This window comes from Phyllobates terribilis, unplaced genomic scaffold, assembly GCF_046119375.1.
Source record: "Phyllobates terribilis strain yellow unplaced genomic scaffold, ASM4611937v1 Scaffold_62__1_contigs__length_8034531, whole genome shotgun sequence".
Taxonomy (NCBI): domain Eukaryota; kingdom Metazoa; phylum Chordata; class Amphibia; order Anura; family Dendrobatidae; genus Phyllobates; species Phyllobates terribilis.
The window spans coordinates 1,526,073-1,598,161 of NW_027362822.1; the positions used below are offsets into that span (position 1 = coordinate 1,526,073).

Sequence of the window (72,089 nt, forward strand, 5' to 3'; positions counted from 1 at the left end):
GAGATACATCCTGTATTATACTCCAGAGCAGCACTCACTATTCTGCTGGTGCAGTCACTGTGTACATACATTACATTACTGATCCCGAGTTGCATCCTGTATTATACTCCAGAGCAGCAATCACTATTCTGCTGCTGCAGTCACTGTGTACATACATTACACTACTGATCCTGAGTTACATCCTTTATTAAACTCCAGAGCTGCACTCACTATTATGCACTTATAGTCACTGTGTACATACATTACGTTACCTGATCCTGAGTTACATCCTGTATTATACTCCAGAGCTGCACTCACTATTCTGCTGGTGCAGTCACTGTGTACATACATTACATTACTGATCCTCAGTTATCTTCTGTATTATACTCCAGAGCTGCACTCACTATTCTGCTGGTGCAGTCACTGTGTACATACATAACATTACTGATCCTGAGTTACATCCTGTATTATACTCCAGAGCTGCGCTCACTATTCTGCAGGTGCAGTCACTGTGTACATACATTACATTACTGATCCTGAGTTACCTCCTGTATTATACTCCAGAGTTGCACTCCCTATTCTGCTGGTGGTGTCACTGTGTACATACATTACATTACTGATTCTGAGTTACATCCTGTATTATACTCCAGAGTTGCACTCACTATTCTGCTGGTGCAGTCACCGTGTACATACATTACATTACTGATCCTGAGTTACATCCTGTATTATACTCTAGAGCTGCACTCACTATTCTGCTGGTGCAGTCACTGTGTACATACATTACATTACTGATCCTGAGTTACATCCTATATTATCCTCCAGAGCTGCACTCACTATTCTGCTGGTGCAGTCACCGTGTACATACATTACATTACTGATCCTGAGTTACCTCCTGTATTATACTCCAGAGCTGTGCTCACTATTCTGCTGGTGCAGTCACTGTGTACATACATTACTGATCCTGAGTTACTTCCTGTAGTATTCTCCAGAGCTCCACTCACTATTCTGCTGATGGAGTCACTGTGTACATACATTACATTACTGATCCTGTACTAATCCTGAGTTACATCCTGTCTTATACTTCAGAGCTGCACTCTCTATTCTGCAGGTGCAGTCACTGTGTACATACATTACATTACTGATCCTGAGCTACATCCTGTATTATACTCCAGAGCTGCACTCACTATTCTGCTGGTATAGTCACTGTGTACACACATTACCTTACTGATCCTGAGTTACATCCTGTTTTATACTCCAGAGCTGCACTCACTATTCTGCTTGTGCAGTCACTGTGTACATACATTACATCACTGATCCTGAGTTACCTCCTGTATTATACTCCAGAGCTGCGCTAACTATTCTGCTGGTGCAGTCACTGTGTACATACATTACATTCCTGATGCTGAGTTACATCCTGTATTATACTCCAGAGCTGCACTCACTATTCTGCTGGTGCAGTCACTGTGTACATACATTACATTACTGATCCTGAGTTACATCCTGTATTATACTCCAGAGCTGCACTCACTATTCTCCTGGTGCAGTCACTGGGAACATACTGTACATTACTGATCCTGTACTGATACTGAGTTACATTTTGTATTATACTCCAGAGCTGCACTCACTATTCTGCTGGTGCAGTCACTGTGTACATACATTACATTACTGATTCTGAGATACATCCTGTATTATACTCCAGAGCAGCACTCACTATTCTGCTGGTGCAGTCACTGTGTACATACATTACATTACTGATCCCGAGTTGCATCCTGTATTATACTCCAGAGCTGCACTCACTATTCTGCTGGTGCAGTCACTGTGTACATACATTACACTACTGATCCTGAGTTACATCCTTTATTAAACTCCAGAGCTGCACTCACTATTATGCACTTATAGTCACTGTGTACATACATTACGTTACCTGATCCTGAGTTACATCCTGTATTATACTCCAGAGCTGCACTCAGTATTCTGCTGGTGCAGTCACTGTGTACATACATTACATTACTGATCCTCAGTTATCTTCTGTATTATACTCCAGAGCTGCACTCACTATTCTGCTGGTGCAGTCACTGTGCACATACATAACATTACTGATCCTGAGTTACCTCCTGTATTATACTCCAGAGCTGCACTCACTATTCTGCTGGTGCAGTCACTGTGTACATACATTACATTACTGATCCTGAGTTACATCCTGTATTATACTCCAGAGCTGCACTCACTATTCTGCTTGTGCAGTCACTGTGTACATACATTACATTACTGATCCTCAGTTACCTTCTGTATTATACTCCAGAGCTGCACTCACTATTCTGCTGGTGCAGTCACTGTGCACATACATTACATTACTGATCCTGAGTTACATCCTGTATTATACTCCAGAGTTGCACTCACTATTCTGCTGGTGCAGTCACTGTGTACATACATTACATTACTGATCCTCAGTTATCTTCTGTATTATACTCCAGAGCTGCACTCACTATTCTGCTGGTGCAGTCACTGTGCACATACATAACATTACTGATCCTGAGTTACCTCCTGTATTATACTCCAGAGCTGCACTCACTATTCTGCTGGTGCAGTCACTGTGTACATACATTACATTACTGATCCTGAGTTACATCCTGTATTATACTCCAGAGCTGCACTCACTATTCTGCTGGTGCAGTCACTGTGTACATACATTACATTACTGATCCTCAGTTACCTTCTGTATTATACTCCAGAGCTCCACTCACTATTCTGTTGGTGCAGTCACTGTGCACATACATTACATTACTGATCCTGAGTTACATCCTGTATTATACTCCAGAGTTGCACTCACTATTCTGCTGGTGCAGTCACTGTGTACATACATTACATTACTGATCCTCAGTTATCTTCTGTATTATACTCCAGAGCTGCACTCACTATTCTGCTGGTGCAGTCACTGTGCACATACATAACATTACTGATCCTGAGTTACCTCCTGTATTATACTCCAGAGCTGCACTCACTATTCTGCTGGTGGAGTCACTGTGTACATACATTACATTACTGATCCTGATTTACATCCTGCATTATACTCCAGAGCTGTGCTCACTATTCTGCTGGTGCAGTCACTGTGTACATACACTATTGATCCTGAGTTACTTCCTGTAGTATTCTCCAGAGCTGCACTCACTATTCTGCTGATGGAATCACTGTGTACATACATTACATTGCTGATCCTGTACTAATCCTGAGTTACATCCTGTCTTATACTTCAGAGCTGCACTCTCTATTCTGCTGGTGCAATCACTGTGTACATACATTACATTACTGATCATGAGCTTCATCCTGTATTATACTCCAGAGCTGTACTCACTATTCTACTGGTGGTGTCACTGTGTACATACCTTACATTACTGATCCAGAGTTACATCCTGTATTATACTCCAGAGCTGCACTCACTATTCTGCTGGTGCAGTCACTTTGTACATTACATTACATTACTGATCCTGAGTTACATCCTGCATTATACTCCAGAGCAGCACTCAATATTCTGCTGGTGCAGTCACTGTGTACATTACATTACATTACTGATCCTGAGTTACATCCTGCATTATACTCCAGAGCTGTGCTCATTATTCTGTTGGTGCAGTCACTGTGTACATACACTATTGATCCTGAGTTACCTCCTGTAGTATTCTCCAGAGCTGCACTCACTATTCTGCTGATGGAATCACTGTGTACATACATTACATTACTGATCCTGTACTAATCCTGAGTTACATCCTGTCTTATACTTCAGAGCTGCACTCTCTATTCTGCTGGTGCAATCACTGTGTACATACATTACATTACTGATCATAAGCTTCATCCTGTATTATACTCCAGAGCTGCACTCACTATTCTGCTGGTGTAGTCACTGTGTACATACATTATATTACTGATCCTGAGTTACATCCTGTATTATACTCCAGAGCAGCAATCACTATTCTGCTTGTGCAGTCACTGTGTCATTCATTACTGATCCTGAGTTACATCCTGTATTATACTCCAGAGCTGCACTCACTATTCGGCTGGTGCAGTCACTGTGTACATACATTACATTACTGATCCGGAGTTACATCCTGTATTATACTCCAGAGCTGCATTCACTATTCTGCTGGTGCAGTCACTGTGTACATACATTACATTACTGATCCTGAGTTACATCCAGTATTATACTCCAGAGCTGCACTCACTATTCTGCTGGTGCAGTCACTGTGTACATACATTACACATCCTGTACTGATACTGAGTTACATTTTGTATTATACTCCAGAGCAGCACTCACTATTCTGCTGGTGCAGTCACTGTATACATACATTACAGATCCTGTACTGATTCTGAGTTACATCCTGTATTATACTCCAGAGCTGCACTCACTATTCTGCTGGTGCAGTCACTGTGTACATACATTACATTACTGATCCTGAGTTACATCTTGTATTATACTCAAGAGCTGCACTCACTATTCTGCTGGTGCAGTCACTGTGTACATACATTACATTACTGATCCTGAGTTACATCCTGTATTATACTCCAGAGCTGCACTCACTATTCTGCTGGTGCAGTCACTGTGTACATACATTACATTACTGATCCTGAGTTACCTCCTGCATTATACTCCAGAGCTGCACTCACTATTCTGCTGGTGCAGTCACTGTGTACATACATTACATTACTGATCCTGAGTTACATCTTGTATTATACTCAAGAGCTGCACTCACTATTCTGCTGGTGCAGTCACGGTGTACATACATTACATTACTGATCCTGAGTTACATCTTGTATTATACTCAAGAGCTGCACTCACTATTCTGCTGGTGCAGTCACTGTGTACATACATTACATTACTGATCCTGAGTTACCTTCTGTATTATACTCCAGAGCTGCACTCAGTATGCTGCTGGTGCAGTCACTGCGTACATACATTAGTGATCCTGAGTTACATCCTGTATTATACCCTAGAGCTGCACTCGCTATTCTGCTGGTGGCGTCAGTGTGTACATAAATTACATTACTGATCCTGTACTGATCCTGACTTACATCCTGTATTATACTCCAGAGCTGCACTCACTATTCTGCTGCTGCAGTCACTGTGTACATACATTACATTACTGATACTGAGTTACATCCTATATTATCCTCCAGAGCTGCACTCACTATTCTGCTTGTGCAGTCACTGTGTACATGTAGCATCCTGAGGACTCGGCTGCTACAGGGGTATTACACCTCAAGCCAGAGGTGTGGTATTCCACTCCCGGGTAAGGATGGAGTGTGGAACTGAGCTAGTAGGCTGCATGCACTACATACATCCCATTTCCGGGGGACAGAACTACGGTACTCCCACCAGTTTATGTGCAGGTACGACAGCGTCTGTCCCTGGCTGGAGTGGGAGGGGGGTGGAACATCCCAGTAGTGTAGGGGCAGATAGGGGGAGTAGTCTGAGTAAAGATAGGAGCTCATTGGGTGCTGGTCACCTGAGCTCACACATAGAGGGAGTATATAAGGTGGGCACCATTTTAGAACAGGGTGAGTTCAGTCAGGCAAGAGGAGCAGAGCAGGGGAGCTCAGCCAGAAGGGCTGACAGGGAGCTGTGGCTCCGGCTGGGCCCAGCTCCAGAGCAGAGCCTGCAGAGAGAGAGAGAGAGGAGTCGGAAGGACCCAGAGAGGAAACAAGAAGGAACCCCAAGATCCCAGAATAAGGACAGAAGGGTGAAGGGTTGGCGGACACGGGTACCGGATCCCAAGCTGGCGGAGGCCCAAAACGAACCTTAGCCAGGAACCGGAGGTCGTGGTCAGGATCTGCCACGACCCTCACCAAATCCACTAGAAAGGCACACCGAGTATAGGGTCAGGGAGCCCAGTGGAGGCTTGACCACCAAGAGACCCGAGGGAGCCGGCCAAAAGTGGATCCCTGGTGGGAACGGCCAGAGGAAGGGAGAGTCAGAAAGGAGCTCAGGACCACGCTTCAGAACTGCCTGGGGGTTAGCCGAGTCCAGGACCTGGTGGAAGCAGCACGGCTCGGGTGGTCACTCAAGGCCAGAGTGACCAAGAGAACACCAGTAAGTAAAAACCCTGAACTGCATCTCCTGACTCTGAATCTTCTTTCTGCATCAGCACAACCCCCATCATCTACACCTGCTGCCCTGAGGCCATACCCCTCCCATTGGGGGTTATACCACCACGCTGCACATCCTCATACACCTGGCCTCAGTGGACTGTTCTGCAGCGGCGGCTTCAAAGCCGCACTCAACGGGTGGCGTAGTCGACAATCAAGTTAACATCTACTGCCATAGACTGCCACTTAGTTTGACACCCTGGGCACGGACCGGGTCACCGCCACAAGGACTACTACCCCTATCCAGATCCGGCTCCGGGTATCCCTTGCACATGGCCCAGGGGGTGCGTCATACATACATTACATTACTGATCCTGAGTTATATCCTGTATTATACTCCAGAGCTTCACTCACTATTCTGCTGGTGCAGTCACTGTGTACATACATTGCATTATTGATCCTATACTGATCCTGAGTTACATCCTGTATTATACCCCAGAGCTGCACTCACTATTCTGCTGGTGCAGTCACTGTGTACATACATTACATCACTGATCCTGAGTTACCTCCTGTATTATACTCCAGAGCTGTGCTCACTATTCTTCTGGTGCAGTCACTGTGTACATACATTACATTACTGATCCTGAGTTACACCCTGTAATATACTCCTGAGCTGCACTCACTATTCTGCTGGTGCAGTCACTGTGTACATACATTACATTACTGACCCTGAGTTACATCCTGTATTATACTCCTGAGCTGCATTCACTATTCTGCTGGTGCAGTCACTGTGTACATACATTACATTACTGATCCTGAGTTACATCCTGTATTATACTCCAGAGCTGCACTCACTATTCTGCTGGTGCAGTCACTGTGTACATACATTACATTACTGTTCCTGAGTTACATCTTGTATTACACTCCAGAGCTGCACTCACTATTCTGCTGGTGTAGTCACTGTGTACATACATTACATTACTGATCCTGTACTGATCCTGAGTTACATCCTGTATTATACCCTTGAGCTGCACACGCTATTCTGCTGGTAGCGTCAGTGTTTAAATACATTACATTACTGATCCTGAGTTACATCCTATATTATACTCCAGAGCTGCACTCACTATTCTGCTGGTGCAGTCATTGTGTGCATGCATCACATTAATGATCCTGAGTTACATCCTGTATTATACTCCAGAGCTGCACTCACTATTCTGCTGGTGCAGTCACTGTGTACATTCATTACATTACTGATCCTGAGCTACGTCCTGTATTATCCTCCAGAGCTGCACTCACTATTCTGCTGGTGCAGTCACTGCTTACCTACATTACATTACTGATCCTGAGTTACATCCTGTATTATACTCCAGAGCTGCACTCACTATTCGGCTTGTGCATTCACTGTGTACATACATTACATTACAGATTCTGAGTTACATCCTGTATTATCCTCCAGAGCTGCTCTCACTATTCTGCTGTTGCACTCAGTGTGTACATACATTACTGATCCTGAGTTACATCCTATATTATACTCCAGAGCTGCACTCACTATTCTGCAGGTGTAGTCACTGTGAACATACATTACATTACTGAACCTGAGTTACATCCTGTATTATACTCCAGAGCTGCACTCACTATTCTGCTGGTCCAGCCGCTCCCTCTCTCCTCATATTATGCATATACACACAATAATAAGAACTTACACTACAGACTTCTGATCCGGTTACCAAAGAAAATAATAACCACAAACAATAAATAAAATAAACAATAGCTGACAAATATATATAAACTTTTTTTATTTTTATTATTAATATAAAATAAATACTAACTATCCAAATATATGCAATACTAAACAAAACCCCCCACACTCAAGCCCACCAGTCCCTCCCCGGCACTGACCTGAGAGCTGGTCCTGCGTCTCATGCCTCAGTCCATGTCCAACGTCCATAGGCCAGATCAGGCAGTGCCAGTTTTTCACCCAAATAACCAGTGTCCCACAAGATGAACCCACCTCCCCCCTTTTCCCACCACCCAACCTAACACCTCCACCCAAACCCATATATACAATATATACAGAAACAAACAATACAATAACCACAACTGACAAAGCCCAAGTTCGGCGCCTGCAGCCCTACATCACTGTCTACTGATCAAAAACAAAAATCTATGGAGTCAGCAGCAGCCCACCACCAGGAGAGGAGACGACCAGACTAGGGCACACTAAAAGAAAAGCCCCTCCAGAGGAGAGCAGCCCTTTGTGTACCCAGTCTCTCATACTCCAGAGAACGCACCTTCACCAGGTCACCGAGTATGGTCCTAAACACATCGTCCACTGGGAGGATTTTCTGTTGCGTCGATACTAAGCACTAGTGTTGAGCCACCCCCGTAGTGTTCGAGTTCGGTGCGGTTCGTCAAACACCCGTGTGTTCGCCGAACTGTTCGTCGAACTGTTCATCGAACTGTTCGTCGAACACCTTTGAACACCGTTAAAACCAATGGCAGGCAAACAAAAACACATAGAAACACATAGAAAACACCTTCAAAGGTATCCAAAAGCTGACAAACTGCTCAGAAGACACAACTAACACATGGAAAAGTGACAAGTACATATAGTCATGTGAAAAGAAAAGAGGTGGAGGAGTAAAAGGAGGGGGAGACACAGATATAGGCATGTCATGCCCTTCTAAAATCCAAAAAGTGAGAAGCCGACACGGCCCGTCCGTTCCTGCCCGTGCCACCTCCGTGTCGCCGGGTTTGTGCCAGAGCCGCGGTGGACCCTGATGGCCAGCCCCCCTCTCCCAATACTGGTGCCTGTCCGCTGGTGGGTCGAGCCCCCCCCACGGTAGGGGGGAGTAACATCTGCAGAAGAAAGAACATCTTCCAGCCAAACTAAGATGTCGACTTCTTTTCGTGGACAATGTGATAAGATCCCTTTGTTACGGACACGCCCATCGCTACAAATTCCAGATGAGGCACAAAAACAGCAGGTGCTTCAGCGGATATCAAGTGCTCCTTCAAGTGGGCTCTCCTCCACCTCAATTTCAACATCACAAATACTCCAGTCCTCAGAGGTGTCACCCCAATCGCACTTGCTTCCTTACAGCTCCCAAGTCTCCAGCTGCCCGTCTGAGTATGGGGTAACACAGATGGTTGAGTCTGCAGAGCTGTTTACTCATACTATAGCCTGGGAAATGGAGGTCTGCTCCAGAGCTTCTGTTAATCCAGACGAGGAAATGATCTGCACTGATGCCCAGAATCTTTATAAGTCGGATCCAGGACCAGATGAAGAAGGTTCTGAGCATAATGTATACCCTCGTTCCCAAACTGTAACTCCTGTTGGTGGAGACAATGATGAAGACGATGATGAGACTCAAATACCTGATTGGAGCGACAACTTGACTTTTCGGTCAGGGCAGGAAGAGGTTGGCTCTGAGGACGACGGGTGTGATAACACACAGGGTGATGATGACGAGGTTGGAGATCCCACTTACTGTCAACCCACAGTCAGCTAGTCGATGAGGTCAGCGGAGGAGGTGGAGGAGGATGTGACTAGCCCGGGGGATGGGGATGACTCGGTACCCGGGCCTTTGCCTGGCCTTGGGGATGTCGCAGTGGTCGGCTCCCTGGCCGGTACCCTGGGGTCACTCTTTAAAAGGGTGGATAATTGTTAATTTTATAAGAGTTCGTGACGCCACCTGTGGTATCTGGTGAGAAGCACCAGCGCTGCAGCAGTCCACTGAGGCCCGTGATAAGGCAGCTCGATGGTACAGCTCCCCACAGGTGGAGCTAGGTCTCAGGGCAGCGTATGCAGGGGGAATGCAGGACAGGCGAGACCCAGCTGGGTCAGAGCAAGAACGGGAACGGACACGGTAGTCACTTCAGTACCTTTTAGTGGAGGAAATTCAGGCACATCCCAGAGCACTGTAGGGTGAAGGGTGCATATCAGGATCCTCCCAAATGAGCGGGTGTAGGGCCTCCTGTTTCTTGCCTCTGCGTAGTAAGTTTCTGACCTGCCTGGAGCTAGGCCTAACTTTGTCTCTGTCCTGCGCTGGCTTACCTTGTGGTAGGGCCTTCTCTTGGAGTTCACGCTCCCAGTATGTGGGGCCTAAGCGTCTCCAGGCTCTGTTACGTATCAGCACCTTAGCGATCCTGGGACTTGTAGTTCTCTAGGGATTCCGGTTATGCCTTACTGGGTCATAGAGATCCCGGTAAGCTCGGATCCGGTGTCCGGTAAATGCTTCGGGGTGAGCTGGTTAAGCTCCTCTGCCCCTTATGTACTAACTCGCCACTCGCCTTCGGCCTGCTCGGGCCCTCACTAGGCTATACACACTAACGGCAGCTTGCCGCGCTTCACCGATCTTATGGCGCACCTTAAGCTCTATCTGGGCTCCCTGAATCTAGCTAGCAGGAGCCTCGTGCTCCACTGCTGAACTATTAACTGAGTTCTCTAGACTAGACTGAGCTCCACTGCAGACTGACCTCTCTTAGGCTTCTCTACTGCAGGAACTCTTCAGAGGAGCTGAACTGCCTAGCTCCACCTTCCCTATTTATATCCCTAACGGGCTCCCTCTGCTGGTCTGAGGTGGAAGGTGGAGATGTGTGAATGTTTATGGGGGCCTCTTGTGGAGGATTCCATCAATACACTCTTCTAGGATCTGTGATACCAAGCGCAGCGGGGCGTCACAGATGCTATTGACGACGAGGTTAGGTTGCGCCTTCCTGGACAGAGGCAGAGTACTGGAAGCACGTCAACAACTGCATCCTCAACCACAACTCTGCCTCTCACCACAAGTCATAGTGGCTCTTCAGGTCGCATGGGCTCTAAGCCTTGCATAGCCTGGGCATTTATTCAGATCGATAAGGATGACCCAACTCTTGTTATCTGTAATATTTGTCACCAAAAGCTAAGTAGAGGCCAAAAAATCCATAGTTTGAGTACTTCATGCATGTACCGTCACATGGATATGAAGCATAAGTTGCAGTGGGAAGCTCACTGTGCTACAATGCGGCCTAGCAGGCTGGGCCAACCACCGTCTGCCCCATCTTGTGCATTCGCGGCCTCTTCATCCTCTGTGACTGGGGGGACAGCAGTCACACATGTTTTTGGACGCAGACCTGCCACCTCTTTACCTGCAACAGCCAGTGTGATTGGCAGGTCGTCAGTTCATTGGGAAGTGGAAACACCTGCTGGTTTTGAGCGCTCTCCGACATCGAGAGCACCACCTTTGGATCAAGGTAACCTAACATGTCCGCCTGCATCTTCCTCACAGACCGGCAGTTTGCCAGGGACACCCTACTCAACCCCGTCTAAGCACAACAGCCAGCCCTCGGTCCCTCAGATGTGGAAAAGTAAAAGACCATTTCCTCCTAGCCATGAGAAAGCTAAGAGGTTGAATTTCACCATCTGCAAGCTGTTGGCTACAGAAATGCTGCCTTTCCGCCTGGAGGACACAGTGGATTTTCGAGACCTTATTTCCGTCGCAGTGCCCCAGTACCAGATGCCCAGTCGGCACTACTTCTCAAAGAAAGGTGTGCCTGCGCTCCACCAGCATGTCGCACACAACATCACCGCTTCATTGAGAAACTCTGTGTGTGACAGGGTGCACTTCACCACAGACACTTGGACGAGAAGGCATGGACAGAGGCGTTACATGTCGCTGACAGGGTACTGGGTAACTATGGTGACAGCAGGACAAGGGGCTGCTGTCCAAGTCTTACCGTCCCCACGAGTTGTGCGTCAATCCTCTTTATCTCGAAGTTCCTCCACTGCTTCTGCCTCCTCAACCTCCTCTCGGTCCTCCACCTGCACCCAAAGCCTGTCTGGTAATGCCACCTGCTTTCTAACTGCGCAGAAGGAATCCTGCACACCTCCTTACTATGCTGGCAGCAGGGCTCAACGGCATCAGTGTTTACTTTGAAATGTCTGGGAAATGGGAGTAACACAGCTGAGGAGTTGTGGTCAGCTCTGGAGACCCAGTTTCATGAATGGTTGTCTCCACTGGACCTGCAACCAGGGAAGGCCGTGTGCGACAATGCTGCAAACCTGGGTGCGGACCTTCGCCGGGGCAATGTCACACACGTGCCTTGTATGGCTCACGTGTTGAACCTGGTTGCCCATAAATTTTTAGCCCACTATCCCGTACTAGATGGCCTTCTGTAGAGGGCACGGTCACTGTGTGCTCACTTCCGCCGTTCGCATCCCGCAGCTCAACGACTTACATCTCTACAGAAGTCGTTGGGCCTGCCAGTTCACCGGCTGAAATGCGATGTGCCGACACGGTGGAATTCAACTCTGCACATGTTGCAGCGACTGTGGCAGCACCGACAAGCCCTGGTGCAATACGTTCTCACGTATAGCCTGGGCCAACGAGATCCAGAGGTGGGGCAAATCACGCTGCAGGAGTGGTCTCAGATCAGGGACCTATGAAGTTGACGCGCCCCCTGGGCCGTGGGGTACCCTGAGCCGGGCCGGTAGACGCTGGGGGTTGTAGTCACTGTGGCGGTGACCCGGTCCGTGACCCAGGGCGGTCAATCCAAGGGTAATTTGTATATATGGATTTTAGAATGTCCGACTATGCCACCTGTGGAGTGCGGCCAAAGGGGCCGCCGCTGCGGAACAGTCCTCTGAAGCTGGTGGTTTTGCAGCAATGGTATTATTACTCACCACAGGAGGAGTGTAGCTTCAGGGCAGTGTGGGTGGATGATGGTGGTTGTAGTGCAGGGAGTCAGTAATGAACACAGAGTCCGTGTGATGCAGTCCCAAGATCTTTACTCACAGTTGTTGCAGTCCAGATTACAGGTACCAGAGCAATCTCCCCCGTCGTGCTGTGCGTACTCATTGAGGGGCTCAGTCCACCCCCAGATAGCTCTGGAGTACTTAGCAGGACCCCCTTCTGTGTGTCCTTTCTCTGGCCTTCTCCCTGCACCTCACACCCATTGACACTTCTATCGGGTATCCTCGGGCCTTGGCGGGCGACTTGTGTTCCGTCCCCTGGGTCCTATGTGGCTACCTTCTTAGTAAGACTGGTGTGGACTTTGGCCTGTAGTACAGGAAATGCTGCAGCCTCCGGTTTCTAGTTGAGCGTTGCTGTTTCTCCGCTAGTTGAGGGACCGGTTCCCCTTATCTGGCCTGACCCCTCTACCTCCTGGTAGCAGCGGGAGTACGGATGGCCTTCTGCACGGCCCATAGCCCTAGGGTCCCTTCGGTTCCTGGAGCCTTCCTGCTCCCACTCCTCTCTTCTCTCCTTCAGTCCTGGGCCTCCCAGGCTAGGCCCGCCTCCGGAGCAGAGCTCATACCGAGCCTCTGCTCCTGTCACTTTTCCTCCTCTGACTAGCTTGCTCTTTCTAAGATGGCTTCCTATTTATACTCTCCCTGTCATGTGTTCCCCTAAGCTGCTCCCCTAAGCACCCACTACATAGGACCCTCCCACCAGCTAGGGACCTGGGACTGTGCTCTCCCTTAGGAGCAATCTCGCCCTACCCCCACTGCGGGTATGTGTTGGATGCAGGTGTTAGGGTCCCGAGCCATACGCCTTCCTTACCTGAGGGTGAGATACCACACCTCTGGGTGAGATGCAGTAACTCTGTGGCGACTGAACCCTCAGGGGCGCCACACACCCTTCTGCACAGTTTTGAAATGGCGACGAAGATGTTTAGTGCTGATGACGATGCCATTATCAGCATGACTATTTCGGTGATTTACATGCTGGAGCACACATTAAACAGAATTCAGAGTCAGGTGGAGGGACAAGAGGAGGTGGAGGAAGTAGAGGATGAGTCGTATGCGGAAGGGATAACATCTCCAAGGTCCAGACGGTTGGCAGCATCAAGGCGGCAGGCATGGGAGGGTGGGGGAGAGGGATCAACCAGGGCGCGTGGTAGCAGCCAAACTGTTGAGGAAGGTGCAGGAGCCAAGGAAGAAGTGGAGGACGAACTGGCGATGGGCATGTAAGACTCGTCAGATGAGGGAGACCTTGATCACATTTCTGTTGTGCGAGGTTGGGGGGAGAGGGCAGTGGAAGGAAGCATGATTCTTACCTCGCTACCAACACAACAAGGACTTGGTGCTCCTGGATGCGCAACACACATGAGTGCCTTCTTGCTGCACTACCTGCAACATGACCCTCAGATTGTCAGAATTCAAAGTAATCCCGACTACTGGGTTGCCACACTCTTAGATCCCCAGTACAAAAGTAAATTTGCCGAAATAATTCCTGCCATAGAAAGGGATTGACGCATGAAGGAGTATCAGCAGAGACTGTTGCAGAATCTTACATGTGCTTTTCCACAAAACACCAGTGGTGCACGTAGTGAATTTCACAGTTCTAACTTGCCAACCATGGGACTGTCGAGTCTTCATCACTCAAACCGTAACAGTAACACAGTATCTGCTGGTAACAGCAATTTTGTGGAATCATTTCACCACTTTTTTAGACCATCCTTTGCAAGGCCACAGGAGACAAGAAGTCTGATACATAGTCAACGCCTAGAGAGGATGGTACATGAGTATCTCCAAGTGAACATCGAAGACATGACTGTGTCACTGGACCCTTGCTCATTTTGGGATTTCAATCTGGAAAAATGGCCGGAGCTCGCCACTCACGCCTTGGAGATCTTGTCATGCCCTGCAGCCAGCGTTCTCTCTGAACGTATGTTCAGCGCTGCTGGTGGTGTGCTGACAGATAAGCGCACGTGGCAGTCCACTGAGAATGTAGACAGACTCACGTTCATAAAGATGAACAAATCATGGATTCGCAAGGACTTTTCTACCCCTGTGTCATCCTGGGGAGACTAAAAGCTTGAGGATTTGGTAAAATCACCTCACCAACCGTTTTAAGCAACTGTGGGGCAATTGATGCCACTTAACCCTAGAACGCATGACCATAAAAATCTACACTTTCACATACCTGAGGCCTTTTAGGCCCGTGTGCAAATAACATGGAATAACTCAAACTCAAATGACAAACAACTATATACATGAAGAATACCTAGAGTTTCAAAATTCTAGCTAAAGTAATCTTGCAAAAAATAGAAAACAATTAACAGGGCGGGCCTGCGAGGCCCCAGGTACAGTTATATGAAAAAGTTTGGGCACCCCTATTAATCTTAAGCTTAATGTTTTATAAAAATTGGTGTTTTTGCAACAGCTATTTCAGTTTGATATATGTAATAACTGTTGGACACAGTAATGTTTCTGCCTTGAAATGAGGTTTATTGTACTAACAGAAAATGTGCAATCTGCATTCAAACAAAATTTGACAGGTGCATAAGTATGGGCACCCTTATCATTTTCTTGTTTTAAATACTCCTACCTAATTTTTACTGACTTACTAAAGCACCTTTTTTGGTTTTGTAACCTCATTGAGCTTTGAACTTCATAGCCAGGTGTATGCAATCATGAGAAAAGCTACTTAAAGTGGCCACTTGCAAGTTGTTCTCCTCTTTGAATCTCCTCTGAAGAGTGGCATCATGGGCTCCTCAAAACAACTGTCAAATGATCTGAAAACAAAGATTATTCAACATAGTTGTTCAGGTGAAGGATACAAAAAGCTGTCTCAGAGATTTAACCTGTCAGTTTCCACTGTGAGAAACATAGTAAGGAAATGGAACAACATAGGGACAGTTCTTGTTAAGGCCAGAAGTGGCAGGCCAAGAAAAGCATCAGAAAGGCAGAGAAGAAGAATGGTGAGATCAGTCAAGGACAATCCTCAGACCACCTCCAGAAAGCTGCTGCATCAACTTGCTGCAGATGGTGTCACTGTGCATCGGTCAACTATACAACGCACTTTGCACAAGGAGAAGCTGTATGGGAGTGATGCGAAAGAAGCAGTTTCTGCAAGCACGCCACAAACAGAGTCGGCTGAGGTATGCAAAAGCACATTTGGAGAAGCCAATTTCTTTTTGGAAGAAGGTCCTGTGGACTGATGAAACCAAGATTGAGTTGTTTGGTCATACAAAAAGGCGTTATGCATGGCGGCAAAAAAACACAGCATTCCAAGAAAAACACTTGCTACCCACAGTAAAATTTGGTGGAGGTTACATCATGCTTTGGGGCTGTGTGGCCAATGCCGGCACCGGGAATCTTGTTAAAGTTGAGGGACGCATTGATTCCACTCAGCATCAGCAGACTCTTGACAATAATGTTCAAGAATCAGTGATAAAGTTGAAGTTACGCAGGGGATGGATCTTTCAGCAAGACAATGATCCAAAACACCTCTCCAAATCTACTCAGGCATTCATGCAGAGGAACAATTACAATGTTCTGGAATGGCCATCCCAGTCCCCAGACCTGAATATCATTGAACATCTGTGGGATCATTTGAAGAGGGCTGTCCATGCTCGGCGACCATCAAACTTAACTGAACTGGAATTGTTTTGTAAAGAGGAATGGTCAAAAATACCTTCATCCAGGATCCAGGAACTCATTAAAAGCTACAGGAAGCGACTAGAGGCTGTTATTTTTGCAAAAGGAGGATCTACTAAATATTAATGTCACTTTTCTGGTGAGGTGCCCATACTTATGCACCTGTCAAATTTTGTTTGAATGCAGATTGCACATTTTCTGTTAGTACAATAAACCTCATTTCAAGGCAGAAACATTACTGTGTCCAACAGTTATTACATATATCAAACTGAAATAGCTGTTGCAAAAACACCAATTTTTATAAAACAATAAGCTTAAGATTAATAGGGGTGCCCAAACTTTTTCATATAACTGTATGCGTTCTAGGGTTAAGTGTTGTCTGTGCCACAATTTTGGAGACTCTTTTTGGAGTCCCCTTGCTGTGTCTTACGTGACGTTGGCATCGTCAATTCCAGGTGGGTTGGGTCGCTCCCCCCCCCCCTTTTAACTGTAAGAAACTACATACACTATGGCTTGGGGTAACACAGATGGTTGAGTCTGAAGAGCTGATTACTCAGAGGTCTGCTCCAAAGCTTCAGTGTCTGCTAGTCAGCGTAGAATTTTTAACTGCATCTAGCCTAGGCAATACTTTGGGCGTAGTAGCCCAGCTGCGAAGCAAGCTGCACCGCCTGTGTATCTAATAAGAATTTTTAAATGCATCTAGCCTAGGCAGACTGTGGGGACCCCCAACCAAACCCAGATGCTCAGCCCCCCTACCGCCCCCCTTTCCTTGACAATACAATAATGTAACTCTTACAACTGGATGGGTGAGGATCGGTCACAGCTTTATTAACTCTTTATACTCATTCCTGTTAGAACCTTGCTCTTAGGTTTTTTTTCCTTTGCTGGTCACATGACCTTGTTGGCCTATTTAATCCTGCTCCGCCCTTCTGGCTTTGCTGGACTTCATTGTATATCTACTTTCTAGCTAGCCTGTGCTCTGTGTCTTGCTCTGTTAGTTTGCTTGGTCTACTGACCTCTATGTTCTATATATTTTGTTTGTTCGTCTGTCTGCTACTATTTCTGTTAGGAGGTGTCCCATATTCCTCCCAGTCCTTAGTACTTGTAGGGATTCCTTCCCCACATCTATAGGTCTCCGTACAGACTAGCTTAGGACTTTAGCAGGTCTGATCGCAGGATCAGGTTCCCTGTTACATCGTAGGGATTAAGCTGAGTTCTATCGTAGGGACAGATCTCCTCTCTTTCCTTAGCTCTGGTAGCAGAACATAACAGTAAGTCCAGCCAGCAAATTCTCTAAGGAAAGATTTTTCTGTTCCATCATGGTGTCGGTTCAGGATTTGGTTCATCGCCTGCAGGGACTCTCTCTGGAGGTGGCCGAGCTCCGTCAGCACGTGAGTAACTGTCCTGGAGCACATTTCTTGGAGCCTAAGGTATGTTTGCCGGATTTATTTTTTGGTGAACACCGAGAATTTTTTTCATTCAAAAATGCTTGCTTATTGTATTTTCGTTTGAGACCTAAGTCCTCTGGGGATGAATCCCAGCGCGTAGGGTTCATAATGTCACTTTTGCGCAAAGAGCCTCAGGAGTGGGCCTTTTCTTTGCAACCTAGTGATACATGCTTCAGATCAGTGGATAGTTTTTTTTCTGCTTTGGGACTATTATATGATGATCCTGACCGTGTCGCATCAGCTGAGACTGAGTTGAGACGTTTAAAACAAGGATCAGGTAATGTGGAAAAATATTGTACTCATTTCCGTCGTTGGTCTACTCAAACAGGGTGGAACGATTCTGCTCTGAAAAGTCTATTTCTTGCTGGGCTCAGTGAAAGGGTTAAAGACCTGCTAATTGCTTATCCTACACCTGAAGATTTGCAACAGGCTATGCAATTAGCTATACGGGTGGATAGAAGACTGCGTGCAAGGGTTAATGAGAGCAAATCCTCTGCTATGTCAGTTTCTGGTTATGAGAATGTGTGTACTAACAGTGGTGAACCGATGGAGATTGGATCGGTGGCACCTCGCTCTCAAGAAAAAGACCGTCGATTTTTTGAAGGCTTGTGTTTCTATTGCGGAAAATCTGGTCATTTGATTAAAGGCTGTGAGCTTCGTATGAAGAAAGAAAAAAAAATGGTCAGTCATGCCCGTATTGCCTGTTTAAATTCCAAGGGTGTATTTTTAGCTGCTTCCACGATTGCTCAGGAAAAATTAATGGAATTTCGGGTGTTTGTCGATTGTGGGTCTACTCTGAATGTTATTGATGGGGGATTCGTGGAAAGACTCAATTTAAAACCTGAACCTTTATCATCCCCCATTGCTGTGGTTTCTGTGGATGGTTCCCCTTTGAAGAATATTACTCTCAAGGTCTGTGAATTTCCTCTCACTATTAATGGTGTTCACCATGAGAAATTGGATTTGGTAGTGTTGAATAACTTGCCTTCTCCAGTAATATTGGGATTGCCCTGGTTAAAATTTCACAATCCTGTACTGGATTGGTCTACCAGTGAAATTAAATCCTGGAGCCATAAATGTTATGACAAGTGTTGTAATGGGCGTATTGCAGCTTTGGATAGGGGAGAATTGCCTGTTCCTATTCAGGATTTTTGGAGAGTTTTTTCTGAGAAGGAATCGCAGGTTTTGCCTCCCCATAGAGACTATGATTGTTCTATTGAATTTGTCCCTGGAGCGACTCTTCCTAAAAGTCGTTTATTTAACCTTACTATTCCTGAGAGGAAGGCTTTGGAGGAATACATACAGACAAGTTTGGCCGCCGGTCACATTAGGCCCTCTAAGTCTCCTGTGGCGGTTGGATTTTTTTTTGTAAAAAAAAAGGACGGCGGTTTACGTCCTTGTCTGGATTTTCGTGAGATTAACAAAATTACTGTACGCAATCCTTACCCACTGCCATTGATTCCTGATCTGTTTAACCAGTTAATGGGGGCCAAGTGGTTCTCTAAAATTGACCTTAAGGGGGCATACAATCTGTTGCGCATGAAGGAGGGTGACGAATGGAAGACTGCTTTTAACACTCCTGTGGGTCATTTTGAGAATCTGGTTATGCCTTTTGGTCTTACTAATGCTCCTGCATTTTTTCAGAATCTGATTAATGACATCCTTAGACCTTTGATCGGTAAAAATGTGGTTGTGTATTTGGATGACATTTTGATTTATTCGCCGGATCTGGAGTCTCATTGGCGGAGCGTGCGTGAGGTATTACAGTTATTAATGGACAATTCGCTTTTTGCTAAGCTGGAGAAATGTGAGTTCGCTGTACAGAGAATTAGTTTTTTGGGCTACATTATCTCCAGCAAAGGTTTTGAGATGGATCCGGTTAAGGTTCAGGCTGTGCAGGAATGGCCTAGGCCTATTGGTTTGAAATCGATACAGAGGTTTTTGGGTTTCGCCAATTACTATAGAAAATTCATAAAAAAATTTTCTAGTATTGTCAAACCTCTGACTGATCTCACCAGGAAAGGTGCTGATGCGGTTCAGTGGTCTTCTGAGGCCATTGAAGCTTTTGTGTATCTCAAGGAGAGGTTCACCTCTGCTCCCATCCTTATGCAGCCTGATGTTACTAGGCCGTTTTTGGTTGAGGTTGATGCTTCCTCTGTGGGGGTTGGCGCAGTATTGTCTCAGGATAACGGGGATGGATTACATCCCTGTGCCTTTTTTTTCAAAAAAATTTTCGGAGACTGAACTGAATTACGATATTGGTAATCGGGAATTATTGGCTATTAAACTCGCATTTGAACACTGGCGCCACTTCTTGGAAGGTGCGGAATTTCCCGTTCAGGTTCTTACGGATCATAAAAATCTGATATATCTTGATGCTGCCAAGCGCCTGAATGCCCGTCAGGCTAGGTGGGCACTGTTTTTCTCGCGGTTCAATTTCTCCGTTACTTACATCCCTGGTACTAAGAATGTTAAGGCGGATGCCTTGTCTCGCAGTTTTTCTCCCATAGTCGGTGCTGAGAAAGAGGAGAACATTTTACAAGAAGGTGTTGTGATAGCTGCTTTGGACTCCGTTTTGGAAAATGAGATTCTTAAAGCACAGGAGAATGCCCCTTCTAACACTCCTCATGGGAGGTTGTTTGTGCCTGGGACCTTTAGGAGAGATTTGTTTGTTGAGTGTCACGAATCTCGGTTGGCAGGTCATCCCGGAATCTCTGAGACCAAGAGACTGGTGGGTCGCAGTTTTTGGTGGCCTGGATGGCAGAAGGAAGTCATTAAGTGGGTGCGTCAATGTACTATATGTGCTAGATCTAAGTCCTCACATACTCCTGCTGCGGGGTTGCTTTGTCCTTTGGAGGTTCCCAGTGCTCCTTGGACACATTTGGCTATGGACTTTATAACTGACCTTCCCCCCTCTGAGGGTTTTACTGTCATCTGGGTGGTCGTGGACCGTTTTAGCAAGATGTGTCACTTGGTTCCTTTCGTCAAACTGCCCTGCGCTAAAACTCTCGCTAAGGCCTTTGTCAAGGAAATTGTCAGACTTCATGGCGTTCCTACTGACATTGTTTCTGATAGGGGTCCTCAGTTCGTGGCTCGTTTTTGGCGTGCCTTTTGTGATAGGTTGGGAGTTCATTTGTCGTTCTCGTCCGGATATCATCCTGAATCTAATGGCCAGACAGAAAGGAAAAACCAGGATGTTGAGCAGTTCTTGCGTTGTTTTGTGGCAGACAATCAAGAGGGGTGGTCTGAGTTTCTGCCACTTGCTGAATTTGCTCTGAACAATCATACATCTTCTTCTGCTGGTTGTTCGCCTTTTTTTTGTTGCTCTGGGAGACATCCGTCGTTTGGGTCGTTCTCCAAGTTGGGATCTGCCGTGCCTGAGGAGGAGAATTTTTCCGGTGATTTGGAGAGAGTTTGGACGGATGTGCGTGGTAATCTTCAGGAGGCCAACAGAAAATCTAAAGACTACTTTGATAGGAAACGACAGGAGGTTTTGTTCGCTGTTGGTGACATGGTTTGGTTGTCCTCTAGGAATCTGCGGTTGAGGATTCCTTCAAAGAAATTTGGTCCCAAGTTTGTAGGGCCCTTTAAGGTGCTTCAGGTTGTCAACCAATCTGCTGTTAGGTTGGAGGTTCCTACCTCCTGGAGAATTAATCCGGTATTTCATGTCTCTCTGTTGAAAAAAGCTGTTGTATCGGATTGTGACGCCTCTGCCTCTGTTCCTCCGGTGGTGGAGGACAGGGAATATGAAATTTCTCGCATCCTTAACTCTAGACGGTATAGAGGTAGTTTGCAGTATCTTGTGGCCTGGAAAGGTTTCGGTCCCGAGGATAACTCTTGGGGGAGGTCGGATGATGTTTCCGCGTCCAGACTTATCAGAGCGTTTCACAGGAGATTTCCTGATAAGCCTGGTCCTAGGGGATCCGGAGGATCCTCTTAGAAGGGGGGGTACTGTTAGAACCTTGCTCTTAGGTTTTTTTTCCTTTGCTGGTCACATGACCTTGTTGGCCTATTTAATCCTGCTCCGCCCTTCTGGCTTTGCTGGACTTCATTGTATATCTACTTTCTAGCTAGCCTGTGCTCTGTGTCTTGCTCTGTTAGTTTGCTTGGTCTACTGACCTCTATGTTCTATATATTTTGTTTGTTCGTCTGTCTGCTACTATTTCTGTTAGGAGGTGTCCCATATTCCTCCCAGTCCTTAGTACTTGTAGGGATTCCTTCCCCACATCTATAGGTCTCCGTACAGACTAGCTTAGGACTTTAGCAGGTCTGATCGCAGGATCAGGTTCCCTGTTACATCGTAGGGATTAAGCTGAGTTCTATCGTAGGGACAGATCTCCTCTCTTTCCTTAGCTCTGGTAGCAGAACATAACAATTCCATTAGAAAGGCATTTTATTTCTAAAATAATTCAGCTTGTTGCAGCATGCCCTGGGTCTCCACTCCGGCAAGTTGGCCAACAAGTGTAACTCTCCAACATGTCCTTTCTATTTCCAGGCCACGGACGATCCTGCGTACTCGTATGCAGGACTCTGACCCCCACCCATCACTCTTAACGCTTGTTCCACTCCATCCTGGAGTCTTGACAGGAATATGTCCAGTCCAATATCCATTAAGTGAACACCGTCGGGCCGTATGAGGCCTGCTTTATCTCCTTCCAGTTGTCGGTGTCGTATCACTACACCGCCTCTGTCTCTTCTAAATTTTGCCATCCGAATATTTATTACCCGCCTTGTCCGTTCGATGGCTGTGATGTCTCGCGCACCTTGCCATACCGCTATCGGCACAATCTCTGACCATACTATAGCTAGTTTTGTGAAAAATTCTCTGAAGCGCTCAGTGTCTAGTTTCATTATTGCCATTAGTTATGCGCTCTTGTGTTGACCTAGGTTGTTTCCCCTGGCCTGTATAACTAAGATTTCTCCCTACCTTGATTACCTCCATTAGTACCTGTGGCCATAGCAGGCCTCTAATACCTCTCCAGTTGAAATATGTGTTATGAAACTCTAATTTCCTCCCGCCTGGGCGGACTTTCGCCCTTTTTTCTGCCCAATATATATACGAGTGGCCTATCACCCACACTGTTGGCTTAGCGTCACCTGTAAAAGAAACAAACCACGTTAGGATAACAAGTCCGGTCTTATGTATCTCGCCAAACACGTGGATCGCCATCTGCCTATCCTCTGAACTTCCGTTTCTGACAGTCCTGCTCTTGCTGCTTCCGTGGCAGCGCCTATGCGGAATGAGTGTGTCCCGTAATCTTTGGGGTGGTTCCCTGCCGATGTTATGCATTTATTAAATATAGCTTGGAACTGGTATCTTGATAATGGCGTTCCATCAATGTGTGATAGGAAGAAATTACTTTGTGATCTGATGGTTACATATGTTTTTACTATTGTTAGCCGACTCAGTGTACCGTTTGTGGGTTGTAGAAGTACCCAAGTGCCCCTGCCCGCTGGAACCGTTTTCGATTGGCGTATGCGTAGACATATTGCATTATTGGCTATGACTACGTCCTGGTGTAATAAGCCTCCACTGGTGGTAATTTTGGATTGAGGGACTAATTCGCTTATGCATAGCGCCCCGAAGAAGGCGATCACAAATGCAGTAGACAGTAGTGTTGCTTCAAATTGTGAGTGTCATGTTAATGGTGTTAGGGATATGATGTGAGAAATCAGTTTTAGTGACACGGGACGGGACGTCTACACTCTTGACTTGGCTGACCCCTTTTCCACCCTTTTATGGATTGTCTGATGATGAATCTTTGTCACATCTCCCCAATTCAGTAGTTGGAAGTGAAATGCTACTCCGGTCAGACACCGCTGCGCTAACGCCCCTGATATGCCCCTCATCATTAGCTGGTGGAGAAATTCTATGGTGACTTGTGATCTGGCTTGTTCACATTGGTCAACCCGTCTGCCTGCTACTAGTCGTGTCCACTCTTCCCATGCCTTACCGTATGCTTGCCACGTCGACGGGGCAACTGACGCTCTGATTAATGACATCAACTATTCGCCACTAGATCCAATAGGGAGGGTGGGCAACTGTTGCCCGATGGGTGGGCGTTGGGGAAGAGCTCTGTGAAAATCTGCCAATTGAATTGTTATAAAGCGTTAGCAGCAGCTTTAGACCCCTCAGCATAGTGGCTAGCGCGGACCCATACATTGTGTTTTAGGCACAGGAATGCTAGCATGCGTAGTAGGCCTAGCACTGGGAGAGACGATGATGCCATCTTATTAATGCAATGCGCTAGGCTGGTGTTTTTTGTTATGAAGCATATATTTTTGTTAGCCAGGCGCGCGCCCCATATTTCTATTGCTACCACTATTGGGAAGAAAAATTATTTTCAGGGCTAGATGCAGCTAAAAATAATTAATTTCAAAGCTGGTGGAGCTTGGTATAGATGGCCTAATACAATGAGTACCACACACTGCTACAAGCCCAAATATTTTTCAGAGCTAGATGCAGATAAAAATTATTTTTAATTTGCAACCTGGTGGAGGTTAGTATAGATGGACTAATAGACCAAGTCCCACACACTGCTAGAAGCCTAAATATTTTTTCAGAGCTAGATGCAGAAAAAAATTATATTGAATTTGCAACCTGATGGAGGTCAGTATAGATGGACTAATAGAACAAGTCCCACACACTGCTAGAAGCCTAAATATTTTTTCAGAGCTAGATGCAGAAAAAAAATATATTGAATTTGCAACCTGATGGAGGTCAGTATAGATGGACTAATAGAACAAGTCCCACGCACTGATAGAAGCTGAAATATTTTTTCAGAGCTAGATGCAGAAAAAAATTATATTGAATTTGCAACCTGATGGAGGTTAGTACAGATGGACTAATAGAATGATGCTATGCCCAAAAGGTTTTACTTCACTAGGTGCAGTAAAAAAAATTGTATTCTATACACAGGTGGTGTAGCTTGCAACACAGATAGGCTACTCCACTGACTAACACACTCTGCAATAGGCCAAAAAGGATTTGCTTTGCTAGATTTAGCCAAATGCTGTGAAAAAAGCTTGCACAGCACTGGCACAGACCTGCCTGGCAAAAAGTGATAGGAACTGATGTAACTTAGCCCTGAAAAGGACTGCAATTACAATTAGTCTTTACTCCCAACCTATCTATTTAAGAGCACAGACCTGCCTGATAAAAGTTGTATGAAATGATGTAGCCTAGTCCTTAAAAGGACTGCAATCACAACTCTTCCCTACTCCCAAGCTATCTGTAGATTTGTGCGAAAATTGGCTTGAAATTAACAAGGTATAGCGCACACAGCAACAGCGGTGCCGTCTAACACGCAGCTGCAGCAGTGAGAAAATGGTGGCGACGGCGAATATGGCTGGGTCTTATAGGGCAAGGACATATGACATACAATGCCAATGACACATGCCCTTGCTTGTGTGAAAAAAAGCAGTTCGCTCCGTGTGTGCGCTGCTGATAGGCTGACAGATTGCACCTCCCCACAGCAAATGCGGGAAAGAGAAAAAAAAATGGAGATCTTCATTATTCCTGCAGAGATCCATCCCCTGCCCCTCCCCCCACCCCGCTGTACACTCAAACTGCGTTTTAACATTAATTTTCAGAATTACTGAGAAAAAATCCAGTTTTGATTTTGGTGCACGAACAGTTATCGAACTTAACCTCGAACAGCCGAATTTTTCTCAAATTGTTCGTGTTCGCTGAACGGCTCGAACACCGCCCAAAACAGCTCGAATTTGAGATTGGCGAACAGTTTGAGTCGAACAACGCTCATCTCTACTTGCAGACGCGCACTCTCTGCTTGTAGAAGAGCCGTTTTTGATTCTTGATCTACTTGTCTCAACTTTAATTGCATCTCTTGCGCGGCGAAGGATGATCTCGATTTGGCCGCCTCGGCTTCAGTGCGAGCGAATGCAGCAAGCTCTGCTATTGATGACTTGCTGGAGCCTGTTCGTGACCTCGTTTTGAGTGAGCGCTTCGAGACATTGCGCGCTTACCTGTAGACTGCTGAATACTTTGGCGGGAGGCTGAGTCTATATGTGGACGGGCTTCCGCGTGGTGGGAATGGCGTCATGTTTGCTGGGGGGGGGGGGCTGGGCTCTTGTTCTCTGTGGCTGTATGGCGGCTGCTGTAATGCCCGTATGCGGTGCAGCGTGGACGTTAGCGGTCCCGTACAGTCTGTTCAACCACCGCCTGCAGCCAGGTTCTGTTTTTACTGTTCTGCCTTCCTCCACGTATGATGCTGTGGGGGATTTAGCATACAGCTTAACCCTCATTCATACTCAATTAAATAGACTGTAGCATTCTGTAATCTTGATTTAATGGTGATGGAATGAACTTGATAGTGTGGTAAAAACTATAACACAATATAAAATGATGACAGTCAGTACTGGGTACATTAAAGAAACTAGCACTAACATAGTGATAATACAGGTTACAGTAAACAGGAATAAATGAGGTAAAGATCACAGCCACAGGCTCTATTCTATACAGAATGCATCAACCTCGTACCACTTGATTGGCGACAGGCGAATGTAGTGCCAATATTCAAAAAGGGAGCAAAAAGTAACACCGGAAACTATCGGCCGGTGAGTCTGACGTCCGTTGTGGGCAAAATTTTTGAAGGCTTTATTAATGAGGCAATCATGGAGCATCTTGATGCTAATAATCTATTAACCCCGAACCAACATGGATTCATGAGGAATCGCTCCTGCCAAACAAACCTGATTGACTTCTACGAGGAGGTTAGCTCTCGAGTAGATCAGGGGGAACCAGTGGATGTCGTGTATCTCGACTTCTCAAAAGCTTTCGATAGCGTGCCACATAATAGGTTGGTATACAAAATGAGAATGATGGGGCTGGGGGAAAATGTCTGCAAGTGGGTAGCTAACTGGCTAAGGGATAGAAGGCAGAGGGTGGTTATAAATGGAATATACTCAGATTGGGTAAGCGTCACTAGTGGGGTACCACAGGGGTCTGTACTAGGCCCAATGTTATTTAATATCTTTATTAACGACATAGTCAACGGGATAAATAGTAAAATATCAATATTTGCAGATGACACAAAGTTATGTAAAACAATTAATACAAAAGAGGACAGTGCAGACCTACAGAGGGATTTGGATAAGCTGGGTAGGTGGAGCATTAAATGGCAAATGAGGTTTAACGAGGAGAAATGTAAGGTCATACATATGGGAAGGAAAAATGGAAGTCACCAGTACTCACTGAATGGGAAATCATTGGGGAATTCAGAGATGGAGAAGGACTTGGGCATCTTGATTGATGGCAAACTAAATTGGAGTGCCCAAAGTCAGGCCGCTGCTGTAAGGGCAAACAGGGTAATGGGATGTATCAGAAGAGGTATAGCTGCAAAGGAGGAGAACATTGTTCTTCCACTGTACAAAGCACTGGTCAGACCACACTTGGAATACTGTGCTCAGTTATGGGCCCCAATATATAGAAAGGATATAAATGAGCTTGAAAAGGTACAAAGGAGGGCAACAAAATTAATAAAGGGAATGGAGGGACTGCAATACCCAGAGAGGTTGGCAAAACTAGGACTATTCAGCCTGGAAAAGAGAAGGTTGAGGGGGGACATAATAAATGTGTACAAATATGTTAGGGGACAGTATAGAGACCTTGCCCGGGATTTGTTCAAAAGGAGGGATATTACGGTAACAAGAGGGCATTCACTAAGACTGGAAGAGAAAAGGTTTCAGCACCAGCATAGGAAGGGGTTCTTTACGGTAAGAGCAGTGAGAATATGGATTTCACAGAGTGAGGAGACGGTGATGTCAGATTCACTACACCAGTTCAAGCGGGGACTGGATGCATTTCTAGATACCAGGCAGATTTCAGCATATACTTAAAAATAAAATAAAATAGTAAATTGATACAGGGATTTATTCTGACTGCTGGTTTCAGAGTCAGGAGGGAATTTTTCCTCAGGTGAAGATTGGCTAAATCATTTGGGGTTTTTGCCCTCCTCTGGATCAACTTTAGCAATTACAGAACTAACAGGTCGAACTTGATGGACGCAAGTCTTTATTCGGCTTTACTAACTATGTAACTATGTAACTATGTAACCTGAGTACAGTGCAAGAGGCATTAACTAAATGGTGTATCTCAGAGCACAATACACTTCACTTTACAGTATTTCACACAAAACATGTAACTGTATTTGCTCTTACGGGAATCATCTGACAAGGGAAAAGTTGTAGAGAGTGTAGAGCCAGTCACACTCTTATCTGCTTCCCTGAAAGCCCCCGAAAACTGATTACAGGAACTCTTTCTCCCTGAGGAAGGAGGGGGGCGGTCCCTCAGCACACATTATTCTTAAAGGGGACAGACTCTTGTGACTATAAGGCTATGTGCCCACGTTGCATTTATGAAGCAGAAAATTTCTGCTGCATAAATGCAAGTCCTCTCCCGGAAAAACGCATGCGGAATTCCGCACGCGTTTATCGCGCATTTTTCGCGCGTTTATCACGCGTTTTCCACATGCGGAATTGCCTTGCGTTTTTTATGCATTGGACAAAGGCAATTCCGCTTGCGGAAACGCAAAATTAAATGACATGCTGCGGATTTTTGAACGCGGCATAAACGCTGCGGAAAAATCCGCAGCATGTGCATAGAACTTGCGGAATCCCATTGGGGACCATGGGGTGCGGATATACATGCGTCTTTCAAGCGTTTACGCTGCGGAAATTCCGCAGCATATACGCTTGAAAAATGCTACGTGGGCACACAGCCTAAGGCTATGTGCCCACCATGCAGAAATGCTGCATATTTTTTCCGCTTCTCCCTGGCAGGAAAAACGCATGCGTTTTTCCTGCCAGGTTGAAGCGTTTTCTCAAGCGTTTTTGCATGCAGGTTATCAAGTGCTTTTCCAAGCAATTTTAGCATGACTTGGAAAAGTGCTTGACAACTTGTTCACACTATATAAATCAATGCAACCGGCATGGATTTACAGTAGTGTGACCAAGTTAGTTAAAAAAAAAAGAATAAGGCTGTGTGCCCACGTAGCATTTTTCAAGCGTTTTTGATGCGGAATTTCCGCAGCGTAAACGCTTGAAAAACGCTTGGTAACACGCACCCCATGGTCCCCAATGGGATTCCGCAAGTTCTATGCACATGCTGCGGATTTTTCCGCAGCGTTTATGCTGCGTTCAAAAATCCGCAGCATGTCATTTAATTTTGCGTTTCCGCAAGCAGAATTGCCTTTGTTCAATGCATAAAAAACGCAAGGCAATTCCGCATGTGGAAAACGCGTGATAAACGCGCGAAAAACGCGCGATAAACGCGTGCGGAATTCCGCATGCGTTTTTCCGGGAGAGGACTTGCATTTATGCAGCAGAAATTTTCTGCTTCATAAATGCAACGTGGGCACATAGCCTAAGAATGGTAAAAAATAAAGATTATACTTACCTTCAGATATCCTCCCGGTGTTTTCGCTGCTCCGTCCGGTGTCTTGGGCGGCTCGCGGTGTTGCGAAGGACCTGCGGTGACGTCATTGAGTCATGTGACGGGTCACATGACTCAATAACGTCATGGCAGGTCCTTCACAACACCGCAACCCATATAGCAGACCAGACAGAGGGGAGAAAACACCGGGAGGACATCAGAAGGTAAGTATAATATTTATTTTAAATTCTTTTTTTTTACAGGTTCTATGGTACCCAGGTCTGGATGAGAGTCTCCTCTTCTCCAGACCTGGGTACCATCCCCACATTGAACCGTGTGATATCTGCATCTGCAGTGATGCGGATGTCACGCGGTTCAATGCAAGTCAATGGCGGCGATTACGCTGCGGATCCGCAAAATTAATGGACATGCTGCGGATTTTTGAGCGCAGCACAAACGCTGCGGAAAAATCCGCAGCATGGGCATTGACATTGCGGCTTGTCATTGGGGACCATGGGGGGCGAATTACCTATCATTTTTTAAGCGTTTTCGCTGCGGAAATTCAGCGGCAGAAACGCTTGAAAAACGCATAGTGGGCACACAGCCTAAGGCTATGTGCCCACGTTGCATTTATGAAGCAGAAATTTCTGCTGCATAAATGCAAGTCCTCTCCCGGAAAAACGCATGCGGAATTCCGCACGCGTTTATCGCGCATTTTTCGCGCGTTTATCACGCGTTTTCCACATGCGGAATTGCCTTGCGTTTTTTATGCATTGGACAAAGGCAATTCCGCTTGCGGAAACGCAAAATTAAATGACATGCTGCGGATTTTTGAACGCGGCATAAACGCTGCGGAAAAATCCGCAGCATGTGCATAGAACTTGCGGAATCCCATTGGGGACCATGGGGTGCGGATATACATGCGTTTTTCAAGCGTTTACGCTGCGGAAATTCCGCAGCATATACGCTTGAAAAATGCTACGTGGGCACACAGCCTGAGAGTATTACTAGATGATGTGCAGCTTCTAAACAACGTAAACAGACAACTGGTGACCTCTACAGGTCGCAACTAGAATAACTCTATGAACATTCCCTTAGCTGCTCATGAGTAGACAGAACAGATAGGACTTTACGGATCTCCGCTTCAACCTCCAAGGATATCACAGAAACCACAATGCCCTCAGGGAGAATGGAGGTTTTGGGGGAGAAAGAGAACTAAAACTGCTTGGATCCCGGCCTGAAAGTGATAGAGAAATTGAATCTAGAGAAAAATAAGGGCCCTCTGGCCTGTCTAGGAGTTAGCCATTCAGCTGATTCAATATACGCTAAATTCTTCTGGTCAGTGACCACAGTGATTGGATGAACTTCTCCCTCCAGAAAATGTCTTCAAACCTTAAAGGCTGATTTAACAGTGAGTAACTCACAATTCCCAACCACAAAATTTATTTCAGCAGATGAAAATTTCTTGATAAAAAAGCACATGGCCACAAATTGGTCAGAGTCTTGGAACATTGACATAAAACGGCCCCTACCCCGACCTCCAAAACATCCACCTCCACAATGAATGAAACATCCACCTCCACAATGAATGGTTCTTGGAGATCGGGTTGGATTAGAACAGGAGCAGACATAAAACACTCCTTCAATTTTTCAAAAGCCCCAATAGCATCCGGTGACCAAACCTTGAGATCTGCCCCCTTACATGTGAGGTCAGTAATCTGAGAAAAAACCCCTAAAGAATTTCCTATAATAGTTGGCGAATCCTACAAAACGTTGCAACACTTTCAGGTCACTAGGTTGGACCCAATTTATTATGGCTTTCACCTTCCCGGGATCCATCGTAAACCATCAGCCGATAAAATTACCCCGGGAATGAAACTTCCTGAACAGAAAAAAAAACATTTCTCAATTGTAACAAAGAAAGAATTCTCCCTCAACCTTTCTAATACAAGACGGACATGTTCCTGGTGAGAATCCAAATCAGGAGAGAAAATTCTATCATCAAGATAAATCACAAGAAATCTCCCGATGTAATCAGAGAAATATCATTCAGAAAGTCGTGAAATCCTGTTGGTGCATTGGAGAATCCAAATGGCAGAACAAGATTATCGAATAAAACCTCAGCACCGTACACCTCGTAGACGCACGGCTCCGCTCCGTACGCCTCGTACACGCGCGGCTCCGCTCCGTACGCCTCGTACACGCGCGGCTCCGCTCCGTACGCCTCGTACCCACGCGACTCCACTCCGTACGCCTCGTACCCACGCGACTCCACTCCGCACACCTCGTACACACACGGCTCCGCTCCATACACCTCGTACACACGAAGCTCCGCACACCTCGTACACATACGGCTCTGCTCCGTACACCTCGTACATACATGGCTCAGCTCCATACAAATCGTACACACACATGGCTCCGCACACCTCGCACACACGTGGCTCTGCTCCGTACACCTCGTACACACGGCTCCGCTCCCTACGGCTCGTACACGCGCGCTCTGCTCCGTACGCCTCGTGGCTCCGCTCCGTACACCTCGTAAACGCGCGGCTCCGCTCCGTACCCCTCGTACACGCGTGGCTCTGCTCCGTACACCTCATACCCATGCGACTCCGCTCCGCACACCTCGTACACACACGGCTCCGCTCCGTACACCTCGTACACACGAAGCTCCGCACACCTTTACACACGAAGCTAAGCACACCTCGTACACACACGACTCTGCTCCGTACACCTCGTACACACACGGCTCCGCTCCATACAAATCGTACACACACGGCTCCGTACGCCTCGTGCACACACGGCCACGCTCCGTACACCTCGTACACACGAAGCTCCGCACACCTCGTACACACATGGCTCAGCTCCATACAAATCGTACACACAGGGCTCCGCACACCTCGCACACACGCGGCTCTGCTCCGTACACCTCGCACACACGGCTCCGCTCCGTACGCCTCGTACACGCGCGCTCCGCTCCGTACGCCTCGTGGCTCTGCTCCGTACACCTCGTACACGCGCGGCTCTGCTCCGTACACCTCGTACACACAGGGCTCTGCTCCGTACACCTCGTACACGCGCGGCTCCGCTCCGTACACCTCGTACACGCCAGCTCCGCTCCGTACACCTCGTACACACGCGGCTCTGCTCCGTACACCTCGTACACGCGCGGCTCTGCTCCGTACACCTCGTACACGCGCGGCTCTGATCCTTACACCTCGTACACACACGGCTCTGCTCCATACACCTCGTACACACACGGCTCTGCTCCGTACACCTCGTACACGTGCGGCTCTGCTCCGTACACCTCGTACACGTGCGGTTCTGCTCCGTACACCTCGTACACGCGCGGCTCCGCTCCGTACACCTCGTACACACGCGGCTCTGCTACATCCACACTGTAAACCCCTCCTGACCCCACACATAAACTTCAGCTCATCCAGCACCATGACAACCAGCACAGCAGAGTCCTGCATCCACTGAGGCCCCTGATCATGTGACCCCTGACTCCTCCCCTCCTGTGACCTCATCACAGCTCCTGTGCGCACACAGCAGCCATATAAGTGGTGGCGGCTCTGCAGGTGGAGGTATGTGGAGACCCCATTACTGGGCGCAGGGGGCATTAACCCCTTCAGCACGGAGGCTCTTTGGGGGTCTTGTGTTGCCCCTTTATAAGAATCATAAGGTTTCTGTTCTGTTTCCTGTAATAGATATATACGACCCAACTATGGAGACAGGAAGGGAGGAAACGTATTGTTCTCAGAGTACAGGACCCCCACAGTGTAATGCCCCCATAGTACCGCCATCCCCCCACACAGTACAATCAGAGGCATAACTAGTATTTGATAGGACCCGTTGCGAGATTTCGACCACCCCCCATCCTGATATATACAGTGGATACGGAAAGTATTCAGACCCCTGTAAATGTTTCACTCTTTGTTTCATTGCAGCCATTTGGTAAATCCTAAAAAGTTCATTTTTTTCTCATTAATGTACACTCTGCACCCCATCTTCACTGAAAAAAACAGAAATGTAGAAATTTTTGCAAATTTATTAAAGAAAAACTGAAATATCCCATGGTCATAAGTATTCAGACCCTTTGCTCAGACACTCATATTTAAGTCACATGCTGTCCATTTCCTTGTGATCCTCCTTGAGATGGTTCTACTCCTTCACTGGAGTCCAGCTGTGTTTAATTAAACTGATAGGACTTGATTTAGAAAGGCGCACACCTGTCTATATAAGACCTCACAGCTCACAGTGCATGTGAGACCAAATGAGAATCCTGAGCTCAAAGGAACTGCCCAATGAGCTCAGAGACAGAATTGTGGCAAGGCACAGATCTGGCCAAGGTTACAAAAGAATTTCTGCATTACTCAAGATTCCTAAGAGCACAGTGGCCTCCATAATCATTAAATGGAAGAAGTTTGAGACCACCAGAAGTCTTCCTAGACCTGGCCGTCCAGCCAAACTGAACAATCGTGGGAGAAGAGCCTTGGCGAGCGAGGTTAAGAAGAACCCCAAGATCACTGTGGCTGAGCTCCAGAGATGCAGTAGGCAGATGGGAGAAAGTTCCACAAAGTCAACTATCACTGCAGTCCTCCACCAGTCGGGTCTTTATGGTAGAGTGGCCCGATGGGAGCCTCTCCTCGGTACAAGACATATGAAAGCCTGCATAGAGTTTGCTCAAAAACACATGAAGGACTCCCAGACTATGAGAAATAAGATTCTCTGGTCTGATGAAGATAGAACTTTTTGGTGATAATTCCAAGCGGTATGTGTGGAGAAAACCAGGCACTGCTCATCACCTGCCCAATACAATCCCAACAGTGAAAAGTGGTGGCAGCATCATGCTATGGGGGTGTTTTTAAGCTGCAGGGACAGGACGACTGGTTACAATTGAAGGAAACATGAATGCAGCCAAGTACAGAGATATTCTGGATGTAAACCTCTTCTAGAGTGCTCTGGACCTCAGACTTTGCCGAAGGTTCACCTTCCAACAAGACAATGACCCTAAGCACACAACTAAAATAACAAAGGAGTGGCTTCAGAACAACTCTGTGACCATTCTTGACTGGCCCAGCCAGAGCCCTGACCTAAACCCAATTGAGCATCTCTGGAGAGACCTGAAAATGGCTATCCGCCAACGTTCACCATCCAACCTGACGGAACTGGAGAGGATCTGCAAGGAAGAATGGCCGAGGACCCCATATCCAGGTGTGAAAAACTTGTTGCATCATTCCCAAGAAGACTCATGGCTGTACTAGCTCAAAAGGGGGCTTCTACTCAATACTGAGCAAAGGGTCTGAATACTTATGACCATGTTATATTTCAGGTTTTCTTTTTTAATAAATTAGCAAAAATTTCTACATTTCTGTTTTTTTCAGTCAAGATGGGGTGCAGAGTGTACTTTAATGAGAAAAAAAATGAACTTTTTAGAATTTACCAAATGGCTGCAATGAAACAAAGAGTGAAAAATGTACTGTTATACCAATTAAATATGTGAATAGAGTTGTTATAGACCCAGTCTGCGTACGGGCACTCTGACCTCTCTATGTACCAGATTAGATGTATGTTATGTTTTTATGTTTTGAAAAATCAAATAAAAATGATGTTGAAAAAAAAAAAGAGTCAAAAATTTAACCCCCGAGGGTGGTTTGCACGTTAATGACCAGGCCAATTTTTACAATTCTGACTTTCACTTTATGAGGTAATTACTCTGGAACGCTTCAACGGATCCCCCTGATTCTGAGATTGTTTTTTCGTGTCATATTGTACTTCATGATTTTGGTAAAATTTCTTCGATATCACTTGCGTTTATTTGTGAAAAACGGAAATTTGGCGAAAATTTTGAAAATTTTGCAATTTTCAAAATTTGAATTTTTATGCCCTTAAATCCGAGAGATATGTCACACAAAATACTTAATAAATAACATTTCCCACATGTCTACATCAGCACAATTTTGGAACCCAATTTTTTTTTTTGTTATGGAGCTATAAGGGTTAAAATTTGACCAGCGATTTCTCATTTTTCCAACAAAATTTACAAAACCATTTTTTTAGGGACCACATCACATTTGAAGTCACTTTGAGAGGTCTTTATGACAGAAAATACCCAAAAGTGACACCATTCTAAAAACTGCACCCCTCAAGGAGCTCAAAACCACATTCATGAACTTTATTAACCCTTCAGGTGTTTCACAGGAATTTTTGGAATGTGGAAGAAAAAAATGAACATTTAACTTTTTTCACAAAAATGTTACTTTAGACCCAATTTTTTTATTTTCACGGGGGTAACAAGAAAAAATGGACCCCAAAATTTGTTGTGCAATTTACCCTGGGCACGCAGATACCCCATATGTGGGGAAAAAACACTGTTTGGGCGCACGGCATAGCTCGGAACGTAAGGAGCGCCATTTGACTTTTTGATTGTAAAATTTGCTTGAATAATTAGCAGACGCCATGTTGCGCTTGGAGAGCCCCTGATGTGCCTAAACATTGGAGCTCCCCCACAAGTGACCCCATTTTGGAAACTAGACCCCCCAAGGCACCTATCTAGATGCATAGAGAGCACTTGGAACCCCCAGGTGCTTCACAAATTGATTCATAAAAATGAAAAAGTGAAAAAAAAAACACTTTCATTTTTACGAATCAATTTGTGAAGCACCTGGGGGTTCCAAGTGCTCACTATGCATCTAGATAGGTGCCTTGGGGGGTCTAGTTTCCAAAATGGGGTCACTTGTGGGGGAGCTCCAATGTTTGGGCACACAGGGACTCTCCAAATGCAACATGGTGTCCGCTAACAAATTGAATGGAAAATTGGCTCAAATTGTTAGCGGACACCATGTTGTATTTGGAGAGTCCCTGTGTGCCCAAACATTGGAGCTCCCCCACAAGTGACCCCATTTTGGAAACTAGACCCCCCAAGGCACCTATCTAGATGCATATTGAGCACTTGGAACCCCCAGGTGCTTCACAAATTGATTCGTAAAAATGAAAAAGTGTTTTTTTTTCACTTTTTCGAATCAATTTGTGAAGCACCTGGGGGTTCCAAGTGCTCATTATGCTTCTAGATAGGTGCCTTGGGTGGTCTAGTTTCCAAAATGGGGTCACTTGTGGGTGAGCTCCAAAGTTTAGGCACGCAGGGGCTCTCCAAACGCAACATGGCGTCTAACAATTTGAGCCGATTTTCCATTCAATTTGTTAGCGGACACCATGTCGCGTTTGGAGAGCCCCTGATGTGCCTAAACAGTGAAGCTCCCCCACAAGTGACCCCATTTTGGAAACTATACCCCTCAAGGATTTTATTAAGGTGTATAGTGAACATTTTGAACCCAGAGGTACGACACAGAATTTGATAACATTAGGTCATCATATTGAATAAGTTGTCATTAGTCTTGAGCGCAAGTGCTCGCTACTTGAGTTTGCATCGGGTACTCAGGTATGCACCATGTACTGCGTGTGCTCGAGTGACATGCTCGAGTCCCCGCCCGGATGTTTCACGGTTATTAGACACCCAAAAAAAACATGCGGGGATCGCTCGTGCATGGCAGGCAATCCCAACAAAGTTTTTTGGGCCGTGAAGCATATGGGGCGGAGACTCGAGCATGTCACTCAAATACCCACGATACTCAATGCATACCAGAACACCCGATGCAAACTCAAGTAGCGAGCACTTGCGCTCAACACTAGTCGCCATATCGTCATCTTTTTTTCTTACTTTTGAAAAAAATCACAACCCTAACCCCAACCGTAACCCCAACCCCAGCCCTAACCGTAGCACAACCCTAACCCTAGCACAACCCTAACCCTAGCACAACCCTAACCTGAGAGTTTATTTTTTACGCCGTTCCTCATGCAGTATAAGTGATTAGACGACATTATTCTTCGGGTCGGTGAGACTACAGCGATACCAGAATCATATGGCGTTTTTATGACTGACAGCTGTCACACACTAAAAGTTTTTGCATCGCCATATTTTGAGAGCTATAATTTTTCCAGATTTTGGCAGACAGTCATTTGATGGCTTGTTTTTTGCGGGATGAGTTGACGTTGTTATTGGTGCCATTTTCAGGCACGTGACATTTTTTGATCGCTTTCTATTCCGATTTTTGGGAGGCAGAATAAACAAAAACCAACAATTCAGGATTTTTTTTTTTTTTTTTATTATTCTTTTCCGCGTGTGGTAAAATTGATAAGGCAGCTTTATTCTTCGGGTCAGTACGTTTACAGCGGTACCACATTTATATCGTATTTCTATGTTTTGCACTTTTACATAATAAAAGCAATTTTATAGAAAAAATTATTTTTTAGCATAGCTTTATTCTGAGAGCTATAACTTTTTTATTTTTGGGCTGATGGAGCTGTATGGTGGCTTGTTTTTTGCGGGACGAGATGACGTTTTCAGCAGTACCATTTTTATTTATATTTGTCTTTTTGATCACGTGTTATTCCATTTTTTTTGGGGCGGTATGGTGATGAAGCATTGTTTTTTGCTTCTTTTTTTTTTTTTTTACCCTGTTCACTGAAGGGGTTAACTAGTGGGACAGTTTTATAGGTCCGGTTGTTCCGGACGTGGCGATACCAAATATGTGTACTTTTATTGTTTTTTTTTATAATAATATTTATTGATGGGTACATTATATTTTTATTTTTGGTGGATTATATATATATATATATATATATATATATATATATATATATATATTTTTATATTTTTACAATTTTTTTTTTTTTTTTTCACTTTCTGATAGTTTTTATACTTTATTACTTTGTCCCACTATGGGACTTTCACTTTTTTTTTTCTGATCGCCTGCATGGCACAGGAATGCAGCACCATCCCTGTGCCATGCAGGCTGTCAGCGCTGGACAGGGAGAAGATTGTTTGGAGATGCACTGCGCATGTCCAAAAAATCTTCCTGATGTCTGGTGACCTGGATGTTGTCATGACGACATCGGGTCGTCATGGCAACATCCTGGAAGCCACGGCAGACAGCGCTGGAAGCCAGAAGAGGAGGTGAGTATCTGCGATCACCTCCCCTTGCCACCGCAATGCTGCGATCGACTTGGATCGCAGCATCGCGGGGGTTAATGTGCTGGGAGCGGTGCGTGACCGCTCCCTGCACATAGTACCGGGTGTCAGCTGTGACAATCAGCTGACACCTGGCGGCAATCGCGCCCGCACAGCCTGTGTGCGCGCAAGATCGCCATGACGTACTAATACGGGTCTGGCTCTTAAGTCCCAGGGCACAGACGCGTATTAGTACGTCTAATGTTGTTAAGGGGTTAAAGGGGTCTGAATACTTTCCGTACCCACTGTATATGTATGTCCCTTATCCTGGGCCTCAACCTAGTATATGTCCCCTGTTCTGCCTCTGTTCTTTAGTGTATAGAAAAAAATAAACCATTACACTAACCAGGGGCGAACATAGAAGTGATGGGGCCCCAAAACAGAAGTATAATGCACAGCCCATAGTCATCCATGTAGTATAATGCACAGCCCATAGTCATCCATGTAGTATAATGCACAGCCCATAGTCCATACATGTAATATAATGCACAGCCCATAGTCATCCATGTAGTATAATGCACAGCCCATAGTCCATACATGCAGTATAATGCACAGCCCATAGTCCATACATGTAATATAATGCACAGCCCATAGTCTGTACATGTAGTATAATGCACAGCCCATAGTCATCCACGTAGTATAATGCACAGCCCATAGTCCATACATGTAGTATAATGCACAGCCCACAGTCATCCATGTAGTATAATACACAGCCCACACTCTTACATGTAGTATAATGCACAGCCCATAGTCCGTACATGTAGTATAATGCACAGCACATAGTCCATCCATGTAGTATAATGCACAGCCCACACTCTTACATGTAGTATAATGCACAGCCCATAGTCCGTACATGTAGTATAATGCATCGCCCATAGTCCGTACATGTAGTATAATGCACAGCCCATAGTCCATCCATGTAGTATAATGCACAGCCCACAGTCATCCATGTAGTATAATGCACAGCCCACACTCTTACATGTAGTATAATGCACAGCCCATAGTCCGTACATGTAGTATAATGCACAGCCCACACTCTTACATGTAGTATAATGCACAGCCCATAGTCCGTACATGTAGTATAATGCACAGCCCATAGTCCATCCATGTAGTATAATGCACAGCCCACAGTCATCCATGTAGTATAATGCACAGCCCACACTCTTACATGTAGTATAATGCACAGCCCATAGTCCGTACATGTAGTATAATGCACAGCCCACACTCTTACATGTAGTATAATGCACAGCCCATAGTCATACATGTAGTATAATGCACAGCCCATAGTCCATACATGTAGTATAATGCACAGCCCATAGTCCATACATGTAGTATAATGCACAGCCCACACTCTTACATGTAGTATAATGCACAGCCCACACTCTTACATGTAGTATAATGCACAGCCCACACTCTTACATGTAGTATAATGCACAGCCCACACTCTTACATGTAGTATAATGCACAGCCCATACTCATACATGTAGTATAATGCACAGCCCACACTCTTACATGTAGTATAATGCACAGCCCATAGTCATCCATGTAGTATAATGCACAGCCCATAGTCATACATGTAGTATAATGCACAGCCCACACTCATACATGTAGTATAATGCACAGCCCACACTCTTACATGTAGTATAATGCGCAGCCCACACTCTTACATGTAGTATAATGCACAGCCCACACTCATACATGTAGTATAATGCACAGCCCATACTCATACATGTAGTATAATGCACAGCCCATAGTCATCCATGTAGTATAATGCACAGCCCACACTCATACATGTAGTATAATGCACAGCCCACACTCATACATGTAGTATAATGCACAGCCCACACTCTTACATGTAGTATAATGCACAGCCCATAGTCCGTACATGTAGTATAATACACAGCCCACACTCTTACATGTAGTATAATGCACAGCCCACACTCTTACATGTAGTATAATGCACAGCCCATACTCTTACATGTAGTATAATGCACAGCCCACACTCTTACATGTAGTATAATGCACAGCCCACACTCTTACATGTAGTATAATGCACAGCCCACACTCTTACATGTAGTATAATGCACAGCCCATAGTCCGTACATGCATTATAATGCACAGCCCACACTCTTACATGTAGTATAATGCACAGCCCACACTCTTACATGTAGTATAATGCACAGCCCACACTCTTGCATGTAGTATAATGCACAGCCCACACTCTTACATGTAGTATAATGCACAGCCCACACTCTTACATGTAGTATAATGCACAGCCCACACTCTTACATGTAGTATAATGCACAGCCCACACTCTTACATGTAGTATAATGCACAGCCCACACTCTTACATGTAGTATAATGCACAGCCCACACTCTTACATGTAGTATAATGCACAGCCCACACTCTTACATGTAGTATAATGCACAGCCCACACTCTTACATGTAGTATAATGCACAGCCCACACTCTTACATGTAGTATAATGCACAGCCCATACTCTTACATGTAATATAATGCACAGCCCATAGTCATACATGTAGTATAATGCACAGCCCACACTCTTACATGTAGTATAATGCACAGCCCACACTCTTACATGTAGTATAATGCACAGCCCACACTCTTACATGTAGTATAATGCACAGCCCACACTCTTACATGTAGTATAATGCACAGCCCATACTCTTACATGTAGTATAATGCACAGCCCATAGTCATACATGTAGTATAATGCACAGCCCACACTCTTACATGTAGTATAATGCACAGCCCATAGTCATACATGTAGTATAATGCACATCCCACACTCTTACATGTAGTATAATGCACAGCCCATAGTCATACATGTAGTATAATGCACAGCCCACACTCTTACATGTAGTATAATGCACAGCCCATAGTCATACATGTAGTATAATGCACATCCCACACTCTTACATGTAGTATAATGCACAGCCCACACTCTTACATGTAGTATAATGCACAGCCCACACTCTTACATGTAGTATAATGCACAGCCCATAGTCATACATGTAGTATAATGCACAGCCCATAGTCATACATGTAGTATAATGCACAGCCCACACTCTTACATGTAGTATAATGCACAGCGCATAGTCATACATGTAGTATAATGCACAACCCACACTCTTACATGTAGTATAATGCACAGCCCATAGTCCATACATGTAGTATAATGCACAGCCCACACTCTTACATGTAGTATAATGCGCAGCCCACACTCTTACATGTAGTATAATGCACAGCCCATAGTCATACATAGTAGTATAATGCATAGCCCATACTCATACATGTAGTATAATGCACAGCCCATACTCTTACATGTAGTATAATGCACAGCCCACACTCTTACATGTAGTATAATGCACAGCCCACACTCTTACATGTAGTATAATGCACAGCCCATAGTCATACATGTAGTATAATGCACAACCCACACTCTTACATGTAGTATAATGCACAGCCCATAGTCCATACATGTAGTATAATGCACAGCCCACACTCTTACATGTAGTATAATGCGCAGCCCACACTCTTACATGTAGTATAATGCACAGCCCATAGTCATACATAGTAGTATAATGCATAGCCCATACTCATACATGTAGTATAATGCACAGCCCATACTCTTACATGTAGTATAATGCACAGCCCATAGTCCATACATGTAGTATAATGCACAGCCCACACTCTTACATGTAGTATAATGCGCAGCCCACACTCTTACATGTAGTATAATGCACAGCCCATACTCATACATGTAGTATAATGCATAGCCCATACTCATACATGTAGTATAATGCACAGCCCATACTCTTACATGTAGTATAATGCACAGCCCATAGTCCATACATGTAGTATAATGCACAGCCCACACTCTTACATGTAGTATAATGCGCAGCCCACACTCTTACATGTAGTATAATGCACAGCCCATACTCATACATGTAGTATAATGCATAGCCCATACTCATACATGTAGTATAATGCACAGCCCATACTCTTACATGTAGTATAATACACAGCCCATAGTCATCCATGTAGTATAATGCACAGCCCATAGTCCATACATGTAGTATAATGCACAGCCCACACTCTTACATGTAGTATAATGCACAGCCCATAGTCATACATGTAGTATAATGCACAGCCCACACTCCTACATGTAGTATAATGCACAGCCCATAGTCATACATGTAGTATAATGCACAGCCCACACTCTTACATGTAGTATAATGCACAGCCCATAGTCCATCCATGTAGTATAATGCACAGCCCATAGTCATCCATGTAGTATAATGCACAGCCCATAGTCATCCATGTAGTATAATGCACAGCCCATACTCTTACATGTAGTATAATGCACAGCCCATAGTCATCCATGTAGTATAATGCACAGCCCATAGTCATCCATGTAGTATAATGCACAGCCCATAGTCATCCATGTAGTATAATGCACAGCCCATACTCTTACATGTAGTATAATGCACAGCCCACACTCTTACATGTAGTATAATGCACAGCCCATACTCATACATGTAGTATAATGCACAGCCCATAGTCATCCATGTAGTATAATGCACAGCCCATAGTCATCCATGTAGTATAATGCACAGCCCACACTCATACATGTAGTATAATGCACAGCCCATACTCATACATGTAGTATAATGCACAGCCCATAGTCCATACATGTAGTATAATGCACAGCCCACACTCTTACATGTAGTATAATGCACAGCCCATACTCATACATGTAGTATAATGCACAGCCCATACTCATACATGTAGTATAATGCACAGCCCATAGTCATACATGTAGTATAATGCACAGCCCATAGTCATACATGTAGTATAATGCACAGCCCATAGTCATACATGTAGTATAATGCACAGCCCATAGTCATACATGTAGTATAATGCACAGCCCATAGTCATACATGTAGTATAATGCACAGCCCATACTCATACATGTAGTATAATGCACAGCCACACTCTTACATGTAGTATAATGCACAGCCCATACTCATACATGTAGTATAATGCACAGCCCATAGTCATCCATGTAGTATAATGCACAGCCCATAGTCATACATGTAGTATAATGCACAGCCCACACTCTTACATGTAGTATAATGCACAGCCCATAGTCATACATGTAGTATAATGCACAGCCCATAGTCATACATGTAGTATAATGCACAGCCCATAGTCCACACATGTAGTATAATGCACAGTCCATAGTCCATACATGTAGTATAATGCACAGCCCACACTCATACATGTAGTATAATGCACAGCCCATAGTACATACATGTAGTATAATGCACAGCCCACACTCATACATGTAGTATAATGCACAGCCCATAGTACATACATGTAGTATAATGCACAGCCCACACTCTTACATGTAGTATAATGCACAGCCCATAGTCCATACATGTAGTATAATGCACAGCCCATAGTCCATACATGTAGTATAATGCACAGCCCATAGTCCATACATGTAGTATAATGCACAGCCCATAGTCCATACATGTAGTATAATGCACAGCCCATAGTCCATACATGTAGTATAATGCACAGCCCACACTCTTACTTGTAGTATAATGCACAGCCCATACTCTTACATGTAGTATAATGCACAGCCCACAGTCCGTACATGTAGTATAATGCACAGCCCACACTCATACATGTAGTATAATGCACAGCCCACACTCTTACATGTAGTATAATGCACAGCCCACAGTCCGTACATGTAGTATAATGCACAGCGCATAGTCATACATGTAGTATAATGCACAGCCCATAGTCATACATGTAGTATAATGCACAGCCCACACTCATACATGTAGTATAATGCACAGCCCACACTCATACATGTAGTATAATGCACAGCCCACAGTCCGTACATGTAGTATAATGCACAGCGCATAGTCATACATGTAGTATAATGCACAGCCCATACTCATACATGTAGTATAATGCACAGCCCATAGTCCGTACATGTAGTATAACGCACAGCCCATAGTCCGTACATGTAGTATAATGCACAGCCCATAGTCATACATGTAGTATAATGCACAGCCCATAGTCATACATGTAGTATAATGCACAGCCCATAGTCCATGCATGTAGTATAATGCACAGCCCATAGTCATACATGTAGTATAATGCACAGCCCATACTCATACATGTAGTATAATGCACAGCCCATAGTCCATGCATGTAGTATAATGCACAGCCCATAGTCATACATGTAGTATAATGCACAGCCCATACTCATACATGTAGTATAATGCACAGCCCACACTCTTACTTGTAGTATAATGCACAGCCCATAGTCATCCATGTAGTATAATGCACAGCCCACAGTCATACATGTAGTATAATGCACAGCCCACAGTCATACATGTAGTATAATGCACAGCCCATAGTCCATACATGTAGTATAATGCACAGCCCATAGTCATACATGTAGTATAATGCACAGCCCACAGTCATACATGTAGTATAATGCACAGCCCATAGTCCATACATGTAGTATAATGCACAGCCCACAGTCCGTACATGTAGTATAATGCACAGCGCATAGTCATACATGTAGTATAATGCACAGCCCATAGTCATACATGTAGTATAATGCACAGCCCACAGTCATACATGTAGTATAATGCACAGCCCACACTCTTACATGTAGTATAAGCACAGCCCATAGTCCATACATGTAGTATAATGCACAGCCCACACTCTTACATGTAGTATAATGCACAGCCCATAGTCATACATGTAGTATAATGCACAGCCCACAGTCATACATGTAGTATAATGCACAGCCCACACTCATACATGTAGTATAATGCACAGCCCACAGTCCGTACATGTAGTATAATGCACAGCGCATAGTCATACATGTAGTATAATGCACAGCCCATAGTCCATACATGTAGTATAATGCACAGCCCACAGTCATACATGTAGTATAATGCACAGCCCACACTCTTACATGTAGTATAATGCACAGCCCACAGTCCGTACATGTAGTAAAATGCACAGCCCATAGTCCATACATGTAGTATAATGCACAGCCCATAGTCCATACATGTAGTATAATGCACAGCCCATAGTCCGTACATGTAGTATAATGCACAGCCCACAGTCCGTACATGTAGTATAATGCACAGCGCATAGTCATACGTGTAGTATAATGCACAGCCCACACTCATACATGTAGCATAATGCACAGCCCACACTCTTACATGTAGTATAATGCACAGCCCATACTCATACATGTAGTATAATGCACAGCCCATAGTCATCCATGTAGTATAATGCACAGCCCATAGTCATCCATGTAGTATAATGCACAGCCCAAAGTCATCCATGTAGTATAATGCACAGCCCATAGTCATCCATGTAGTATAATGCACAGCCCATAGTCATCCATGTAGTATAATGCACAGCCCACAGTCATACATGTAGTATAATGCACAGCCCACACTCATACATGTAGTATAATGCACAGCCCATAGTCCATACATGTAGTATAATGCACAGCCCATAGTCATCCATGTAGTATAATGCACAGCCCATAGTCATACATGTAGTATAATGCACAGCCCATAGTCATACATGTAGTATAATGCACAGCCCATAGTCCGTACATGTAGTATAATGCACAGCCCACATTCTTACATGTAGTATAATGCACAGCCCATAGTCATCCATGTAGTATAATGCACAGCCCATAGTCATACATGTAGTATAATGCACAGCCCATAGTCATACATGTAGTATAATGCACAGCCCATAGTCCGTACATGTAGTATAATGCACAGTCCACACTCTTACATGTAGTATAATGCACAGCCCATAGTCCATACATGTAGTATAATGCACAGCCCATAGTCCGTACATGTAGTATAATGCACAGTCCACACTCTTACATGTAGTATAATGCACAGCCCATAGTCCATACATGTAGTATAATGCACAGCCCATAGTCCGTACATGTAGTATAATGCACAGCCCATAGTCCGTACATGTAGTATAATGCACAGCCCATAGTCATCTATGTAGTATAATGCACAGCCCACACTCTTACATGTAGTATAATGCACAGCCCATAGTCATCCATGTAGTATAATGCACAGCCCATAGTCATCTATGTAGTATAATGCACAGCCCATAGTCATACATGTAGTATAATGCACAGCCCATAGTCCGTACATGTAGTATAATGCACAGCCCACACTCTTACATGTAGTATAATGCACAGCCCATAGTCATCCATGTAGTATAATGCACAGCCCATAGTCCGTACATGTAGTATAATGCACAGTCCACACTCTTACATGTAGTATAATGCACAGCCCATAGTCATCCATGTAGTATAATGCACAGCCCATAGTCATCTATGTAGTATAATGCACAGCCCATAGTCATACATGTAGTATAATGCACAGCCCATAGTCCGTACATGTAGTATAATGCACAGCCCACACTCTTACATGTAGTATAATGCACAGCCCATAGTCATCCATGTAGTATAATGCACAGCCCACACTCATACATGTAGTATAATGCACAGCCCACACTCTTACATGTAGTATAATGCACAGCCCATAGTCCGTACATGTAGTATAATGCACAGTCCACACTCTTACATGTAGTATAATGCACAGCCCATAGTCATCCATGTAGTATAATGCACAGCCCATACTCATACATGTAGTATAATGCACAGCCCATAGTCATACATGTAGTATAATGCACAGCCCATAGTCATTCATGTAGTATAATGCACAGCCCATAGTCATACATGTAGTATAATGCACAGCCCATAGTCCGTACATGTAGTATAATGCACAGCCCATAGTCCGTACATGTAGTATAATGCACAGCCCATAGTCCGTACATGTAGTATAATGCACAGCCCATACTCATACATGTAGTATAATGCACAGCCCATAGTCCGTACATGTAGTATAATGCACAGCCCATAGTCCGTACATGTAGTATAATGCACAGCCCATACTCATACATGTAGTATAATGCACAGCCCATACTCATCCATGTAGTATAATGCACAGCCCATAGTCATACATGTAGTATAATGCACAGCCCATAGTCCATACATGTAGTATAATGCACAGCCCATAGTCATACATGTAGTATAATGCACAGCCCATAGTCCATACATGTAGTATAATGCACAGCCCACACTCTTACATGTAGTATAATGCACAGCCCACACTCTTACATGTAGTATAATGCACAGCCCATAGTCATCCATGTAGTATAATGCACAGCCCACAGTCATACATGTAGTATAATGCACAGCCCATAGTCCATACATGTAGTATAATGCACAGCCCATAGTCATACATGTAGTATAATGCACAGCCCATAGTCCATACATGTAGTATAATGCACAGCCCACACTCTTACATGTAGTATAATGCACAGCCCATACTCTTACATGTAGTATAATGCACAGCCCATAGTCATCCATGTAGTATAATGCACAGCCCACAGTCATACATGTAGTATAATGCACAGCCCATAGTCCATACATGTAGTATAATGCACAGCCCATAGTCCATACATGTAGTATAATGCACAGCCCATAGTCATACATGTAGTATAATGCACAGCCCATAGTCCATACATGTAGTATAATGCACAGCCCATAGTCCATACATGTAGTATAATGCACAGCCCATAGTCCATACATGTAGTATAATGCACAGCCCACACTCTTACATGTAGTATAATGCACAGCTCATAGTCATACATGTAGTATAATGCACAGCCCATAGTCCATACATGTAGTATAATGCACAGCCCACACTCATACATGTAGTATAATGCACAGCCCACACTCTTACATGTAGTATAATGCACAGCCCACACTCTTACATGTAGTATTATGGCCAAGGGCACCGTGTACTCGCTGATTTAAACAGAACATTATACTCGCCTTCTCTCTGCTCCCTCGCCGCTCGGTGTCTTTTTTCTGGAGCTGCCGCTGACTTCAGCTGGAAGTGACAGGAGAGCATGATGTTACTTCCATGCGCCCCCTAATGGCGTACATGCCGATGTCAGCTGCTGGCCTCTGATTGGTCAGCAGCGTGTATTGTGGCACTTCAGCTGAATGTCAGTCCGAGAACACACATCCAGCTGAAGTAGGGGTCGGTCGCAGGAGCCACTGCGGTCATTAAGCCTCTCAATATAATGCTCTCATAGTACCTCTATTTCCCCACACCGTATAATGTTCTCACAGTACCGCCATCCCCCCACATACAGTATAATGTTCTCACAGTACCGCCATCTCCCCACATACAGTATAATGTTCTCACAGTACCACCATCTTCCCACATACAGTATAATGTTCTCATAGTACCGCCATCCCCCCACATACACTATAATGTTCCCACAGTACCGCCATCCCCCCACATACAGTATAATGTTCTCACAGTACCGCCATCCCCCCACATACAGTATAATGTTCTCACAGTACCGCCATCCCCCCTCATACAGTATAATGTTCTCACAGTACCGCCATCCCCCCACATACAGTATAATGTTCTCACAGTACCGCCATCTCCCCACATACAGTATAATGTTCTCACAGTACCACCATCTTCCCACATACAGTATAATGTTCTCACAGTACCGCCATCTTCCCACATACAGTATAATGTTCTCACAGTACCACCATCTGCCCACATACAGTATAATGTTCTCACAGTACCGCCATCCCCCCATATACAGTATAATGTTCCCACAGTACCGCCATCTTCCCACATACAGTATAATGTTGTCACAGCCCCGCCATCTTCCCACATACAGTATAATGTTCCCACAGTTCCGCCATCTTCCCACATACAGTATAATGTTCTCACAGTACCACCATCCCCCCACATACAGTATAATGTTCCCACAGTTCCGCCATCTTCCCACATACAGTATAATGTTCTCACAGTACCGCCATCTTCCCACATACAGTATTATGTTCCCACAGTTCCGCCATCTTCCCACATACAGTATTATGTTCCCACAGTACCACCATCTTCCCACATACAGTATTATGTTCCCACAGTACCTCCATCTTCCCACATACAGTATAATGTTCTCACAGTACCACCATCTTCCCACATACAGTATTATGTTCCCACAGTACCTCCATCTTCCCACATACAGTATAATGTTCTCATAGTACCGCCATCCCCCCCACATACAGTATAATGTTCCCACAGTACCGCCATCTTCCCACATACAGTATAATGTTCCCACAGTTCCGCCATCTTCCCACATACAGTATAATGTTCTCACAGTACCACCATCTTCCCACATACAGTATAATGTTCTCACAGTACCACCATCTTCCCACATACAGTATAATGTTCTCACAGTACCACCATCTTCCCACATACAGTATTATGTTCCCACAGTACCTCCATCTTCCCACATACAGTATAATGTTCTCATAGTACCACCATCTTCCCACATACAGTATTATGTTCCCACAGTACCTCCATCTTCCCACATACAGTATAATGTTCTCATAGTACCGCCATCTTCCCACATACAGTATAATGTTCCCACAGTTCCGCCATCTTCCCACATACAGTATAATGTTCTCACAGTACCACCATCTTCCCACATACAGTATAATGTTCTCACAGTTCTGCAATCTTCCCACATACAGTATAATGTTCCCACAGTACCACCATCTTCCCACATACAGTATTATGTTCCCACAGTACCTCCATCTTCCCACATACAGTATAATGTTCTCACAGTACCGCCATCTTCCCACATACAGTATTATGTTCCCACAGTACCTCCATCTTCCCACATACAGTATAATGTTCTCACAGTACCACCATCTTCCCACATACAGTATAATGTTCTCACAGTACCACCATCTTCCCACATACAGTATTATGTTCCCACAGTACCTCCATCTTCCCACATACAGTATAATGTTCCCACAGTACCGCCATCTTCCCACATACAGTATTATGTTCCCACAGTACCTCCATCTTCCCACATACAGTATAATATTCTCACAGTACCGCCATCCCCCCACATACAGTATAATGTTCTCACAGTACCGCCATCTCCCCACATACAGTATAATGTTCTCACAGTACCGCCACCCCCCCCACATACAGTATAATGTTCCCACAGTACCGCCATCTTCCCACATACAGTATTATGTTCCCACAGTACCTCCATCTTCCCACATACAGTATAATGTTCTCACAGTTCCGCCATCCCCCCACATACAGTATAATGTTGTCACAGTACCGCCATCTCCCCACATACAGTATAATGTTCTCACAGTACCGCCACCCCCCCCACATACAGTATAATGTTCTCACAGTACCGCCATCCCCCCACATACAGTATAATGTTCTCACAGTACCGCCATCCCCCCACATACAGTATAATGTTCTCACAGTACCGCCATCCCCCCACATACAGTATAATGTTCTCACAGTTCTGCAATCTTCCCACATACAGTATAATGTTCCCACATTACCACCATCCCCCCCACATACAGTATAATGTTCCCACAGTACCGCCATCCCCCCACATACAGTATAATGTTCCCACATTACCACCATCCCCCCCATATACAGTATAATGTTCCCACATTACCACCATCCCCCCCACATACAGTATAATGTTCCCACAGTACCGCCATCCCCCCACATACAGTATAATGTTCCCACAGTGCCACCATCCCCCCACATACAGTATAATGTTCCCACATTACCACCATCCCCCCCATATACAGTATAATGTTCCCACATTACCACCATCCCCCCACATACAGTATGTTTCCACAGTACCGCCATCCCCCCACATACAGTATAATGTTCTCACAGTCCCGCCATCCCCCCACATACAGCATAATATTCCCACATTACCACCATCCCCCCACATGCAGTATAATATTCCCACATTACAACCATCCCCCCCCCCCACATGCAGTATAATGTTCCCACAGTGCCACCATTCCCAATTATATTTTATGTTTTAACACTTGCTTTTCTTTTTTTGGTGTTGTTCATGTAATACATGGAAGCCTACAGGAAAATGCTAAAAGAAACATAATATCCAGGATAAAACCACTGTACATGGAGCCATTAGCATCAAATAACTGTCTTGTTCTTACAAACACGCTCTTATAAATGAGATCTAACGTGATAAAAGATTACAACCTGGGGAAGACGGGAAACATTCACATAGACGGTCGGTGATGATGTAGTCAGTGAAGATGAAGATGTCGTCCTCATCATGAAGTTGTTATTTCTCATGCCATGTGTAATGTATATGACGAGAATTAGCGTTATGGAAGATGAGTCTATAAGAAACGTATTCAGCTGCCGACTCCAAGGAAGAAACTGCTTGTTGTCTGTGGCCTAAAATATAAAGGTTTTATTAGTACGTCAGGAACAAAAGCAGAATGTTGTAAAATAATAAAAATACCATTGCTGCTTGGGATTCTGGGTGATTCTTACTGAAGCAGTGGCCAACTTAGCCAGTGATTGGAAGTATGGAGGAGATGTCTAAGTCAGCAATTCAACTTATGTTCCAGTCCATAAAAACTAGAGAACACAACATCTACACATTCTATCTCCTGATATATTTTCCTTATTGTCTTCATTAATTGTATTATTACACAGAATTCTTTATGATGTTACATCGGCTCATCTTCTTCTCATTCAGGTCTCTACAATATCAGATCCTCTCAGTGAAGATCTTCTATATAAGAGAATTTTTCTGAATCACCTATGAAGGATGGATATGGACAGAGACAAGATGGCGGAGCGGATATTACACCTCACCCTAGAGATCCTCTTCCGGCTTACTGGAGAGGTGAGAGATTCTGATGACCTCACATTACATCATTCTTATCTATGGGAATAACAGATGGACAGAACTGGAGAGGTGAGGACTCTGGAAATGTCTGGAGTGAGATTTATTAATGTGTCTCTCCATAACCAGGATTACACAGTAGTGAAGAAGACCTCTAGTGAGCGCTGTCAGGACCCTGTGTCTGAGGGATGGGGAAGACCCCTGAGCCCAATCACAGGGCCTCCATCTCACCCCTTCATACATGAGGACATCAATGACCAGAAGATCCTAGAACTCACCTACAAGATGATTGAGCTGATGACTGGAGAGGTGACACTGCTGGGAATGCTGGGACATTATACAGTAACGCTATGGAGGGATCGGGGGATGACGGTATCATTGTATGTGTCAGGTTCCTATAAGGTGTCAGGATGCCGCCGTCTATTTCTCCATGGAGGAGTGGGAGTATTTAGAAGGACACAAAGATCTGTACAAGGACGTCATGATGGAGGTTCCCCAGCCCCTCACATCACCAGGTAATAGACAGAACTAACTACACACGGCCTCTAATTATCTGTATGTAAAGAATGAATTCAGTCCTGTATGTGTTTCCTCCAGCTCTATCCAGTAAGAGGACAACACCAGAGAGATGTCCCCGTCCTCTTCTTCCACAGGACTGTAAACAAGAAGATCCCAATGTTCCTCAGGATCATCAGGTAGATGGAGAGAAGGTGTCATGAGATCTCCCCTATGATGTGTAGACATCTGTGAAGGTCTTGTGCTCAGTCTTGTTTTATCCACCAGTATTACATGTTTTATACTTGTGTAATGAGAACGGTGGAGGTGGCAGGATTATAGCTGATCATAGATGTGACTTCTCCATCTGTCTGTGACTTTTACAATATTTGTTTCAGGGTGAAGATCTGACCCATATTAATACTACAGAGACATATGTGAGGGGTGATGAGCGGTGTAAGGAGGAGATTCCTACATATGATTACCCAGGTGAGTAGTAACCACTAAATGCAGAGAAGTCACAGATTCTTCTCAGTCACCGGCTGCGGCTGCTTTATCGGTGGTGTAGTCCGGCCGTATCACAATCGTGTGATCACCATTTTCCCTCTAGACCACAACATTCTCCTCCATCCAAAAATGTTCACATAACTTTGTGTAATTGTAAAAGACCTTTTCTATAGAACTTACAACCTGGAGGATCCACCTACCCCCTGGGATTAGTAGACGCTGACCGTTACCTGCCCCGATCTGTAAACTACAAAGCCAAATGACAGCGTACGTAGAAAGTGCTGACAAGTGAGAAAATCACTTGAAGAAAAATATTCTGATGGGCCTGTAAGAGAAAGCGGAGGGTAATGATGCTGTTGGCTTCCTAGATCCCTGATATCTTATTGGATGAATCTACCTTCTCTCCCTTCTGTGCTGCTGAATGTTCTCATATGGTCCCTACAAGATCAGGTCCAGTCTTTCTGGCCAAACTTCACTTTTATGATCGAAAATATTAAATGTGCAGTGAGGGCCAAGTGTGAATTTCTGTACAATAACAACAGAGTTTCCCTTTATCCTGACTTTTCAAACTATCTTCAAACAGGATCTTGATAAACTACATAAATAACATTACACCTGTGCCATGATATGTCTCTAAGCTGTGCGTGGCTGATGGCTGTAATATACATCTATTAACGCTTGCAGGAGATCTGGTGGCATGGCTCGAGCCCTGGTTTCATGGATTCACTCCACGTCATAAATTACATTATGTTTTCAATCCTTAGGAATTCAGAATACTGCACAATCTCTCCTGAAATGGGGGCACTAATACTTTCTCTACTCTCCTGGTCAGGACTCATCATACCTCCAATGGTCCACCATAAATGAGCGCAACTCCGGTTTAGTGTTGGAGCTCTCCCTTGTTGGGGATGTATCATATCTTTTATTCTGTCTTTTTTACAGGTTCATTCTCTATGATAGTCTGATTGTGGTGGGATCGGCCTGACTCACTTATGTGACTCTGTAATTCCCTGGTAGTCTTTAAAAGAAGGTCTCCATTACCTCTTCCCAATACCCGAGGTCTAAATTTAAGACCCTTCAGGTCTGCAGTATTATAAAAAGTTCTCTTTCCATTTCTAATATTTCTTCTTGAAATTTATCTGACAGAAAATATTGTCCCTTACGATAGTTTAGATGACGAGGAGCCACTGAGCCCCAGACTCTAATTACCCCAGAGAGGTTTCACCACTAGTTACTCACTATTTACTGAGAAGACTGTTCAGTTCCATCATTTCAGTAGATGTGTTATTGTCTATACTCACAATTTTTGACTACAACAGTTCGTTCCCAAAATACTCTGATTTAACCCCTTCCCGCAGACAGTTTTTTGTTCCTAATCAGCCCCATTTTTCAAATCTGACGTGTGTCACTTTATGTGGTGATAACTTTTGGAATTCTTCACAAAGGATAATAGCAGAAAAATGGACCTTACAAATTATTTCCAACTACTCTTGAATGTGACAATCCCCTATATACGGTTGTACACTACTGTCTGGGCACATGGCAGGGTAAGAAGGGAAGGAGCGCCATTTAGCTATTTGAATGCAGATCTTGCAGATCCCAGAGGAGATGGGACACAACATTTGTAGAAACCTTAATATGACAAAATGGCAGAAAACCAGAGCAATAGAAATCCCCATAAAGTGACTCCATTTTGGAAATTATAACCCTCAGTGAATTAATCTATAGGAGTAGTGACTATTTTGACTCCACGGCCACTTTCTAGACATTAGCTCGCAGTCGATGTTGGAGAGTAAAAATTGCACATTGGCCATTTTATTCCCCAACACATAGTGTCCAGATTGTGCTCCAGGAGACACACACCGTAAATGAAGAGGGTTCTTCTCACCATAGTAATGCCAAATACATGGATGATAAATGTGGTTTGGACGCACTGCAAGGCTCAAAAGAGAGGGGGAGATCGGACTTTGGGAGAGTGGATCTTGCTGGATTGGTTTATGGATGAGTAGTAGTTTTTATTGGTATCATTTTCATCTACATAACATTGTTTGGTGGCTTCTTTTTCCATATTTTGGAGGCCGAATGCACAAACAGTTGAACACCGCTCCAATGGTTCATCCTATGAAGTTTTCTATTAGACTGTGAATTGTCATTCTGTCAATAAGTTGTCATTTCTACTGACATTTTAAGTAGAAATGTTCAAAAATATAAATTTCAAGGATGTTTTATTTAAAATTAATATTTTTTTTTTCTTGACAGATGACTGTACCAGGAGATCAGAGGGACAGGAGATTTTTATATCAGATGATCTTGAGATCCCACAGGATACAATTGAAGTGAATGCCATTACTCCAGATATCCCATCATCCCTTCACATCAGAGATCTGTCATCTGATCCTATGAAACAGGTCCTGTCTTCTGATTCATTACCGACTACTAAGGAAAGTCAAAATAAAAGAATAAGAATTGAAAAACGAACTGCTCCTAAAGCAAAGAAGTCAATTTCACTTTCAGAAAATGGAAATAGTTTGACCCTCGAAAAGTCTATAAGTCAAAAAATACACACAGTGGACAATAGATTTTCGTGTTCCAAATGTGGGAAATGTTTTAACTGTAACTCAGTTTTGGTTAGACACCAGAGAACTCACACCGGGGAGAAGCCTTTTTCATGTTCAGAATGTGGGAAATGTTTTAACCGTAAATCAGTTTTGGTTATTCACCAGAGAACTCACACTGGGGAGAAGCCTTTTTCATGTCCAGAATGTGGGAAATGTTTTAACCGTAAATCAGTTTTGGTTATTCACCAGAGATCTCACACAGAGGAGAAGCCTTTTTCATGTTCAGAATGTGGGAAATGTTTTAACCATAAATCAGCTTTGGTTAAGCACCAGAGAACTCACACAGGGGAGAAGCCTTTTTCGTGTTCTGAATGTGAGAAATGTTTTAACCAGAAATCAGATCTTGTTAGACACCAGAGAGCTCACACAGGGGAGAAGCCATTCTCATGTTCAGAATGTGGGAAATGTTTTTACAATAAATCAGCTTTGGTTAACCACCAGAGAACTCACACAGGGGAGAAGCCTTTTGTTATGCACACGCCCGGGCTAAGCGGCGTGTGCGTGTGATTGGTAGTGATTCCACTGGACCGTGCCGGAGAGTGAATGCCTGGAGGGGCGTGACTAAGTATTCACCCGATCCGACCAGGGTCGCACGACGGCATACGACGCCAGTGCACCAAGGAGGAACCGAGCAGAGGGACCAGGTGCTACTCCAGGACAGACCCCGGACACGGCTGTTGACCCACACAGGGGAATACAGGAACAGGCTGGTAGGCTGGCACACAGACTGGTGGGTATAGGCAGGCACGACTGGTATGCAGGCAGGTATGCAGGCAGGGGGGTAAAGGCAAGCACAGCTAGAGTGCAGACAGGGAGGCACTAGCAGGTAGGAACACAGGCGGGATAGGACCCAGTACACACCGGGACTCAGGAACAATACAGGCAGAGGGTTACAGGCAAGCACAGCTAGAGTGCAGACAAGGCTGAGCAGGGAGGACAGGGCTCTGTTCACACGGAACAGACAGGAAGGGAAAGACAGAGCCAGATACTCACACAGTACTTGCAGAGACAACAAGCAGGAGTTAGGTACGAGTTCAGACTCTGCAGAAAAAGGAAGGGAACGGACATAGAGGCAAAAACAGGTAAAGGACAGGAGAGAGTTCAGACTGGAACTGAGTGAACGGAGGAGACCGACACTGCAGAGGGATACAGGAGCGGGTCTGGGAATACGGCCCCCAGAGAGGCGGAACGAACAGGCAAGGAGCGTGTTCAGACAGGACAGACCAGACGCAGGAGCGGGTCTAGGAAATCGGCCACTAGAAGGCGGAACGAACAGGCAAGGAGCGTGTTCAGACAGGACAGACCAGACACAGGAACGGGTCTAGGTAATCGGCCCCTAGAAGGCAGGAGGAACAGGCTAGGAGCGTGTTCAGACAGGACAGACAAGAGAACACAGAAAGGACTCAGTTCAGACACGGGAACTAATACCGCAAAGCAGGAGACATACAAGACTCAGTTCAGACACGGGAACTAATACCGCAAAGCAGGAGACATACAGGACTCAGTTCAGACACGGGAGCTGATACCACAAAGCAGGAGACATACAGGACTCAGTTCAGACACGGGAACTAATACCGCAAAGCAGGAGACATACAGGACTCAGTTCAGACACGGGAACTAATACCGCAAAGCAGGAGACATACAGGACTCAGTTCAGACACGGGAACTAATACCGCAAAGCAGGAGACATACAGGAGTCAGTTCAGACAGGCCTGGAAATACAGCCTCCAGGAAAGGCAGACAAGGAAACAAAGAACGGAACCTGGCACCTTCAGAGTGCACGCACACACTGAAGGAAACACTATGCTCAGGCAGCGATAGAAGGGCGCTGCTGAGCTATATACCAAGTGACAGACAGCAATAGGCTGAGGACGCACAAGGGGTGTGACCCACAGCAGGTACAAAAAGCAGGAAGTGATCGGGCGCCGCCCTTAAGCAGCAGAAACAGACACAAACAGACAGCATGGAGGGAAGCCAGAGAGACATTCTGGACAGGAGATCAAGTGCGCTCTCTTGCACAGTGGGAGATGGACCACCATGCAAGGACGCCGCCAGGTATGTTACACCTTTTTCCTGTTCTGAATGTGAGAAATGTTTTAACCAGAAATCAGATCTTGTTAGACACCAGAGAGCTCACACAGGGGAGAAGCCATTCTCATGTTCAGAATGTGGGAAATGTTTTAACCTTAAATCAGCTTTAATTAGACACCAGAGAATCCACACAGGGTAGAAGCCTTTTTCCTATTCTTTTTTTTTTAATTCAGTAAATTTTTGAGTTTTTTTCATTAGTTTTTTTTTTACAAAACAAGAAACCAGTACATACAATAATAAAATAACATACATGCATCTCGCCGATATATCCTTTCAGCTTGCCCATTACCGTCTGATAACTTGCAGTTACTATATCTTACAATTAACATTCCACATTCTTGAAATCTCTTATATAAGTATAATATTGTAATAAACATTATAATCCTATATACCTATAGGTCTGCTATATTACCCAGACCACATGTTAAGGAATTCCAATACACAATGAAACATTAGACCTCGTCAATGCCTCCCTTCCTCCATAAGTCAAATTGTCTCTTCAGCAATAACCCCCTTGATGGTATTCCAGGTGTATCCAACCATAAGTCTCATATTTTCTCAAATTTATTAATTGAGTTTCATTTTTGATATACCCCTTTTTCTAATCTGATATTATTTATCCTATTTTTGAGTTCACTAATTTCTGGGAGTGAGGTGTTAATCCATTTGGGTGGAATATGTTTCCTAGTTTGAAATAAAATACGTGAAATCCCTATTGAAATTGGGTCAAATTCCATATAATCTTCTAATATACCTAATAGGCATTTTTTGGGTCTGGTTGAATATCTATTTTATATTCCCTCTTTATAATAGACATAACTCCTTTCCAGCATTTACCTGACTCCCGGCATTCCCATAGCGCATGTAATAGGCCCGCAGCATCCATTTTACATCGTGGACATTCAGCATCAGTCCGGTATCCTATGTTACATAGGAATCTTAGTATTTCCCTTCTCTAATACCAACTTAACTAAAGTATTATGTTTTACCCAAAAGGGAGTCCATTTTGATTGTGCATTAAATGAACCCCGAAACTGTAAATATCTATAGAATTGTGTCAACCCAAATCCCCCCTTTAATTGATCAAAGCACTTAAGTATCCCTTCAGACAATAGGTTTTATATCGTATATACCGTATTTTTCGGACTATAAGATGCACTTTTTTCCTTCAAAATTTTGGAGGAAAGTAGGGGGTGCGTCTTACAGTCCGAATGTGGCTTATAAATAATACTCTGGCTGGTTGAGGAGCGGAGCACAGGAGGCAAGAGCCGCCTGCTGCTGCCTACACTGTGCTCGGTGTTAATGAAAATGGCTATTCATGCCCATGGGGGTGAATATTCATGGTCTTTAATAGCGGGCACACGCGATCGCTCAACAGCAGTATCCGCGCTGCGGCTACACTGTGTGCCGGCTATTAAGGAGAATGAAGTCACAGCTTCTGTGTGCCATGTATACCAGAATAGGGTTAAGGGGGGGCCATGCATACCAGTATAGTGATGAGGGGCGCCATGCATACTAGGATGGGGATGAGGGGTGACATCCATGCATAACAGGATGCACGGGTGCCATGCATACCAGGAAGAGGGATGAGAGGGGCCTTGCATACCAACAGGGATTCGGAGTGCCATGCATACCAGGATAAGGATGAGGGGTGCCATGCATACCAGGATAGGGATGAGGGGGCCATGCATACCAGAAGGGGGATGAGGGGTGCCATGCATACCAGGAAGGGGGATGAGGGGTGCCATGCATACCAGGAAGAGGGACGAGGGGTGCCATGCATACCAGGAAGAGGGACGAGGGGTGCCATGCATACCAGGAAGAGGGATGAGGGGTGCCATGCATACCAGGGGTGCCATGCATACCAGGAAGACGGACTAGGGGTGTCATGCTTACCAGGAAGAGGGATGAAGGGTGCCATGTATACCAGGATACGGATGAGCGGTGCCATGCATACCAGGATAGGGATGAGGGGGCCATGCATACCAGAAGGGGGATGAGGGGTGCCATGCTTACCAGGAAGAGGGATGAGGGGTGCCATGCTTACCAGGAAGAGGGATGAGCGGGGCCATGCATACCAGGAAGAGGGATGAGAGGGGCCATGCATACAAGGATATGGATGAAGGGTGCCATGCATACCAGGATAGGGATGAGGGGTACCATGCATACCAGGATAGGGATGAGGGGGGCAATGCATACCAGGATGGGGATGAGGCGTGCCATGCATACCAGGAAGAGGGATGCCATGCATACCAGGAAGAGGGATGCCATGCATACCAGGATAGGGATGATGGGGGCCATGCATACCAGGATAGGGATGAGGGGTGTCATGCATACGAGGATAGGGATGAGGGGGGCCATGCATGCCAGGATAGGGATGAGGCATGCCATGCATACCAGGATAGGGATGATGGGGGCCATGCATACCAGGATACGGATGAGGGGTGCCATGCATACGAGGATAGGGATGAGGGGGGCCATGCATGCCAGGATAGGGATGAGGCATGCCATGCATACCAGGATAGGGATGAGGGATGCCATGCATAGGAGGATAGGTATACGGGGGGGGGCATGCATCCCAGGATAGGGTTGAGGGGTGCCATACATACCAGAAAGGGGGGTGAGCGGTGCCATGTATACCAGGAAGAGGGACGAGGGGTGCCATGCATACCAGGAAGAGGGACTAGGGGTGCCACACTTACCAGGAAAAGGTATGAGGGGGGCCTTGCATACCAGGATAGGAATGAGGTGGGCCTTGCATACCAGGATAGGGATGATGGGTGCCATGCATACGCGAGGATAGGGATGAGGGGTGCCATGCATATGAGGATAGGGATGAGGGGGGCTATGCATGCCAGGATAGGGATGAGGGGGCCATGCATACCAGGATGAGGATGAGGAGTGCCATGCATACCAGGAAGAGGGATGCCATTCATACTAGGATGGGGATGAGGGGTGCCATGTATACCAGTATGGAGGGGTGCCATACATACCAGGGTGAGGAATGTCATGCATACCAAGATGGAGGGTGTCATACATACGAGGATGAGGGGTATTATGCATGCCAGGATGAGGGGTGCCTTGCATGCCAGGATAGGGATAAGGGGTACCATGCATACCAGGGCTGTGGAGTTGGTAAGCCAAACCTCCGACTACGACTCCTCAATTTCCATGACCACGACTCCGACTCCCTCATACATGGCTCATGTTTAAGTGATGAATTTACTGTAGCACAGATTCATCTCAGCTAAAAGTCCGAACCTTTAGATCAGGAATAGGACAGACGTTTATAGGACATTTCAGAACTTTTCCACATTCTTATGAAAAAATATTCCACACAAACTGCATTTTACTACTGTACCCAATTTATTATATATTTTAGGAGTGGAGTCCATTTTATTCTGACTCCACTAAAATGGTCTCCGACTCCGACTCCACAGCCCTGATGCATACCAGGATGGAGGGGTGCCATGCATACCAGGATAGGGGATTGGGGTGTCACGCATAATAGGAAGGGGGGCATATACAGTATACCAGGATGGGTGATATTAACAGAATTGGGGGACATTACCCCTATAACAGTGTCAGCAGCAGACTCCCTTCCCCATAACAGTGCATCATGACCACATTTTTTGCTTACATTTTTTTTCTATTTTCCTCCTCGAAAACCTAGGTGCGTCTTATGGTCCAGTGCATCTTATAGTCCGAAAAATACAGTATACCTTTATCCAACCAACTGCGAAATCCCTCTAATTTATAGGACTCAGCATATTTATTATTAAACCATATCTATAATATAAGGCGGGATGTGTGTCTCTGTCTGAAGCCTCGATAGACTGCGCATGCGTGACGCGCAGTCTGGCTCCAGAGAGAAGCACGCATCCAGCCGTTACAGGTAAGAGGAGTACAGTCATGGCCAAAAGTATTGAGAATGAGACAAATAGTAATTTTTCCAAAGTTTACTGCTTCATTTTTTGTAATGGCAATTTGCATATACTCCTGAATGTCAAAGAGTGATCAGCTTAACAGCAATTACTGTACTTGCAAAGTCAATATTTGCCCAGAAAATGAACTTTAACCCCCAAAACACATTTCAACATCATTGCAGTCCTGCCTTAAAAGGAGCAGCTAACATCGTTTTAGTGATTGATCCATTAACACAGGTGTGGGTGTTGATGAGGACAGGGCTGGCGATCAATCAGTCATGATTAAGTAAGAATGACATCACTGGACACTTTAAAAGGAGGCTGGTTCTTGGTATCATTGTTTCTCTTCAGTTAACCATGGTTATCTCTAAAGAAACACGTGCAGCCATCATTGCACTGCACAAAAATGGCCTAACAGGGAAGAGTATCGCAGCTACAAGGATTGCACCTCAGTCAACAATCTATCGCATCATCAAGAACTTCAAGGAGAGAGCTTCCATTGTTGTCAAAAGGCTCCAGGGCGCCCAAGAAAGACCAGCAAGCGCCAGGACCGTATCTTAAAACTGTTTCAGCTGCGGGATCGGACTACCAGCAGTGCCGAGCTTGCTCAGGAATGGCAGCAGGCTGGTGTGAGTGCTTCTGCACGCACTGTGAGGCGGAGACTCTTTGAGCAAGGGCTGGTTTCAAGGAGGGCAGCAAAGAAGCCACTTCTCTCCAGAAAAAACATCAGGGACCGACTGATATTCTGCAAAAGGTACAGGTAGTGGACGGCTGAGGACTGGGGCAAAGTCATTTTCTCTGATGAATCCCCTTTTCGATTGTTTGGGACATCTGGAAAAACAGCTTATTCGGAGAAGAAGAGGTGAGCACTACCACCAGTCTTGTCTCATGCCAACTGTAAAGCATCCTGAAACCATTCATGTGTGGGGCTGCTTCTCAGCCAAGGGAATCGGCTCACTCACAGTCTTGCCTAAAAACACAGCCATGAATAAAGAATGGTACCAGAATGTCCTCCAAGAGCAACTTCTCCCAACCGTCCAAGAGCAGTTTGGCGCCCAACAATGCCTTTTCCAGCATGATGGAGCACCTTGCCATAAAGGTGATAACTAAATGGCTCATGGAACAAAACATAGAGATTTTGGGTCCATGGCCTGGAAACTCCCCAGATCTTAATCCCATTGAGAAGTTGTGGTCAATCATCAAGAGACGGGTGGACAAACAAAAACCAACAAATTCTGGCAAAATGCAAGCATTGATTATGCAAGAATGGACTGCTATCAGTCAGGATTTGGTCCAAAAGTTGATTGAGAGCATGCCAGGGAGAATTACAGAGGTCTTGAAGAAGAAGCGGCAACACTGCAAATATTGACTTGCTGCATTAACTCATTCTAACTGTCAATATAACCTATTGGTACTCATAATATGATTGCAATTATATTTCTGTATGTGATATAAACATCAGACAAACACTAATAAAAACCAGAGGCCAGCAGATCATGTGAAAATATAATGTTGGTGTCATTCTCAATACTTTTGGCCATGACTGTATATGGTGCTGGAGATCACGGTATGCGCAGACACTGAACGCATACCGCGATCTCTGGCGCCATACTTACATACTTACCTGACCGGGAGGAGCGTTGCCGCGGCGCCTCTCTTCGCTGGAGACCAGGGGAGGAGTGAAGGCGTCGGACCAGCGCGTGCGCATTGCGCTATCCGGCGCCATTTTACTGAAGACACATTTACAGTGTGTCTTCAGCAAAATGGCGCCGGACAGCGCGGTGCTCCAGCGCCGCACTCCTCCCCCGGCCTCCGGCAAAAGAGGACGCAGCAGAACTGGAGTACAAAGAAGAAAAGTGAGTATAACTGTTTATTTTTTTTGTATGTGTGTACAGTGTGAAAGGGATGAGGGGGCCACACATAACAGGATTGTGGGGTGAGGGGACCATGCATATATCAGGATTGGGGGGTGAGGGGTACCACACATACCAGGATTGGGGGGTGAGGGGTACCACACATACCAGGATTGGGGGTGAGGGGTACCACACATACTAGGATTGGGGGTGATGGGTACCATGCATACCAGGATTGGAGGGTGAGGGGTACCACGCATACCAGGATTGGGGGGTGAGGGGTGCCACACATACCACGATTGGGGGTGAGGGGTACCACGCATACCAGGATTGGGGGGTGAGAGGTGCCACACATACCAGGATTGGGGGGGTAAGGGGTGCCACACATACCAGGATTGGGGGGTGAGGGGTACCACGCATACCAGGATTGGGGGGTGAGGGGTGCCACACATACCAGGATTGGGGGGGTAAAGGGTGCCACACATACCAGGATTGGTTGGTGAGGGGTACCACGTATACCAGGATTGGGGGGTGAGGGGTACCACGCATACCAGGATTGGGGGGTGAGGGGTGCCACGCATACCAGGATTGGGGGGTGAGGGGTGCCACACATACCAGGATTGGGGTGTGAGGGGACCATGCATACCAGAATTGAGGGTGAGGGGTGCCACGCATACCGGGATTGGGGATGAGGGGTGCCACGCATACTGGGATTGGGGATGAGGGGTGCCACTCATACCGGGATTGGGGATGAGGGGTGCCACGCATACAAGGATTGGGGATGAGGGGTGCCACGCATGCCGAGATTGGGGATGAGGGGAGCCACACATACAAGGATTGAGGATGAGGGGTGCCACGCATGCTGAGATTGGGGATGAGGGGTGCCACGCATGCCGGGATTGGGGATGAGGGGTGCCACGGATGCCGGAATTGGGGATGAGGGGTGCCACGCATGCCGGAATTGGGGATGAGGGGTGCCACGCATACCAGGATTGGGGTTGAGGGGTGCCAAGCATAAGGGGATTGGGGGTGAGGGGTGCCACGCATATCGGGATTGGGGGTGAGGGGTGCCACGCATACTGGGATTGGGGGTGAGGGGTGTCACGCTTACCGGGATTGGGGGTGCCACGCATACCGGGATTGGGAATGAGGGATGGGGTGCCATGCATACCAGGATGAGGGATACCATACACACCAGGATAAGGATGAGGGGTGCCACGCATACCGGGATTGGGGGTGAGGGGTGCCACGCATACCGGGATGAGGGGTGCCACGCATACCAGGATTGGGGGTGAGGGGTGCCAGGCATACCGGGATTGGGAGTGAGGGATAGGGTGCCATGCATACCAGGATGAGGGATGCCACGTATACTAGGATTGGGGGTGAGAGGTGTCACGCATACCAGGATTTGGGGTGAGGGGTGCCACACATACCAGGATTGGGGGTGAGGGTTGCCACGTATACCAGGATTGGGGGTGAGGGGTGCCACGCATACCAGGATTGGATGGTGGGGACAGGATGGGGGCAGCACAAATACAAGGAGGGGGGCAGCACATACCAGCATGGGAGACCATATACCAATAAAAATGCTCGCCACCCGGGCGTAGAAAAGGTTCAATAGCTAGTAGGTGTATATTCAATGCAGTCTCCTATTTCCATTATATGGTTACCCCTATCCCAGACCTTGTAGAGTAGAGCAAGTGTAGGGTATATTGATTTCTTGTGCTCAAGGTCATTCAGTTCAACTATATGAATAGGAATATTCCACGGTGTTCCTGAGGTAATTAACCCCTTAATATTATTTGGGTTTGCAGCGCTATGCCACCCACCCAAATGTTGCAGTTGCGCTGCAATATAATATATTAGTGCATTAGGAATCGCCAATCCACCAGATTCCTTGTCACTTTGTAGATATTACATAGTTACATAGTTTATAAGGCCGAAAAAAGACAAGCGTCCATCCAGTTCAGCCTATTTCTTGTGCACTGCAGCTATTCCGCAGCGTTGATCCAGGGGAAGGCAAAAAAAAAACATGCGGTATAGGCCAATTTACATCATTGAGGAAAAATTCACTTCCCGACTCCAATCTGGCAGTCAGATTAAAACCCTGGATTAATTAACTATCACTAAGCATAAGATGTAATTTTATTGTTCTCAAGAAAGGCGTCCAGGCCTCTCTTGAACTCATTAAGTGAGTTGGACATCACCACTTCCTCTCCCAGAGAGTTCCAGAGTCTCACGGCTCTGACCGTAAAGAATCCCCTTCTATGCTGGTGCAGGAACCTCCTTTCCTCCTGACGCATAGTGTGCCCCCTCGTCTTTGTCACCATCCTTGGTATAAACAGGTCATGGGAGAGATCTCTGTACTGCCCCCTGATGTATTTATACATGTTTATGAAGTCTCCCCTAAGCCTTCTCTTTTCCAACGTAAATAGGCCTAATTTTGACAACCTCTCTGGGTATTCTAGTCCCTCCATTCCCTTTATTACCTTAGTCGCCCTCCTTTGTACCCTCTCTAGCTCCAATATGTCTTTCCTGAGCACCGGAGCCCAGAACTGTGCACAATATTCTAAGTGCGGCCTTACCAGCGCTTTATACAGAGGAAGAACAATGTTCTCATCATATGCCCCTATTCCTCTTCTGATGCATGCCATGACTCTATTTGCCTTCGCAGCTACTGCCTGACACTGGGCACTCCAATTTAATTTGCTGTTAACCAAGACGCCCAGGTCCTTCTCCATGTCCGATTTCCCCAACGGTTTCTCATTTAATATGTATGGGTGACTGCTGTTTTTCTTTCCCATGTGCATGACCTTACATTTATCGGCATTGAACCCCATTTGCCATTTTTTGGCCCAACTCCCCAATTTATCTAAATCCTCCTGTAGCTGTGCCCTATCCTCATCTGTATTAACTACTTTACAAAGTTTAGTATCATCTGCAAATATTGCTATTTTACTATGCAACCCTTCCACTAGATCATTAACCGGTTCCCGACCGCCCACTGTACATAAACGTCGGCGCTGCCTGGGCTCTGTGCAGCGCCGACGTTTAAAAACGGTGGGTGGTCCCGCAGCGCTCAGGACCTCCGGGGTCCTGCAAGCGCTGCGGTACCGGTTCAGAGCGATAGCTCTGACATGTGGCATCATGGGGACCTGATTGGATCAGGTCCCCATGATGTTAACCTGTTCCTATCTTCTAGATGCCGCGATCCATAGCGATCGCGGCATTTAAAAGATAGTGACAGCTGGTGGTCGGCGATCGGGACCCCCACATACCTTAGCAGCAGAGGGGATCCCGGTGCTGTGACCTCTGACATCGTCGAGACCTGATTGGCTCAGGTCTCGATGATGTCAGCGTCACACCAGCCAATCAGAGAGATCACTAGGGAAGTTTGTTTTAGCAACAAACTTTCCCGGGCGATCTGACTGATAAATACACTGTTTCCCCTCCGATCTCAGTGAGAGAGCAGAGGAGAAACAGTGTGACAAGAGCTGTCAGCCTTGCCACTGTAAAAGTGAAACAAAAAAAATCAAAAAAGAAGTAAGAGTTAGGTTAGGGTTAGTCAGTCCTGTCAGATCAGTCAGTCCTGTCAGTCAGTCAGTCCTGTCAGATCAGTCAGTCCTGTCAGATCAGTCAGTCCTGTCAGATCAGTCAGTCCTGTCAGTCAGTCAGTCCTGTCAGATCAATCAGTCCTGTCAGTCAGTCCTGTCAGGTCAGTTAGTCCAGTCCAGTCAGTCCAGTCCGGTCCGTTCAGTCCAGTCAAAAAATATAAAAATAAAATGGCCCGTCAGACTTATACTGCAGAAGAGGTGTATGCCCTGCTATGTTCTGACAGTGATGACAGTGCAATGTCAGATGGAGATGTGGATTTTGAGGGCTTTAGTAGCGGCGACACTGAGAGCTCAGAAATGAGCAGTGATTCTGTTCCATCCTCAAGCCCAAGGACCAGTACAACAATAGGGGCAAATAGAGCTACTGGAGAAACGTCTCCAAATCAGGGAACACTGCCCAGTACAAGCGCTGTCCCTGCTACTAGTGAATTGGTGCACGCCAGTGTACAAGGGGCTTTGCCACATGATCTAGCATTTCCCAGATGGGAGGCTTCGGATTCGGCTGCTCCATTCAGCCCTGATTTCAACGCCATTCCTGGTATAAATGTGGAGGTGGAAGGTTTTTGACCAATTCATTTTTTTAATTTGTTTTTTACAGACAGCTTGCTAGAAGCATATTGTCGTGGAAACAAATTTATACGCATCCCAATTCATAAGCCAGAATCCCCGATCTTACTATGCTAGGGCAAATTTATGGACACCAACTAATGTCCCGGAAATAAAAAAAATTTTAGGACTTACGTTTGCCATGGGGCTTGTTAAAAAACCGAGCATTCGATCCTACTGGTCCAACCACCCAGTTCAAACCACCCCTATGTTTTCAGTCGTTCTTCCTAGGACCCGTTATGAAATGCTCATGCGGTTTTGGCATTTTAACGACAATAGTCAATGCCTGCCCAGAAATGCCCCAGAACATGACAGGTTATATAAAATTAGACCCATCATTGAAAATTTGTCAGAAAAATTCTTAAGGCTCTACACCACAACACAAAATATTTCTATAGATGAGTCCCTTGTAAAATTCAAAGGAAGACTGCACCTCAAGCAATTTATCCCATCTAAAAGGGTAAGGTTTGGAATAAAGCTCTATAAAATGTGCGAAAGTTCAACCGGATACACATCCGCTTTTCGCATATATGAGGGGAAAGATAGCCAACTAAACCCACCAGGATGCCGTACTTATCTGGGGACATCTGGAAAAATTGTTTGGCAGCTGATAAGTCCATTTTTTTCAAAAAGGCTACAATCTATATGTGGACAATTATTACACCAGCATACCCCTATTTAAAAGTCTGGTTGAACACAACACCGGAGCTTGTGGGACCATTCGTAAAAACTGTCAGGGGTTTCCACAACCATTGGTCAACCAAAAGTTCCAAAAGGGGCAGTCAGGGGCTGTACGCAACGGAGAGCTGCTTGCCCTGAAATATAGGGATAAGAGGGATAGTTTTGTCCTCAGCTCGATCCACACAGATGCCACAAGGGCCACTGTAGAACTAGGATCCACCACTCCGAAGCAAAAACCTGTGTCAGTCATTGACTACAACAAACACATGGGGGGTGTGGACCTTGCAGACCAGGTTCTACAGCCATACCAGGTATCAAGAAAGTCCTATACCTGATATAAAAAGTTGGTTATTTATTTGTTTCAGGTGGCCACATACAATTCTTTTGTGTTGTACAAAAAAGCAGGAAATTCAGATCCTTTTCTTGATTATCAAGAAAAGGTAATTGAAAATCTTGTTTTTGAAAGTGTTAGCCCCGCTCATCCATTAGAATCTGAGGATGTGAAAAGACTCACTGAGCGACATTTTATTGCACTTATTCCAGCAACGGAAACGAGAAGGAACCCCCAGAAAAGATGTCGTGTATGTAATAAGAGAGGAATGAGGCGTGATACCCGCTACTATTGCCCACAATGCCCATCATTGCCAGCCTTATGCGTCACTGACTGCTTTAAAATCTTCCACACAGAACCACATTTTTTAAACTGTAAAAATGTATCCCATTATGTCATTCAAACATTTGGTTCATTTAGTGAATGACACATTCGAGTAGAGCTCACTTCATTTCCAGGGGTGGGGGGGTTCTCCAGAATCTAAACCTTCCATTGCGTGCTTGTTTCTGGAAATCATCCATTGAGTTAAAATGGTCACTAAACCCATAGATGAATTCCCAGAGGGGTGTCATTTCCAAAATGGGGTCATTTCAGGGGGGATTATTTAGTACTGGTACTTAGCCCTCTGAAAAGTGGCAGAACAGCAGAATCCCCCCTGAAGTGACCCCATTTTGGAAATGACACCTCTCTGGGAATTCATCTATGGGTTTAGTGACCATTTACCTATCTACTTATTTTCCCACGACTAGATTAATTTATACAGAGGAGTAGATTGTAAAATTCGGTCACTTGTTGGGGGTTTCCTCTGTTTAGGCACCTCAGGGGCTCTCCAAATGCAACAAGGCGTCCGCTATCGATTCCAACCAAATTTCCATTCCAAAAGTCAAATGGCACTCCTTACATTCCGAGCCATGCCGTGCGCCCAAACAGTGGTTTTGCACCACATATGGGGTATCAGTGTGCTCAGGAGAAATTGCACAACACATTTTGGGGTCCATTTTTTCTGGCTGCCCTTGTGAAAATTAAAAATTTGAGGCTAAAGTAGCAGTTTTGTGTTAAAAATGTGTTTTTTTATTTTCACACTTCAACATTATAAAATTCTGTGAAGCCCCTGGGGGTTCAATGTGCTCACCACACATCTAGATAAGCTCCTTGAGGGGTCTAGTTTCCAAAATGGGGTCACTTGTTGGGGGTTTCCTCTGTTTAGGCACCTCAGGGGCTCTCCAAATGCAACATGGCGTCCGCTATCGATTCCAGTCAAATTTCCATTCCAAAAGTCAAATGGTGCTCCTTCCGAGCCATGCCGTGCGCCCAAACAGTGGTTTTGCACCACATATGGGGTATCAGTTTTGTGAAAAAAAGTTAAATGTTCATTGTTTTCTTCCACATTCCAAAAATTTCCGTGAAGCATCTGAAGAGTTAATAAAGTTCTTGAATGTGGTTTTGAGCACATTGAGGGGTGCAGTTTTTAGAATCGTATCACTTTTGGGTATTTTCTGTCATAAAAGCCCCTCAAAGTCACTTCAAATAAGATGTGGTCCCTAAAAAAATGTTTTTGTAAATTTTGTTGTAAAAATGAGAAATCGCTGGTCAACTTTTAACCCTTATAGCTCCCTAACAAAAAAAAATTTTGGTTCCAAAATTGTGCTGATGTGAAGTAGACATGTGGGAAATGTTATTTATTAACTATTTTGTGTGACATATCTCTCTGATTTAAGGGCATGAAAATTCAAAGTTTGAAAATTGCAAAATTTTCGCCAAATTTCCGATTTTTTTCACAAATAAACTCAAGTGATATCGAAGAAATTTTACCACTATCATGAAGTACAATATGTAATGAAAAAACAATCTCAGAATCAGGGGAATCCGTTGAAGCATTCCAGAGTAATTACCTCATAAAGTGACAGTGGTCAGAATTGAAAAAATTGGCCCGGTCACGAAGGCAAAAACAGGCTCTGGTGCAAAGTGGTTAAACCATGACCTTCACCAGACGGATTGCTAGTGAAGCAGGACACCAGTAGGAAGCAGCGCTAGGGAACAGAGGCATATAATGCCAAGTGGAAAGGCGTTACTTACTACTGGTGGATAAAACAAGACTGAGCACAAGACCTTCACAGACATCTACACATCATAGGGGAGATCTCATGACTAGAGATGAGTGAACTCTTCAGCATTGTGCGATTTGTCACCTAAGCATATTAGCTTCAGCACAGCCTGTTGCCGCTTGGCCAAGGCAGTGCTTCCAGCTTGTGACTGATGTGGTCATTTCGGAGATGGAGGCTGCAGAGGAGGAAGAGGCTGAGGAGGATGAGGTGCTGGAGCTATAGACTTTGGGGGCAACCCTGATTGACCTAGGGACCGCAATCCTCGGCATCGGGAGGATGTGTTCCGTCCCAAGATCCGACTGGGTCCCCACTTCCAGTATGTTAGCCCAGTGTTCCGTCAGCGAGATGTACCGTCCCTGCCCACAAGCACTTGTCCACGTGTCCGTGGTTAGGTGGACTTTCCCGGTAACTGCGTTGTTGAGGGCACGGCTAATGTTTTGGGACACGTGCTTGCGTAATGCGGGGACGGCACACTGGGAGAAATAGTGGCGGCTGGGGACCGAGTACCAAGGGACGGCCGCCGCCATCAGGTTGCGAAATGCTTGCGGAATTCTGGTTGCTAAAAGGCAACATTTCGAGCGCAAGCAGTCGTGAAATGTGGGAATTTAGTAGTGTGGCCTGTGGGACGTTGGCTGCGTATTTGCGCTTGCATTCCAAGGACTGGGGTATGGACAACTGAACGCTGCACTGGGACAAGGACGTGCTTCCTGATGCTGCTACTTGAGAGTGTGCAACGACAGGTGCCGGGCAGGAGGCATCTTCACATGCACCATGGACAGGGGATTGGCTTGCACGCACAACAGCAGAAGAAGCAGTGGTGTCACCCGCAGACACTGTTCCTGGACCCTGGGTTTCGGCCCACAAAGTCAGGTGCTTTGCTGCCATGTGCCTGATCATGCTGGTGGTGGTCAGGCTGGTAGTTTTGCTACCCTGCTGATGCTGGCCTGGCCGGTGGTGCAAATGGCCTTTTTGGGGTTATCGGTAGAGTCTTTAAAAAACAACCAGACTGGGGAAG

At 45.4% G+C, this 72,089-nt stretch overlaps 1 protein-coding gene across 1 annotated transcript; it reads left to right on the plus strand.

The window, feature by feature from the left end:
• Window positions 1-4,599: 4,599 nt before the first annotated feature.
• Window positions 4,600-57,319, plus strand: LOC141192491 (oocyte zinc finger protein XlCOF8.4-like). Its single transcript, XM_073662019.1, has 7 exons — window positions 4,600-6,058; window positions 52,098-52,247; window positions 52,377-52,556; window positions 52,639-52,762; window positions 52,845-52,942; window positions 53,141-53,231; window positions 55,509-57,319. The coding sequence occupies exons 2-7, from the start codon at window positions 52,170-52,172 to the stop codon at window positions 56,372-56,374; spliced, it is 1,437 nt and encodes a 478-aa protein (XP_073518120.1). The 5' UTR covers window positions 4,600-6,058; window positions 52,098-52,169; the 3' UTR covers window positions 56,375-57,319.
• The last annotated feature ends 14,770 nt before the right edge of the window (window positions 57,320-72,089 follow it).

What these genes read in the sequence shown, in the direction of transcription:
- LOC141192491 (XM_073662019.1), top strand. Translation starts at nt 52,170, where the DNA reads ATGGATATGGACAGAGACAAGATGGCGGAGCGGATATTACACCTCACC. An exon ending in TCTTCCGGCTTACTGGAGAG is followed by an intron (nt 52,248 to 52,376) that starts GTGAGAGATTCT and finishes CTCCATAACCAG; the next exon opens with GATTACACAGTAGTGAAGAA. An exon ending in TTGAGCTGATGACTGGAGAG is followed by an intron (nt 52,557 to 52,638) that starts GTGACACTGCTG and finishes TGTATGTGTCAG; the next exon opens with GTTCCTATAAGGTGTCAGGA.